Raw genomic sequence first — 67,938 nt, forward strand, 5'->3', positions numbered from 1 at the left:
TAGAATGCTTTGAATGAGTGTTTAAGGGACAGGACAATGGCGTGTGTATGTGTGTGTACAAGTTCTGGCTCTTCCTCTTCCTCCCACAGAGACCTTCTCTGTGTAGAGGAGCCTGGGGCTCTGGCCTCATGCACCAGCAGTTAGAGATAGGAACCATATTCGTTTGATAAACCATATCTAGGTACAGGTGTCCTGGCCTGGTACAGGTAGCTGTTAGAGGCTCAGGGTGACAGGTAGCCCTGGGTTTGAGACTTCGAGAGTTACAAGGGAGGTGACAGTCATGGCTACCTCTCTGGCTTCCCTGAGGCAGTCTGCCTAGGCCAGAAGCACTGCTCGGTGGCCAGCCTTTCATAGTCCACTTGCCAGGAGGGCCCCTGGTCCCCTGCCCTGCAGAAATGCCATTGATACCACCACTCTGTGTTACAGACTGTTCCCGTCTTGCTCCCCAGGTCGGTAGCTCAGCCCCTGTATTGTGAACTAAGAGATAGGGAGGGTCCATCTGGGTGAGGGTAAGCGGGTCCCTGCACTGCCTTGGATGGAGAGGAGGGCCCTAGTTTGGGGCGGGGGTGACCCACCTGGGGCCTAAGAGTATTGTGGAGTGACTGGGGCCTAGGCTGAGATGTTCTCAGGAGCCATTGTCAGGAGTCATGGTGACCTCACCAGCAGGCCAGTGGGGGAGGAGATGGGGGGAGGCCAGGGGTAGGGAGACCCTCAGATTTTTATCTCCGTCCGGAAGGTCTGCTGGACGTGTTCTGTGTGGGGGTGACGCCGCGCCCGGATGGTGAGGCTGCCGTCCTCTCGAAGGGCCGAGGTCACTGATGTAGGGTCCACATCTTCTGGTAGTTGGCACTTGTGGGCAAAGGTGTTCATGACTGTGCCATCAGCTGCCAGCTGGGGGACAGATGACAGGTTAGGAATGGCTGCCCCAGCCTTAGCCCCACCCTGGGTCCTGGTGACACCCAAATAAAGTGTGAGTCTCTTTATTGCTCTGCCCTCAGTCACCCCACTGTGTGATGAGGGGTTCAGCTATCAGGTATGAAAATCTGTCTAGGGGTGTTGGGATGGCCAGGAGCCAAGGGCTATGCAGAGGGGCTCAGGGGCACTCTAGGGGTCCCAAGGGAAGCTGGGTATTGGGTGGGGCTGGTTGGGGCTGACGAAGGGTTGAGTTTCCACAGTAGTGACTGGAAGTCTGGGACTCTTGAGCCATAGTGGGGAGATGACACAGCTGTGCCCTCTGGATCCCCAGGCACCCTGAGTGTCCACCACCAGGGCCACCACCCTCCCCCGCAAGCAGCCCAGCTAGCACATAGCGTTCGATGGAGTCGGCTGGCTGAGTCACTCTTGGGGGGTGGGGCTGGCACGTGCAGCCAGTGGCTCAGTCCTCGAACCCCTGGCACGGGTTTCCCAGTGTTCGGCCTGACTTAGGGGAGCTAGCCAGGCTTGGGGCATTGGTAAATATCCTGTAAGCATCAGCACGGGCTTAACAACTGGAGCAGCCGCCGTCTGTACTGGTCGTGCCTTCTCTGATGATCTGGGTACCCTGAGCCTCTGGGGAGGCTACATGAGGTGTAGGTTGGATGTGCCTCAGCTTCAGGGCTTTCTGCTCAGCCTCGGGCTCAGTATGGAGGTGCTGAGACAGGACCCACAGTTTTGCTCTCGGATGAACGCGAGGGAGAGATGTGGTAGGAATGGACCATGCTGCCCAGGTTGGGTGTGTCACTGCCACCTCCTCTCCCCTGTGTCAGGGAGCTGTCCTTGCTCCACCGTGGTCACTCTCCTCGTCTCCTCAGTCACTCAGGTTCCTCTCTGCCCACATCCCAGGATCCCTTGCTCATCCCTAGAGGGTCCTCGGGTGCCGTGGCATGGTACCCAAAGACAGGTTCTGTGAACCTTAGGTTGGAGAGGGACCTGCAACAATCCCTGGCCCGTGAGCCCACAGGGAAAGGGCTGCAGTTTGCCCTGGGCGAGTACAGACAGGGAAGTTACATAAGTCAGGGAACAAAGTCTAAAAAACAGACAGGTGAAAGGTAGGACCCAGAGAACAGGCTAGACCAGGCAGAGTGCAGGAGCAAAGGTGGGGACCCTGGAGTGGGCCAGAGAACAGACTCACCTTCTCAGCCCGCACCTCGATGTGGTTGTTGGAGGTGGTGACTATGATGTCTTCAGGGGAGAAGTCTCGCATGTCCACTGTAAACTCGTAGGCATCCCCGAGAGTCTTGATGTTTCCTTGTCCCCCGGGACGGGCTGTGGGTAGGGTTGCTATTTGAGCTGGGCACCGAGCAACCCTGACCCTCAGACCCCCAGGGACTCTGCTCTTCTTCTGGGGAAATGAGTGACTCTCCCAGACAACAGCCCTTCTCCTTACTCTTGTAGCCTACCTCGTCCCTGAGGGATGGAGTGAGGTGAGCCTATGTGTGTCTATGCATGCGAGTCCTCCCTTTAGCAATTTGGCCTAGACCTGGAAGCTCTGAGGAGCCAGCCACCCCTCAGTTCCCAGCATCAGCCTCCCAGGGCTCCCTTTATGACACTGGCCACATGGGACTATTTGAGTCACATCTCACCCCTAGGGTCCCAGGTGGCCCACCTGTATCACAGTTACACCTGTCTTGGTGGCCACATGTGGCTGTAACCCGTGCGGCACCTATTCCTGGCAGGTGGGTGGCTGCAGCATGCTCAGCGGTGGCCTGGAGCAGATGTCCCCTACCTGTGCCCCTCCCCTCCCCTTAGAGCCTCAGCACTTGCCTGGGAAGGCCAGGGGCTCCGAGTGGGGCAGCATGAAACTGCCAAAATCGTCTGAAAACATGCCCAAGGCCTTCTCCATGGGTGGGTCCTGGGCTGGAAGGGCACGGGAGGCCGAAGAAGAAGAGGAGGAGGAGGAAGAGGAGGAACGGAAGCTTCTCTCCGCTCTGAAGGCGGAGGAGGTCCGATGGCTCATCCACAGGCAGCAGGGGCCCTGTCCAGGCGGGCAGGGGCTGGGCTGGAGAAATGTGTGGGTGAAGGCCTCCAGGGGAGCGTGCTGGGGCCCCTGACTGCCAGCGCTTTATAAGGCCCAACTGTCCCTGGGCTCGAGGCCAGCCCCTTGTCTGCTGGCTAAATTTAGGCCTCTTCATGGCCCAGAGGGGCCTGGAAATCTTCTTGGGAGAAACTGCTCTGCTGACAGCCCGACACAGGAGGGCAGGGGTGGAGGGCTGAGCTCACCGCCTGGCACTCCAAGCCCAGAGCTCCAGCCCCAAGGGCCTCTGTACCTGCCAGAGCAGGGGGTGGATCCTGCCCTGTGCCTGCCCCCAAGACTTTGTGGTTTGATGATCTTCTCACTAGCCTGGGACCCTATTCTCCTCTCCTAATGCGCCTCTCAGGGCCTGTGCCTCTCCTATTAGACTCCTGAGGAGAGGGTGTATACACGAAGGCTCCCTGAGGGACTCCGTGGAGCTCCAGGTTCAGCTTGCTCTTAGAGAAAGCCGAGAAAGCCCAGGGAGAGGACATAGGACAAGATAGTCCCTTGTCAACTGCCACAGGGACCGGTGATTCTTCATCTCATCCCTACTCTCAGGACCATAAGTGGTAGAATAAAAGAGAGCAGGCAGCTGGAGTTGGGACTGTGGGGGGTGGGGGTGGGCCCAGCTTCAGGGAAAGAGCAGATAATTCTATAACTGTCCTTAAAGGTTTAGGAGGCTCAGTTGTTGGTAACAGTCCGCTCTACCTCAGGTTCAAAGTTGATGTTTGCCCAGGGTCCTAGTCAGAGGATTTTACATCCAGGTAAAGGAGACTGTTGACCGGTGCCTTAGCTCTGGCTTCCAGGGTGTCTCTGACCACTGCTGGCCCTTCCCTGTTTGATCTTCCACAGCTCAAAGAGAGGAGCTTTCAGGCCAGTTTCCAGACCAGGAAATACATCCTCTTAGGGAGGGAAGGGCTGGGTCCAAGTATGTTGGAATGGCTGGGATTCCATCCAGATGTGCCAGACCCTTGTGCCCAAGAATCTCTTTCCTTCCCTTTGACTATGAGTAGAAGCCCAGACTCTGTGATGCCGGGCAGGAGGCAGGAGCCAGGGGAGACTCTTTCAGGAGGGGAACCGGCTCTCAGTTCATGAAGCAATTTTGAAGTGCACTTCTCCAAATCTTAACCTTCCCGTGTGTGTACCACCTCTTCTCTCTCTCCCATGGAAGACTCTGTTTGCCCACACAGGGCTCCCTCTGTCCAGAGTCCCCCAACACCTGGCAGAGTGACAGTCTTTGTGAGTTCTGAGACCTCTCTGTGGTTTCCTCTCATCCCTAACCACGAGGAGGCTCACTTGTCTCTCCCCATTAACCTGCAAGTTCCTCAAGGTGTGAGCACTGTGCTTCTTGTCTCCGGCTCCAGCATCCCTGGTAAGGTTTGTGAGGTGAGAACAGGGCAGGGCACAGTCCGGGGCCAGAGTAACAGCTGGAGCTAGAGGGCTTGGTCCCCCCCAGATTCCTGTTGGTACTTTAGTCTGTGTTGCCTGTCCCAGCTGAAGTGTGGCTGCCAAGGCTTCAGAGACTCACCAGTACTGAGGTGAGACAGAAAGAAGTGAGGGGTCAGGTGGTGGTGGGCCCCCTGGAGAAGCCTGCCAGGGAAACAAGAGCCACCAGCTAAAAGCAGACTCGCTGTCATGGTGCTGAGGGCCTGAGTCACTGCTGCTGGGTGTCAGCTCCCTCTACTCCCCCACACCCGCCCACCATTCCCCCTCCTTTCCCACATCTCTGAGGAGTCATCCACATAAATATTGAATGCTGGCTTCAGTGGCCAGGCAGGACCTCAAAAGGTCATCAAGGTCATTCTCCTGACACCAGGCATGCTTCTCTGTCAGATCACAGAGACGAGACGGGAAGAGTTTCTGAGACAATCTGATCCGGTCCATAGTTGGGTGTGGTGGGACTTGCCTGTCACACTGGGAGGGTCAGGAGTTCAAGGTCAGCTTCGGCTTCCTAGGAAGCTGGAGGTCATTATTCCTGAGACCCTGTTTGAAAAACACAAAACCAATATCCTTAAATGGACTCTCCAAAGCCCAAGGAACACACCATGGGAGAGGGGATGGGAGGATGGGGAGGGAGGTGTGTGTGTGTGGGGTGCTGTCACCTGCGTATGACATGATCTTGCAAGTGTGACCACACAGCAGCTGTGGCTGTCTGCATGGAGCCTGGGGAAAAGAAAGACCTTTGCCTTTACATAGGAGTGTGTGTGTGTGTGTGTGTGTGTGTGTGTGTGTGTGTGTGTGTGTTAGCAGGAAGGAGTGATGGGGGTGGGGCGACAGAGGGTCAAGAGTGGGGTGAAGATGTTCTCAGTGTGTGGTATACAAGTATGAGACTGTCAAAAACAAGAACCCCAGGGGCCAGAGAGACGGCTCAGCAGGTAAGAGCATTGGTGGCTCTTCCAGAGGACCAGGGTTTGATTCCCAGCTACATGGTGGCTCACAATGCTTCAGGTCCAGGGGATACAACGCCCTCTTGGCTTCCACAATGAGCACATGTGGTACACAGACATATAGGCAGGCAAGCATTTTTACACACAAATTAATATATATACATACAAACATACATACATAATACATACATAATACATACATACATACATACATACATACATACATACATACTGCAAGTCAAAATCCAAAAAAAAGATTATGCTTCAGCCTTTTATATTTGGAGCATCTTCCTTTCTGAGCACATTGAACAGGGGTCCTTTGCAGGTGCTCCCCAAGATTCTGATCTGGGGAACTGGAGAGATAGCTCAGCACTCTGATTTTGCAGAGAACCTGACTTTGGTTCCCAGCACCCACAATAGCAGCTCATAATCACCTATAACACCAGCTCCAGGGCATGCACCACCATCTCCTGACTTCTGTGGGCACTACATTCACACACCCACACATAAACACACAATTAAAAATAAAATAAGGGGGCTGGAGAAATGGCTCAGAGGTTAAGAGCACCAACTGCTCTTCCATAGGCCCTGAGTTCAATTCCCAGCAACCACATGGTGGCTCACAACCATCTGTAATAGGATCTGATGCCCTCTTCTGGTGTGTCTAAAGACAGCTAGTGTGTACTCATTAAAATAAATAAAACTTTAAAAAAAATAAAATAAAATAAAATAAGGTGGCTGGAGTGATGGTTCAGTGGTTAAGAACTCTGACTGCTCTTCCAGAGGTCCTGAGTTCAATTCCCAGCAACCATATCTGTACCATCCCAACCATCTGTAATGGCACCTGATGCCCTCTTCTGGTGTGTCTGAAGACAGCGACAGGGTACTTACATACATAAAATAAATAAATAAATAATTTTTAAAAAGAAATTGCATCAGAAATAAAATATAAGTTTAAAAAAATATAAAAATAAAAAATAAAAATAAAATAAATGCTTAAACGTTTTTTATTAGATTTATTCCTTTTTAATTTTTTTTGAGTGAGTGTTCTGTCTGCATGTATATTTGGGTACCACATGCATGCTGTGTGCTCATGGAAGCCAGAAGATGATATTGGATCCCCTGGAACTGGAGTTAATGGATGGTTGTGAATTATCCATGTGGAGACTGGGAATCAAACAGGGGTCTTCTGCAAGAACAAGTGCTCTTAACTGCTGAGCCATCTCTCCAGTTCAAAATAAACTTGGTGACTTACAAATAAATAAATAAATAAATAAATATGCTTCCAATATGGAGTTCTAAGGACCAGGAATTCTTTGCCCAGCCAGCCTGAAGGCCAGAGTCAGGAATCCATTTACAGAACACCTCACAGATGATGTTTAGACCTGGGAGACTTAGGTGAATGAGGGGCAGGCAGGCCAAGACTCACAGGACAGAAGTGGCTGAGGATCCGAGGGAGGAAGGAGTTGGTGGCAGATCCGCTATGGCTTCAGAGCTATTCTAGCCCGATGGCTGCCTCTGTGGCTCCGGGAATTTAGGCATAGGAGAAAGACCTGGGGGATAAAGTAATGGCAGGTAGGGTTAGTGCATTTGAGAGGCTTACCCTGACAACCTTGTCTCAGCTTCCTGGTGCTCAATGGAAGTGGGGTGTGGACATGTGTGGCCAGCTAGTGCCAGCTAGCTGCCCAACACCGGAGACATGTTTGGGCTGTCAACAGAACAGTTAACCATCTGTTGACAGGTGGGTAAGGGGAGGGTGGCCCCGGCTGTGCAGAACAACAGGCTCCCACCCCCTCCTACATCATGGAAAACATGTCCGCTCCTATTTTGAAGTGACTAGGGTTAGAGGCAGTTAAGAGTCTTGAAATTTAACCAGTCACTGGAGGACCATGATGTTCAGAGTGGCAGCTTTGACGGGTGCAGGGGGAGAGGGGAAGTTACCCCTTCCCTAGATTTTTCTCTTCCTCCTTCTCTTCTTCAACTCCTCTTCCTCCTTCTTGACACAGGGTCTCATGTAGCCCAGGTTTCACTCCAGTTTGCTCTGTAATGGAAGGTCAGCATCAACTTCTAATCCTCCTGCCTCTGCCTTCCAAGAACTGGGGCTTCGGGCATGTGCCACCACACTGAGCATATGCAGCGTTAGGAACCACGCTCGGGGCTTCACGCATGCGGGGGAGGCTCTCGGCTCTGTTCGCCGAGCTGCATCACCACCAGCCCCCATATCTTCTAAAAGCGGTACTGGGCACACACTATATATTGTGCACATGGCCATACTAAAGCCTTGGGAGTTTGGAGATGGGACAGAAGACAGACTGGGCCTCAGCTCAGCCTCTGCTGTGTGACCATCAGTACGAGACGACATTTCTCTGAGTTATCAAGCACCTGCAAAGTGGTGTCATTACTCCAACTCACAAGCACGTGGAGGCTATACTGAATGGCAGAACAGGGCTTCCAATGCTCGCACACGTACATCACACACACACACACACACAAATGCACACACACATAAATATATACATGCACATGCACACATAAGCACATGCATATTTACATACACACTCATACACATGCACACACATATTTACGCACACATGCACAAATGCACACATACAAACATACATGCACACACACATAGGCACACACATATTTACACACACACACACTCATATGCACGCACACACATATTTACACTCCCTCCCACACACTTTTCTTTGTCTTCTCCCCATGACATTTCCTCACAGGGTTTAGCCAGAGCCACAGCTCCTAGGAAGCTGGGCTTTGAGGGACAGTTTTCCGAGATTTAAATAGCCTTTAAACAGATGAAAACAGCCCATTTTCTTGCCAGACCCTGGCGGCCTCTAGCCCTTCCAATTCACCACTCTTGTCTCCCTCTCCACCCCTGAACAAGATGAGACTGTCAATGAAAGCTCGAAGAACAGTGTGCACACTCTGATGTCTGGAAAACCAAGGTGGGAGTCCTGGCTCTGGCCCTCAGCATCTGGGGTCTGAGTGGCAGTGGTATTGGGTACGTGTCACCACTCGAGCTGGCCTCTGTGATCTTGGACAAGAAGCCTTCCAGTTCTGAGATTCTGTTCCTTTGAAACAGGGTAATGGGCCATCTCCCTTTGGGGCAGTTCTGAGCACTGTGGGTGAGACAGCCATGGTGACCCCATTATTCCATACCCAGGTGCCTTCTGTTAAACCCTGCCTCTCCTCTCCTACTTTGGAACCCCTTTCCATGTATAGCTGAGAGTCTAGACCCTGAGGCTCAGCCACAGTAGAGGATTGTCACTATCCTGCATGTTCAGCAGCTCCTGTTCCCCAGCTCAGACCCCAGGAGGCCCCAGGGACCTGCGGCATTGGCGCATGCTCAGTAAGTTTGCCTAGCTTTCTAGTGTAGTACAGCCGGCCCCTCCTCACTCCTCAGCTGCTTCCTGGTCAGTCAGTGAGTTCTGGCCAGTTTCTCAAGGACATTCTAAATGGCTTCCTTAACCCCAGAAGGGGAGGGGAGGGGAGGGGAGGGGAGGGGAGGGGGTTGATTGGCGGAGGGCACACCTGTCCAGGTGTACAGGCGTTACAAACAAAGAAACTGTATTGGAGGAGGGCCTGTTGGGGCTGCAGCAGGGCACATTAACAGGTGAGGAACAGGTGGGTGCTGAGGGGGGCACGGATCTCGGATAGCATCTACCAGGGCCAGGGCAGACACCGAGAGGGAGGGTGTGAGACCTTGAGGTATTTGCTCTCAAGGATCTCGCTCAGGACTTGGGGGGGGTCTTCTGGCCCCCCGAGGAACGCAGAGTTCTGAAGGATGGCTACAGGGCGTCACAGCCACCCATGGGGACCCCACAGAGCCAAGGCTGTCCCTGCACTCTGAGCAGGAGAAATGGAGTGTCTCAGGAGCATAATAGTGGGAGTTAAAACAGGGGAACGGTTCTCCTTGGGACTTCTAGACACGGAAGGACACTACAGAAGGAGCACCTTGCATGTAAGACATAGAAGAACCTTCTAGATACCATGCATGTACACAAAGTCCTCATGGATCATATGAGCGAGTGCTCACCCACAGCACATGCACACGTCCACATGTATATACACACACACCACACACATGTGCACACACACACACACACACACACACACCACAGCTTTCCCTTTTACTTAAGAGAGAGCACACTGGAATGTCCTAGAAGTGGGGCACAGGTGCATAGTGGCTCACCAAGCACCTGTCTATTCGTTGTCAGAGAAACCATGGAGGAATTAGTGGGGCTTCGTCAGGGCTCCTCCAGGAAGCCAGTGCCATTGCAAGAACTCTGGGGGCCATGCCCACGCATCCGCAGAAACATCCATGGTAAGAACCACTGCCCACCCTTCCCCTGCAGAGTCCTATGGAAAAACACCCCTCCTACCCCCAGGCCCAAGATCAACCTCCTTTTCTGTTTGCTCTCAGATGATACATTCAGTCTCTTAGGTGACGAGTCTGTGTCCCCATTGCTTTGAATCTATCTTTGTAGCCAGTGAGAGAAAAAAAAAATACAGGGACCCCAGAAAGAGGCAGAGTACAGGCCCAGGCAGTGTGTGTGTTGTGTGTGTGTGGGGGGGTATAGCCAGAGAAAGTGAGCTTCGAGGTGGGGCTGGCAGCTGGTGACCAGGGATGTAGCTGGGTACCACTCCCCACCTGTGCTCTCTAGGATGCAGACCCTCCCCAAATGCAGACTAGCGCTGCAATGACCAGATTTTCCATGAAACCATTCATAAGTTCCCAGTGTGGGAAGAAGCAGAGGGGAAGGTCAAAGGTCTTCTGCAGGGCCACAGGCATGGTGGCCACAGTGCCACCGCATGTACCTTGTGTAAGGCAGAGTCTCTCTTTATTACTTTGATCTTTGGCCTGCGGCCTCTACCCTGTCTGGCCTGGCCTTCCCTGCCCAGAACCTGAGCAGCCCCTAGGGAAGGAGCTGTGACCCCAGTGTCCTGTCCAGGGGGCCTAGAGTGGCTGAAAGAGCGGCTGTTCCGTGTGGGTGAGGACTGGTACTTCCTGGTGGCTCTCGGAGTGCTCATGGCTCTGATCAGCTACGCCATGAACTTCGCTATCGGGCGCGTGGTCAGAGGTAAGGCCTCTCCGGCACGCACGTTGCTCAGGGCGATGGGATTCCTATACACGCTTGGGATTCCAGCCGGATCATTGGGGGCAGTGAGAGAGGGACGCAGCTGTGAGTGGCCAGGCCTGGAGTTGACCCTTACTTAGCTCTGGATGTGCTGTGTGTCTTTAGGCAAGTTCTGTGTCCTTCTGGGCCCCTGTCACACATCTGCACAGACAGGGTGGAGCCTCTCTCTTCTAAGCTTGGCCACCCTGTTCCATCTCTTCCACCTTGCTCTCAGCTCAGTCCCAGGCATAGTTTGTCCTCCACTATTCCCTGGGTGGCCTTGGGCCCTTTCCTAGTATATAAATGGGCACTGTAGTGTCTGCTCCCAGGGCTGAGGCTCTGGGTGACTCCCTGACTGCTGGTCATCCTCCAGCACACAAATGGCTGTATAGGGAGGTTGGGGACGGCCACCTGCTCCGGTACCTCTCCTGGACCGTGTACCCCGTGGCTCTTCTGTCCTTCTCCTCCGGCTTCTCACAGAGCATCACGTCATCCTCTGGAGGTGAGTCATAGTCACCTGGTCTCTGGCCAACCTGCCTTGTCCTGCGGTCCCCATGGGTCTAAATCTTTTCACATCCTGTGGGGCTTGAGGAGAGAGGCGGAGAACAGTAACCCCATGTTAGTGTTAGGGAAGCAGGCTTGGAAGAGCCAAGCCATTTACCCAAAGTCACACAGGAAGATGGGGAGAAAGGGACGGGGTCATCACCAGCATTGTACCACTTCTCTGGGCTCCTCTGGGCCAGGAAGGATTGGTTCCCATTCAGGATTGTAGCCAATGGCCAAATCTTCCTGGTCTCTAGAGCTGCCTCCAGTTACAGTAGTCAGGGAATCTTGGTGGTGCATCTGACCCCCAGTTTCTTCCTCTGGTGGCTTCCATACTTCCATATGGAGTACAGGGCTGCTTTGTGACTTTTCCTGGGGAGACACAAACATGTGCTTATCCCACATAAAGCGCCAACATCAGACCAAAACATTGACTCCACCAAAGTCCAGATTAATGAAGCCATGAGTTTATTGGGGTCACAGAGCACAGGGGAGGGGTGAGTTACAGGAGGGTGTGCATCACCAGAAGCCCACCCCAGCATGGGTGGCAACTGATGAAAGGCAGGCCTCTGCTGACTGTGGGAAAGTTGTCTCTCCCTTGCTATTGTTGTTGCTGATACAACCTTGGGGGAAGAATCTTTTAAAGTTTCAGGAGTTTCCTGTGCCTTGTGAGTTTACTTCTTGAAAGAAAAAAAATTGGAGAGGTAGGGGATTAGTGTTTTGAGACAGAGTGTTTTTGTGTAGCCCTGACTGTCCTGGAACTTGTTCTATAGACCAGGCTGGTCTTAAACTCAAAGATCTGCCTGCCTCTGCCTCCCAAGTGCTAGGAATGAAGACGTGCCATCACTGTCTGGACGCGAAAAAGCCTTTTTTTTTTTTTTTTTTTTTTTTTTTTTAAGTCAGAGTCTTATTATATAGCTCTGTATGGCTTGCAACTTGCTCCATACAGCAGGCTGGACTAAAACTTATGGAGATCTGTCTGTCTCTGCTTGCTGACTGCTAGGATTTAAGGCATGTACCACCATAGCTAACTTATTTCTATCTATCTATCTATCTATCTATCTATCTATCTATCTATCTATCTATCTCAGAGGTTAAGAGCACTGACTGTCCTTCCAGAGGTCCTGAGTTCAATTCCCAGAAACCACATGGTGGCTCACAACCATCTTTTATGGGATACAATGCCCTCTTCTGGTGTGTCTGAACACAGCGACTGTGTACTCACATACATAAAATAAATAAATCAATCTTTTAAACAAACAAACAAACAAACAAACAAACAAACAAACAGTATTTCCTTGTAGCTTGGCTGTCCTGGAACTCTGTAGACCAGTCTGGCCTCAAAACTGACAGAGATCCACCTGCCTCTGCCTCCTGAGCCCTGGGATTAAAGGGGTACGCCACCACCACCCAGCTTATTTCTTGAATCTTTTTTCCCCCTAAAGATTTGTTTATTTATTTTACAAGTATACTGTCAGAGGGCATCAGATCCCATTACAGATGGTCATGAGCCACCATGTGGTTGCTGGGAATTGAACTCAGGACCTCTGGAAGAGCAGTCAGTGCTCTTAACTACTGAGCCCTCTCTCCAGCCCTTATTTCTTGAATCTTAAGCAGCCTATCTCCCTGGACTAGGAGGGGCTCCATAGGAAAGTGCCCTGAGAGTGTTGTTACGCAGGCGCTAAAATAATTAATGCAGAATTAATCTATCTCCCTCCATCCTCTGCCCACCTGGACCAGGGTCTGGGATCCCTGAAGTGAAGACCATCTTGACCGGTGTGGTCCTGGAGGACTACCTAGACATCAAGAACTTTGGGGCCAAGGTGGTGGGCCTCTCCTGCACCCTGGCAACAGGCAGTACCATCTTCCTGGGAAAACTGGTACGGGCATGGAGGGCCCACCTGCCATCCCTCCCTGCCTTCTGTATGCTATACCATGCCACAGCCAGCCTAGCCTTGGGAGCCCAGTCTTAGGGGAACACATCCAAGTCCCCGAATGTGACAAAAAATATCTCAGGATAGTGGAGGGCTAGGGTCAGGATTTGATGCTGGGCCACTCCTTGGCGCGGCTTGTACCGTTCTTTCCTAAGGTCCTAAGAAGAAAGAAGAAAGAAGAGGAGGAGGTGGTGGAGGAAGAGAAGGAGGGGGGTGGGAGGAAGAAGAGGAGATGAGAAAGAGAGAAGGGTAGGGAGGTAGGGTCCAGTTTCCCCAGCAACACCTCACTGTCGCCCCCTGCAGGGCCCCTTCGTGCACCTGAGCGTGATGATCGCTGCTTACCTTGGCCGCGTGCGCACCAAGACCGTCGGGGAACTTGAGGTGAGGGGCGCGGGCTTGGGTATCCTAGGGGAACAAGTGTAAAGATCAAAGCCCAGGATGCTGTTTCTCCCAGAACAAGACCAAAGAAATGGAAATGTTGGCCGCAGGAGCAGCGGTGGGCGTGGCCACGGTCTTCGCAGCCCCCATTAGCGGTGAGAGCTCCGTCGCCCTCCTGTTCTCTCGGTGTCCTACAGCCAGGGGGAGAGAGGCCCTTCTGAGCCGCGTGTTCCCTAGGTGTCCTGTTCAGCATCGAAGTCATGTCTTCTCATTTCTCCGTCTGGGATTACTGGAGGGGCTTCTTCGCTGCCACCTGTGGGGCCTTCATGTTCCACCTCCTGGCGGTCTTCAACAGTGAACAGGGTGGGCACCAGTTGGTACCTAGTCTCTACCCTCTGGCGTCTGTGACTCCTCCTGTTTCTACTTCCTTCTTCCCCACAATCCTCCGCTCCTCTCTCCTCTGTCCTTCTACACTGGTCCCCAACCTTCCCACTGCTGCGACCCTTTAATACAGTTCCTCCTGGTGTGGTGACCCTCAGTGATAACTGTAATTTGGTTACGGTTTCGAATCGAAATGTAAATATCTGATATGCAGGATATCTGATAGGTGACCCTGAAAGAGGTCGAAATCTTCCGGTCGAGAGCCACTTTGGTGCCTAGAATTCCAGGGAAATTTGGGAGTTAGGTTGGAAACCTTGCCGGAGTTATTCTGAGACTGGGTTATGGGAGGGAAGACTGGCACAGGACCCCACTTTCTTCCTTCCCCAGAGACCATCACCTCTATCTACAAGACAAGTTTTCCAGTGGACATACCCTTTGACTTACCAGAGATCTTCTTTTTTGTGGCCCTGGGGTGAGTGGGGTGTCAAGCCCAGAAAGCAACGTTCAAGCTGAGGTTGTATCGGCCTCACCGCCACCTCCACTTCCAGGGCCATCTGTGGCATCCTGAGCTGCGGGTACAACTACTGCCAGCGGACTTTCTTATTTTTCCTCAAGGCCAATGTGTTTACCTCCAAACTGCTGGCTACCAGGTGGGCTGGGGCCCCCTCAGGGAGCACCCCACTTTCGACCTCCCGTAAAGTCCCACCCCTTTTCACAGAACCCCTCTCTCCACAACCCTCCAAAGCGCTACCTATCTAATCTCACAGGAAGTCCCCTGTCAGGTCCAGCAGCCACTGCCCCACTTCTGTGAAAATTAACCGCCTGCCAGTTTCCCTCCGATCCATGTCCCCTCCCTGAGCCCTGTCTCCTCTTCTCTCCATCTCCTGCATACTTGCTTCATGGCCTAGGCCAGCCATCTGGGCTTGGCTAGTCCCTCTAGTCCCTTTCTGTCCCCATCTCGCCTCTAGTCCCATCAGGTTTCCTGGTTTCACTGGGGCCGGGAGTACCTGGTAGTTTCCTTGCTGTTGTCTCTTCCTTCTCCGTACCCCTTTCTTCAGTGTGAACCCCAAGGCTGTGGGGAAGGAGAGGAGGCAAACTACAACTTCCCTTCCCCCACAGCAAGCCCTTGTACTCAGCTCTGGCCGCTGTGGTCCTGGCTTCCATCACCTATCCCCCTGGTTTGGGCCGCTTCATGGCTTCCCGGGTAAGGGGCACGGAGCTGGGTGGTCGCAGTGGAGAACCCCCATTTGTAGTCCCTGTTGTGTGTATTTTTTCCCAGCCCCCTCGAAACCCACTAAGGAAAATGCCCGTGGGTCATTTTTCAGGACACAGGTTGTAGCTGTGCCATGGCAGAGCCATCCTTAGGGTCCCTAGCCAGAAAGGGGTAAGGTAGCCGGAGCTCAGATGGGCCATGGGACACAGGTGGGCATGCTGACCTATCTACCACTGCCTCGGCCCAGCTGTCCATGTCGGAGCATCTGGAGACACTGTTTGATAACAACTCCTGGGCCCTGCTGACCAAGAACTCGTCTCCACCCTGGGCAGTGGAACCTGATCCCCAGAACCTGTGGTTGGAGTGGTGCCATCCACAGTTGACTGTCTTTGGGACACTAGTCTTCTTCCTGGTCATGAAGGTGGGTCCCTTGTACTGTCAGAGCCATTGCAAGCCCTGGGTGAGGTGGGGCTGCTTCCTGAATTAAAGCTTGAAGCACCGCCTCCTACGTCCACGCCCACAGTGTACCTCAGAAAGAAACCCTCCCAGCCTCAACTTCATCGGAGAGGTTCAGTCTCACTGTGTAGCCCAGGCTCTCCAGGGACTTGTACTCCTCCTGCCTGCCCCAGCCTCCCAATTCCTAGGTGACAGTCACCACCCATGGCACCTGGTTCCCTTATTCTTTACAAAAATTGGTGTGTGTGTGTGTGTTGCACACACACATGCGTGCATGCACGTGAGTGTGTCCCCAGTATGCCACAGTGCAATGTGGAGCTCAGAGGCAGTTATCCTGCGCCTCCCTGCTATTCTTTGAGATGGAATAGTTCTTCTTAAAGGGCAGGCTGAGAGAGAAGAGAGGAACAAACCTGGCACGTGCATGGGCACAGTGAGTGCTTTATCAAGGCTTGGTTTCTTCATCTCCAGAGTCAAATGCTGCCACGGGCTCCAACCTGGGCATCCTTTCCTCTAGTAACTCCCATCCCTGCTTGTCCATGGCCCTCTGTGTTGCTTCTAACTTTTGCCATGTGGGTACCACCTCCCTACAGTTCTGGATGCTGATTTTGGCCACCACCATCCCCATTCCCGCTGGATACTTCTTGCCCATCTTTGTCTACGGTAGGACTGGAGTTCTGAATGTCTGAGAGGGCTTAGGGGGCATAGGGCATGACTGCCCTGGACCGTCTCCCTCCCAGTGTGGTACTAGGGATGGGGCGGGGCTTGAGGGCCTGAGGGGTCAGGTCAGCATGGTTGATTCCTTCACCCTGAATCTGTGGCAGGAGCTGCCATTGGGCGCCTCTTTGGGGAGGTTCTATCTGTTGCCTTTCCAGAAGGCATTGTGGCTGGAGGAAAGGTCAATCCCATCATGCCTGGGGCCTATGCTCTGGTGGGTGAGTAGATCTGGGACCAGCAGGTGGGTCCTCTCCTCAGTAGGCCTGTCCACTCTCTGAGCTCTACCATTCCGAAGTGTTTTTTCCCCATCCCCCACCCGCTCTGCATCCCTTTCCCCGGGGCGTGACTAGGTACTTCCAACAGTTGCAGCGTGTGTTCTCTGTGCATTGCTGAACCTAACCATGGTCACGCTGTGCCCACCTTGCCCCCCTGGGTGAGCCTAGCTTCTGTCCTGGGTCCCCCACCTTAGCTGTGTCCCTGCAGGTGCTGCTGCCTTCTCAGGGGCGGTGACCCACACCCTCTCCACTGCCCTGCTGGCCTTTGAGGTAACAGGCCAGATCGTTCATGCACTGCCAGTGCTGATGGCCGTGCTGGCAGCCAATGCCATCTCACAGAGCTTCCAGCCCTCTTTCTACGATGGCACCATCATTGTCAAGAAACTGCCGTATCTGCCATGGATTCGTGGCCGTAAGATTGGGTGAGCCTCAGGCTGGCTGATGGTGCGATGATGCTCAGGGTGGTTGGGGTGGAGGGACTCCTGGAAAACCCCAGCGCAGCTGACCTTGAACTGTAAGGTTGTAGGGGCTGATACACACCTGCCCTCTGGTCCCCAACACCCCCACAGCCCCATGTACTAGATGAAGAAGCTGAGTCTCTGTCAGGCAAGACTGATAAAGAATTGAGCACCAGACAGGAGAGGCCCCTCTCTTCCCCTCCCCTGCTCTGATGGCCTTTCTGGTGGTGGGCGTATGAATGGACTCTGCGATCCCACCTCAATCTGATTGTATCCTAGCATCTCAAAGGCTCCACGTGTCACTGAATCCAAGGTCCAGCTCCAGATAAGCTTCAGTTTCCCAGTCTTTAAGATAGGTGTGGTTCTCATAGCTTCTCATTCTAAAACCTATAGGCTCCTCCAAACCCATCCTTGGGAATCAGGACTTCTCCCAGCAAGGCTCCTTGGGATGACCCTACCTTGTCCCAGGGGCTAGTATCTTCCCATTCCCACGCCTGACCGATGCCTCCCTCCGCCCACAGTTCCCAGGCTGTGACTGTGGGTCACTTCATGAACTGTGCCCTCATCACGCTGGCCAAGGACATGCCCCTGGAGGAAGTAATCAAAGTCGTGATCTCCACCGATGTGACCCAGTACCCCCTGGTGGAGACTACAGGTATTCAGCAGTCATCGAGGAGAAGATGGCTGCCTGGGAAGAAGGTTTGGGCTCCATCTTGCTTCCCTCTAAGGCCCTGAGTGTCAGGGCAGCAAGAGCAAGCATGATGTTAGATCTGTCCCTTAATCTAGACTCTGCAATTGGGTATCTAGCTGTGTGACCAAGGGCAAGTCCCCTAATTTCTCTAAGCTCCAGTTTCTTCATGGAGAAAATGGGCCCGATAACCACTTCTCCTGGAGAAAGTAGGAATGATGTGTTTAGTGGAAAAAATTAGAGGTGCTTGTAAGACAGCCTGGGACTGGCTCTTTGGATTCCGGGACCCAAGCTTCAAGGGTTGACACCGATAACAGGGTTACTGCTAGGACCCTCCAGAAGCTTCCTCTCCACATCCCTGAGTGCTCCTCTCCCTCCTCCCCAGTTCCTGCTGCCAGGATGAGCTCATCCTTTTAAAGGCAGATGGATGGTGTTTAAGTCTTAGGGAGGGCCTAACCGGAGTGCCTTTCTCCAGTTCATAGAGCGTAGAACTTAAGGGAGGAAGATATCCCAGGTAAGGGAGGAGCACCCTGAACCTCCCTGGGGCATCAGGGTGCAAACTCGGCCAGTGTGATACTGTTGGGGTCTGCTGCCCATTTGCTCTCGGGCCACTTGAGCCATGAGCTACATGCACGACCAAGGTCACCTCTATGCCCCACATCAAGCAGAATAAAGTCTCCAACACGGGAAAGAACCTTGTAGAGATACTGCTCAGGCTCCATGACCGGCAGTGAGTGTCCTTGTGTGGAAAACGGGAAGGGTCACCATAGGCTCCCACCCAAATGTCAGGGGCTTTGCTCTCCCCAACGGGAGAGATTGCAGCAAACACACTTTCTATCTATTTTACATAGGAATGGTAATTCTGAGTAGCTTCCCCTCCTAGAACCAAGAACGGCTTTGGGCTCCCCCAGAACTCCCAAAGAGAGGCCCTGGCTAGATCCCACTGCCCACCCTAGAAATCACTGGTTTATTAAAGTGGGGGGGGGGCATGTCTATTGTATTATCTGGTTACCAAGTGTGTTTGTGGTGGTAAGGACTGAATTCAGGGCCAGAGCTAATCAAACCCTCCGCCACTGAGTTACAGCCATGCCTAACTAAGCCCAGGGTTTTTATTTACTGGAGAAAGAGTATCAAGGTGGGTTCTCAGTGGAGAATACCCACTGACTGTCAAGATGCCTGTAAATGCCCTCCTGTGTCAAGGCTAGTCCGGCTGGCTTAGCCCCGGCCCTCAGTAGGATCTCAGATTGGAGTGTACCTCAGGGGTCACTGTTCCATTGACCTGACTCAGATTTTAAACAGCTGGAGGGAAAACAGAGAAGAAAGCCCAGCTGTGACATCCAGATGCCAAGAGGCTCATGTCCACAGCCCCCCACCTCCTAAAATGTGGTGGAGTTGGGGATCGGGTATCTCAGAATTTCTGCTCGCCCACTGGCAGCCTTACTGAGCTACACTCAACTGCCATGTCATTTTGGAAACTGAATGGTTTAGAGTAACAATTAACCCACCAGACCCTCAGTTTTCTCTTCTGTAAACTGGGTGATAAGAACTCTAACAGGTCACACACAAACTTTCCTCAGATATGAGAGCGCCTAGCATGTTCTTGGTCCATAGTAGGTGCTCAGTGAATATGACTTCCATATATAATGTTCTATGTTCCTGACGTGTTCCTCCCTCTGCACTTGTTAGAGTCTCAGACCCTGGTGGGCGTTGTAAAAAGGACCCACTTGGTGCAAGCCCTCCAGACTGAGCCAGCTTCCTGGGCTTCAGGCCAGCAGGTGGGTCCTCCTGCCAGATGAGGGGACAGGATGGAGTTGGTGAGCTGGGCTGTGAAGGGAAGGGACAGTTAACCTAGAGGAGTTCAGAGATCAAGGTCTAGACACTGGTGGCTTACCCAGGTCCCCATCATTCTTAGCCCTGTCTCCAGGATATCTTGGCTAATGGCTGCCCCACCCAGCCAGTGACACTGCAGCTGTCCCCGGAGACCTCCCTGCATGAGGTAAAGAGAGAATTAGAGCGTGGGGATGGAGGTGGAGGTCTGATGAGGGGGAGCTGGATAAAGGTGACCAGGACCCTTGTTCCTTCTAGCAGAGGCCCCCATCCAGCTCCTCACGTGGACTCTGGCTCCCCCTAGTGGTCAGATTTCACATCTCAATCTGTTCACCAGGCAAGGAGGCGGGGTTTTAGCATTTCCTCTCCACCCCACTGCAGACACACAACCTCTTTGAGCTCCTGAACCTTCAGTTGCTGTTAGTGACGTCACGAGGCAGAGTTGTGGGCTCTGTGTCCTGGCTGGAGGTACTGGGGTCTTGAGGTCTGGGCAAAGCTGAGGAGTTGGGGCCGCCAAATTCCTTCCAGCCTCACCTCTTCAAATATTCTTCCTCTCTCTCCTCTGTGTCTCTGTCATAGCTGAAGAAAGCAATTTCAACCCTGACCAATCTGCTCGCCCCCAAGTGAATCAGCCTGGGGGTGCGGCAGCCTGGCGCCCAGCCGCTCAGCTGCTGCAGGGCATCTCCATTCAGTCAAGAAGAGAACTCCACGTTCACCTCTCACCACCCTGAAGGAGCTGAGAGTAAATGAAGACATCCATGTGTTCTGTCACACTGTGACCTTTGTGCCTTCTGGGGTTGTCTGCTGCCAATTGGGAGCTTCTGAGAAAAATAAAGCTGATGTCTGGAGCCACTGGTGTCCCCTCTTCTCTCTTAAGGGTGTGCAGAGTGACGGGGGAGGGGGGAGCTTCCTCTCTGACTGGCCTTCTACACCACGGGTCATCAAGGAACCCCCTTTTTCCTATCGCTGCCGGTCCATACTATGTACACAGGGTGACCCGTGTCCCCGAAAGACCAAGCTTCATGCCTGCAGTTTTGATCCGTGCTCTCTCTCCCTCCCCACCCTCAACTCAGGTACAGCAGAGCCAGCCTCACACCGTTCATTCTGTTCCACAGCTCCAACCTGACCACTGGGCCCTCCAGCCCTCCCACTCAATGTGATGGCCCACTCAGCCACAGGTTTTGAATTTGAGCATGGACAGCTATCAGGTGACTGTCTAAACGTAAGTCCAGGACATCCCAATACCTCAAACCATTTCATGGTCCGTACCCCAACCCAGATATCTATTCAAAACCTCCGAGTATTGTGTGCCCTGGATCCCAAATGCCACACATAATTCATAGACCTGCACCTGCCCATGCCTGCCATCATGACCAATGGATACCTTGCCTTGCTGTACCCACACCCTGTCTTTTGCCCTCCCCAAGTTTTGTGGCATCACTTCACTTAGACTCCATACCTACTTTCGTGCCTCCGATCGGATCAGAGTCCTTTTCCCAGAGGACATTCCTGTCCATGAGGATCTTGTCCTCAGAGAGGCCATAACCTTCATTTCCTTTCTGACCTGGTCCCCACTCCTACCCCCAGTCAGTTCTGGAAGGGGGTGAAAGAAGAGGAAAGGAAGGAAGGAAGGAAGGAAGGAAGGAAGGAAGGAAGGAAGGAAGGAAGGTTGGCTGAGCGGTGATGGCTCACACATTTAACCCCAGCACTTAGGAAACAGAGTCTGGTCTGGGCTCCATAGCAAGTTCTCAGTCAGCCAGGGCAACATAGTGAGTCCTCGTCTCAAAAAACAAACAAAACGCCGGGCTTTCGAGACCGGGCTTCTCTGTGTAGCCCTGGCTGTCCTGGAACTCACTTTGTAGACCAGGCTGGCCTCGAACTCAGAAATCCGCCTGCCTCTGCCTCCCAAGTACTGGGATTAAACGCGTGTGCCACCACTGCCCGGCTGTTTTGTGTTTTTTTATGTGTGTTTTGTTTTGTTTTAAAGAAAGGAACAGAGGAAACACTCTAAAAGTTTAATGGACTGCCAAAGCCAAAGGAATCCTGGGCAGGAAATAAAAAGATGGAGGAATTAAACACATGATCTCAAAACTACTGAAGCTGCTTGATTCTAGAATAAAAATAACTGTGTGGACCAGTGGGCCAAATAGAGAACCCGGAAGCGAATGCATCCATGCATCCACAGTCAGTGGATCTCTGACAAGGCCCTGAGAATACACACTGAAGAAGACCCTTGCCAATAAATGGTGTCTTCAGTTGCAATTGAGACCCCAGGATTGAAGAGGTTGTGGAGAGAAGTGGAGGCTTGGCACCATGTGGCACGGTCAGAAACCCTGAAGAGAGGCTAGGTGAAGCCTCCTGTGGAGACACCTTCTTTCTATTGAGGCTTTAGGAAATGGGAAGTTAACCAAGGACAGTGGCTTTAGTCTCTAAGACAAGCAGAAGAGCTGAAGAAGAGGGGCGCTGCCCACAGCCCTGCCAGTCTAGAAGATCACGGGTCTGAGACCTCAGATACAGAGGTACTTGCGCCTCTTTGATTGACAGTGTTCTGGTCCGTCCCGCATGTAATAAGAAGTATGTAGCTTATTCATGGTTTTACAGGAGTCGTGGTTATTTTATAGAGACCAAACTTTAAAGCATTTAAAAAAAAGTAAAAAGATTATGGAATTTTTAAAGTTATACTATTCTTTGTATTGGGATATCATCAGCATGAGACCCTGGGGATAAACAGGAAAGGAAAGTTTACCGTTTAATAGCGATGTATCATGTGCTCCGTTGACAAAGGGTCAATTGCAGTGGTTAGATTTGTTTGTATTTGGTTTTCCAAGACAGGGTTTCTCTGTGCAACAGCCCTGGCTGTCCTGGAACTCACTTTGTAGACTAGGCTGGCCTTGAACTCACAGAGACCCAGCACCATACCCTACTACAATGGTTAGTTAGTTTTGTTTTGTTTTGTTTTTTATCAAGTTGATACATACTAGGGTTATCTGGAAAGAGGGAAGTTCAATTGAAAAAAAAATTCCTAATCTGGTAGGCCGGTAGTTAAGTCTGTTCGTCCTTTTCTTGATTAACAATTGACATGCATGCCCAGGCCATTATAGGCAGTGTCACCCAAGGGCAGGTGGTTCTGAGTTTTTTTTTTTTTTAATTTTTTAACATTTATTTATTTATTTTTTAAGTGATCTGAGCAAGCAGGGAAGAGCAAGCCTGTAAGCAGCATCTCTCCAGGGCTTCTTCATCAGCTCCAGCCTCCAGGGTCCTGCCCTGACTTCCATTCACAACTGGACTGAGATTGGGAGGTACAAGCTAAGTTAACCCTTTCTTCCCCATATTGCTTTTGAGTGGTGTTTCATAGAAATATATATATATATATATATATATATATATATATATATATATATATATATATATATATATTGCAATAGAAAATATCTTAGCATGTTTACATGCACCTGCACTCCCTGCTACGAAGGAGGCTGAGACAGAGAACTACTTTAACCCAGGAGTTTGAGTCCAGCCAGGTCTGCACCTGCCCAGGCTTCCTCCGTGCCAGGTGTCTGTCCTTCCCCCGCAGTGTTTGGTCACTGGTTCCAGAAGCTGCTCCTGTGCCTTTGAGACCCCGTCGAACTTCCCTTTTACGACACCACTTTCCACAGGTTCCTCCCATCCTTCCATGATGCTCAGCAAAGCTTCTGTCCTGTCCTGAGGGCGCCCCTGCATGGACATGGACGTCCATCCTTTTTCCCTTTGATGTTGGTGTGACCTAGGGGACGTGACAGCACAGTGCTGTAGGCTTCAGATACACTGTGCACCAAGACTCCCAGCAGTTGTTCTGCTTTTACATGATAAAAGCTTGTGTGTGTGCATGTGTGTGTGTGTGTGTGTGTGTGTGTGCACCTGGGCATACATCTTAGAGGAACCCGCAAGAGTCAGGTCTTTCCTCACCTGTTGAGTCACCTTGCTGGCCCAAGCAATTAACTTTATTAATTTTTAAAAAGTTTATATTTTATGTGTGTGTATGCGTGTGACTAGGATCTCTTGAACCTGGACAACCTGACAGGGGTGTGTGTGTGTGTGTGTGTGTGTGGCGGGGTAGAGGGTGCTGAGAGCAGGAAAGGGGTCAGACCTGAAGCTGGGGTTACAGGCAGCTGTAGAAACTGAATTTGGGTCCTCTGCAAGTGCCACAAAGACTCCTAGCCACTGAGCCACTTCCCCAAATCCCCCTGATCCCACAATTTATTTTAAAAAAAATCCTTCTATTGGTGGGTACAGTGCCCACGCCTGTAATCGCAGTGTTTAGGAAGCAAGGCAGGAGGATTTGGAGTTTGAGGCCAGACTTGGTTACATAGTAAGACCCTGTCTCAAAAGCTAAAGGTTGGCAATGGAGCTAAACCAGAGAGTCTTTACCTAGCTGCATAAGGCCTCACTTTCTCTGGTCATCTCCCATGGCCTCTCACTAACACCTTAATAAAGTCATAACAACAACAATAAACAACTTCTTAGCATACTCTAATTTTTTTCTTGAGATAGCCTCTTTCTGTATTGCTCAAATTGATCTGCAGCTCTGGGCTTCACGAAATGCTCCTACCTCAGCCTCCAGAGTAGGAGACATCACAGGTGCGTGTCAGTGTGCCAGGTGGCGTCTGTGACCTTGGACAGGAAGCCCCACAGTTCTACAGTGTCATTTCTTTCCGGCAGGGCAACTGGTTATCTTTCTGGGTTTTGGAAGCTCTGAGCTGTTTTGGGAAATGCCTAGCTCCCAGGGATGGGCCTCCATGGACCCCCCCTCCTGTGCCCCCACACCTTCGCGAGCAGTCTCTTCTGCACTCTGCATCTCTTTTCAATTGCCCAGCTAAGAGACCTGAGGCTCAGGTACAGCAGAGGAGACTGCCCCCCTTACGGTCCTTCATGTTCATCAGCTCCTGCTCCCAGACCTGGACCTCAGGGATCCCCAGAGTCCTGTGACACAGATGGGTGCCCCTCTGCCCAGGTGTCACATGCAAGATACCCCGGTACCCCTTCCTCACCTCTCAGCTGCTGAGTCCTTCGTGCTCTGTTGGCTGGGGTAGTTCTGGTTGGTTTGTCTGGAACATTCTTAGTGGTCACGGTAAACTCAAGCCTGGGAGGGGGGAAGGGAGGGCGTTGATTGGTGGAATGCGCACCTGTCCGGGTGCACAGGAGCTGCTGCTGCTGCAAACAAAGAGTCTGTGTTAGAGGAACCGCCAGGCAGGCAGGACCTCTGCAGGGCGGACTGAGAGGTAAGGCGCTGACTGGGTCAGGCCGGGCAGGGAGGATGCAGATAGCAGTCACAGAAGCTCACCACCCCTCAAGGACCTCTTTCTGGGTCTGGAGGCTTCCTGCTCTCTGTGGAACTGAGCTGAGGAACACGGGGTACTGAGGGATGGGTATGGGACATTAGAACTATCCATGGGGACGGAGTGAAAGGTCCATCCCTGAGCAAAATGAATGCTCCGAGCAGCCTGGAGTCCCAGGAGAGCAGCAGCGGGGGAGCCCCAGCACAAAAGAGCTTCTGAAAGGGATTAGGTCCCACCTGCTTCCGGACATGGATCAGATCTAGAAGCTCTGCTCCAGGCATGCAGTGCAACACTGCACCTCCTGGGTGTCAGAGCCTTTGTAGAGTGAGCACACAGAGATGGGTGAACCCTCCAGATAACACCCCCCACACCAGCAATCCACAAACCCACCCAACAGCATAAGGCTCTACCTTCAGTTCGGAAGGTGGAGTATTGGAAGAACCCAGAAGCACAGAGCGGCTGTCACCAAGCAAGTGGTTGTTGATCTGTTATCCCAGGACGGATGGAAGAGCTGGTGGGGCTACGTGAGGGCTCACCAGGGAAGCCGGTGACTCTGCAAGAGTTATGGGGTCCGTGTCCCCGCATCCGCCGAGGCATCAGAGGTGAGAGCTGGTCCCACTTCACCTCCCCCTCCTCCATGAAGTCCCCTTAGGATATCAGTGACCCTAGACCCAAGACCACTCTGTTCACTTCTGTCTGCCTACTTAGAACCTGACCACCCTTATTGTTGGCAGAGAACAGGCCCAAGTGCTGATGCCTACAACCAGAGAGGGCCAGCTTCCTAGGCTGGGTTGGCAGCCAGTGGCCAAGGGGATGGCGGGGGCCTGAAGTGCAGATGGTCCATAGGCCCTGGGGGTGACAGGGTCCTATGCTTCCCTTCATGGTTGCTAAGCCTCAGAGTCTAATGAGATATCAGTAAGAGGTATAGTACCAGCCCCTCGTCCTCCTCTGCCACCTTGACCAATCTTTTATGAGGCTCCAGTGTGACCTGAGGTGGAGGGACACCTACCTGGAACCCACTTCACTCTCTACGTATCCCACTCAGCCCCTTCCATGACCCAGAACCCTGCCTCATCACCTCAGACTCCAACTCTGGGCCCCTAGCTTGCTGTGGCTACCCAGAGCAGGAGCAGCCCCCCAGAGAAGGAGCTGTGACCCCAGTGTCCTGTCCAGGGGGCCTAGAGTGGCTGAAAGAGCGGCTGTTCCGTGTGGGTGAGGACTGGTACTTCCTGGTGGCTCTCGGAGTGCTCATGGCTCTGATCAGCTATGCCATGAACTTCGCTATCGGGCGCGTGGTCAGAGGTAAGGCCTCTCTGGCACGCATGTTGCTCGGGGCGATGGGATTCCTATACATGCTTGGGATACCAGCCAGACAGCCATGGGCAGTGGGGTGGGCAAAGCTGTGGGGAACCAGGCCTGGAGTTGGTGCTGGCTTCATATCTCAGCAGCTGTGTGACCCTGGCAAGGCTCCTTCCACTCTCTGGGCCTCAGTCATCCCATCTGCATAATGGGAGATATCCCAAATGCCTTGCTTTACTTATGGCTACTGTCCCATCTCCATCTTTTTTCTCTCCCTCCATGCTGCCGGCTCAGTGGGCGCCCACTTCCTCTGGACACTCGGCTGCCTCACTATGTCCTTCTTTTGGTCTTTCAGGGACTCTGGGTTGGGGGTTTGGGTAGGTGCCATCACTGGTTACTGGACAGATGGGAAACTGAGGCTCAGTCAAGTCACTGAGCTGAAGTCTCACAAGCAGGAAGATATGAACCTAGGAACCTGGTCACCCTCCTCTCAGTGTGTGGCCTTGGGCCCTTTCCTGGTTTATAAGTGGGTGTTGTAGTGTCTGCCTCCAGGGCTGAGGCTCTGGGTGGCCCCCTGACTGCTGGTCATCCTCCAGCACACAAGTGGCTGTACAGGGAGGTTGGGGACGGCCACCTGCTCCGGTACCTCTCCTGGACCGTGTACCCCGTGGCTCTTCTGTCCTTCTCCTCCGGCTTCTCACAGAGCATCACGCCCTTCTCTGGAGGTGAGTCATAGTCACCTGGTCTCTGGCCAACCTGCCTTGTCCTGCGGTCCCCATGAATCCAAATCTTTGCACATCCGAAGGGGCTTCTCAGGAGGGAGGCAGGGAAGAGTGACCTGGTTAGGGAAGCGGGCTTGGAAGAGACATGCCATCTGCCCAAAGTCACACAGGGAGAGGGACAGCAGGTGACTTCACCTGCAGGAACACAGCTCAGAATGTCAGGGCTGGCTGGGCTTAGGGAAGCAGCCGGCTCCGGGGCCCAAGAGCAGCCTTTAGCCTCAGCTCAGGAACATCTCCCAGGTGTCTCTGGTGGCAGCCTGATAATCCCCAGGTCCCCACCCTGCTGCCGACTTCAAGGTCCCCTCAGAAGACCCTCAGCTCTCTCTCCTGACAGCTGAAGTTATGAAATCTTCCTCTCAGGGTGTGTGAGGTCCAGGGGGCTGGTGTCAGAGAGCGCTATGTGTTTAGTCTGTGGCAGGCACAGAGATACTCGCTTGGAATAGCAGTATTTAGGAAGCAGAAGCAGGAGACTGGCTGCCATTTTCAGGCTAGTCTGGGCCCACACAGTGAGACCTTCTTGAGAGAGAGGCAGCTATTCCTCTGGAGATGTGTCTGACTTCCTCTGATCTTGTTAAGCAGGGTTGGGATTGGGATTGGAGGAGAAGGAAGGGAGAGAGGGAGAGAGGGAGAGAGGGAGAGAGGGAGAGAGGGAGAGAGAGAGAAAAGAAGAAGAAGAAGAAGAAGAAGAAGAAGAAGAAGAAGAAGAAGAGGAGGAGGAGGAGGAGGAGGAGGAGGAGGAGGAGGAGGAGGAGGAGGAGGAGGAGGAGGAGGAGGATATAAAAATAATGTATACATTGTCTTTCCCTTGCCCCAGGGTCTGGACTCCCAGAGCTGAAGACCATGCTGTCCGGTGTGGTCCTGGAGGATTACCTAGACATCAAGAACTTTGGGGCCAAGGTGGTGGGCCTCTCCTGCACCCTGGCAACAGGCAGTACCATCTTCCTAGGCAAAGTGGTATGAACAAGGCAGGCCCACCGACCTTCCTCCCTGTGTCTCCATGCCTCTGGAAGCACAACTAAGTCTCCATGTGTGAAAAGAGCATCTGAGGATAGCCCTGGGGTTTGGGGTTGGCCTAAGACAAGGCTGTAAATGAGGAGGGTGTTGTGTCTGGGCCAGGCTTGTGGCTCTTCTTACCCTGGGCCTTAAAGAGGAAGAGGAGGAGGGAGAGGAGGAAAAGGAGGAGAAGGAAGCGGAGGGAGGGGGGAAAGACTCATGTTCCCCAGCCCATGGACCCTGGGCCTGCATCATGCCGCCCCCTGCAGGGCCCCTTCGTGCACCTGAGCGTGATGATCGCTGCTTATCTGGGCCGCGTGCGCACCAAGACCATCGGGGAAACTGAGGTGAGGGGAATAAGAGAGAGCCCCTTTGAGACTAGAAGGGGAAGCGCGCTAGTTCTGATCCCAGGGTTCTGCTTTCCCCAGAACAAGGCCAAGGAAATTGAAATGCTCTCGGCGGCAGCGGCAGTAGGCGTGGCCACAGTCTTCGCCGCCCCCTTCAGCGGTGAGAGCTCTGTCTTGTCGGGTCCGTGGTCCTGTCCTCCCCAGCTTCCTCATCCTCCGGCCCCCAGCTGGCTCCTGATCCCGGCAGGAGAACCTTCAATCCTTTCATCCCAGGGTGGTTGGGATAGGCTGTCCTATTGCTGTAGGCTTCCTTTGAACTCACCGTGGGCCTGAGCCTGGTTTCCCCAGGCTGGAAAAATGGAAATCCTCACGGTCCTACCCTGTGGGTGGGGATGGGGACATGCTGACCTTCTTGGTTTGAGTCAAGCACAAAGGCAATAGGGGTCTCCAGCTGTCCAGGCGGCAAGCAGCAGGTGAAGGAGAATGACCCCCACATCCTACAGCTAAGGAAAAGGGGTCCTCTTGAGCCGCGTGTCCCCTAGGTGTCCTGTTCAGCATCGAGGTCATGTCTTCTCACTTCTCCGTCTGGAATTACTGGAGGGGCTTCTTCGCTGCCACCTGCGGGGCCTTCATGTTCCGTCTCCTGGCGGTCTTCAACAGTGAACAGGGTGGGCACCATATTGGGACCTAGTCTCCACCCTCTCTCTTCTGTGATTCCTCCCCCATTGTCTCCGCCTTCCGTCCCCTCTCCATTCACCTCTTCTTTCCCTTCCTTCCTTTCCTCCTTTCCTCCTTTACCCCCACCTTGGTTTCTGGAGCATCTAGACATTAGGTCTAGTCTGGGTCTGAATCCTTACCTATACTAAACTAAAAGAAAAATCAGGTGTGTGTATGTGAGTGTATGTATGTGCACACCCATATGTGTGTGACTCAGTTGGTCTATGGCTTTGGGCGACACTGGAGGGACGTTCTCAGTCTGTCTGCACCTTGGTCACCACAGTGTCATGGAGAAGGTTAAACAAAATCCAGAGAACACGTGCATGGGGACAGTCCAGTTTCTGGGGTCAGGACTTCCAAGGGAGCACAGCTTTAAGCCCAGCATGGAATTTTCCTATAAGAATCTTCATGGCTATGACTCTCACTACAATCCCTCATTCCTCAATCATGAGGGCCTGGGGGTGCTGTACTATCTCTGAACTAGTGTGTAGATTCCACCAAGATCAGCTAAAGCATGCAGGCTGGGCGGGCCCTGTGCCCGTGAACAGAATACACACGCGGTCAAGGCTGGAAGACACTGAAGTTTTCCTCTGGGTAGAAGGCTGTGTGACAGGATCGGAGACCTCAAGGATCTCCACGTGTTCTTCGGGAGGGACACTACAAATGACTCCTTTGACCTCGACATGTCTCCTCTCCCGTCCCCAAACAAGCACAGCGGATAAATCATGCTCGACCCTGATTGGTTCTCAATCGCCACATTGTTGCCAGAGCGGCACCCAGTCATAGCTTGTGCTCTGTGCTCAAACACTCACCCTCCTCAAGAGGAAATGCCATGACAGACACGGAGATGGAATAACAAATTTACTTATATTTTGGTCAAAACTGGAAGGGAACCACAACTTGAGGAGAAGCTGAGAGAAGAGAACACATGCAGGCGTAGAAAATCTTCTGATATGTCAGAGCGCCTGTGGCACCGAATCTTCCGGTCTGACGTGGAGGAGTTTTCTTGGGGTAGTCTCAGTTGCTAGCACCTAAGCGGCTAGTTGCTCTCTCCCTAAGCCTCTAGGCAGACAGATGGGACCTACCAGTGCTGGGCTGAGAGGGAGGCTCTAGGGGTGAAATCGCTATGGCCGGCTGGACGGCAGGCCCAGGTTCAGAGCCAGAGTCGTTTGATCTCAGGGTATGGTGCTCCCTCCCTGGTATGGGCTATTCTGGGAGATGCTTTGGGTGGGGATAAGTGTGACCTCAGGCCCTCCCCTCCCCTCCCCCTCCCCCAGAGACAATCACCTCCATCTACAAGACCAGATTCCGAGTGGACGTGCCCTTTGACCTACCTGAAATCTTCTTCTTCGTGGCTCTGGGGTAAGTGGGGTCTCAGGCCCCGACAGCCTAACTGGGCTCCTCCAGATGTGAACTGGGGGCCGCTCGGGCTTCACCCTCACCGCCCCCTCAGGTTCATCTGTGGGATCCTGAGCTGCGCTTACCTATTCTGTCAGCGAACTTTTCTCCGTTTCATCAAGACCAACCGGTACACTTCCAAACTGCTGGCTACAAGGTAGGTGAAGGCTGGCAGGGAGCCCCCACTCCCGACCTTTTGTAGCAAGCCCGAACCCTGAGTTAGAATCTTACCCACAAGTCCCTTGGTACCTTCCATGGAACACCTCACGGCGTACACTTCCTCACTAATCCACCCCACAAGACATCTCATGACCCACTTACTGGAAACCAAGCGAGTCATGGAACCCTTCCCAGCATGCATTGTCTCCTCTCTCTGAGCCCCCTCTCCTCTTGATCTCAGAGTTCCTCTTCCTCCCTCCCAGCCTAGCAAGACCAATTCCCGCCCTGGCCTGGCTGGTCTGTCCTCTCTGTCCCCTCTGTGTCCCAAACCTTTGCCCAGCCCTCCCTTTGCCGATCCCCTCCTCCTGGGCTCCCCCACCTTCCTCTCTGGAGGGGGGTTTGTCAGTTTTTCTGCCCTTGCTCGTCATATCTCTTTCCTCATTGTGATTCCGGAGGTTGTGGGCTTGCCTTTGCTAGGGAGTTGTCATGTCTCCCTACATGGTGGGGGAGGAAGATGGCACAAACGAGAGAGGTCTCCCTTTCTCTCCCAGCAAGCCGTCCTACGCAGCTCTGGTCGCTCTGGTCCTGGCCTCTGTCACCTATCCACCTGGTGTGGGCCGCTTCATGGCTTCCCGGGTAAGGGGCTCTGAGCTACTGGGATGGGTGGTGAGCCCCATTTACTGTCTCCTCTGTGCAGGTCTCATTCATCCCCCCCAAAACTCTCCAGGGGTAGCGGCAGGGCCATCCTCGGGGGTTCTCATCTGGGAAGAGATAGAGTCGTCGAGGCTCAGGTAGGCGAGGGGCAGTTGGGGACCCGCTGACCTACTGCTGCCTCTGCCACAGCTGTCCATGGCGGAACACTTACATTCTCTGTTTGACAACAACTCGTGGGCGTTGATGACCCGGAACTCGTCCCCACCCTGGCCTGCTGAACCTGACCCCCAGAACCTGTGGTTTGAATGGTATCACCCACAGTTCACCATCTTTGGGACTCTGGCCTTCTTTCTGGTCATGAAGGTGAGTCCCTTCTGTGGATCTGGGTAGGACAGGGCTGCCTTCACGAACAGACACTGGAACACCGTCCACTTCCAACCTGAACCTGGCCCACTGTGCTCCCAGAGACGTCACATTTGCATCTCTGGCCTCGGATTCCCTTTTTTACTTTTAACTCAGTTTCTTCATCTTTACGATGAAGTAGCTCGGCATCCTTAAAGAGGAGGGCTTGTAGCATGCCTCAAAAAAATGACCACAGCACTAGAGGGGTGGGATCAGGAGGTTCCCTTAGGGCTCACTGTTCTGTCTGTCTAACCTAATCAATAAACTCCAGGTCCGTAAGGGTCTGTCTCAAAGGAGGTGGGCAGTAGTTGTAAGCATAACACCCGAGCTTGTCCTCTGACACACACACACACACACACACACACAAATTTTCACATGCACTTTTAAAAAATGAAGCCATGGGCTAGTTTCTCTTTCTACCCAAAGAGCCGGCCAAAGGCAAGAAAATGAGTGACCTAACATGTGCCCAGCACACAGTGGGCACTTTAATAGGGTTGGGTTACTTCCCCCGTTGGATGTCTTCCATAATTTCAGTCAGTACTGCAAGCCCAACACGGGCATCCCTTTCTCTGGGAAACCCCCACTTCTGCCTCTGTTGTCCCATCCCCCCACTGCCCACTTCTGCCTCTGTTGTCTGTAACCTCTGTCCTCTGGTCCCCTCTCCCACCTCCGGCAAAGTTCTGGATGCTGATTCTGGCCACCACGATCCCCATGCCTGCCGGGTACTTCATGCCTATATTCATCATTGGTGAGTCTGGATCCCAGGAGGTTCCGGGAGCACAGGTCATAACCCTGACCCCCACACACCGCCTGTCTCCCAGTGGGTACTGAGAATGAGGCAGGGTTCCAGGGTCTTGGGGGTCAGATCGGCCTGACCGCTCCTTCACTCTGAGTCTATGGCAGGAGCTGCCATCGGGCGCCTCTTGGGAGAGGCCCTGTCTGTCGCTTTCCCAGAGGGCATTGTGGCTGGCGGAGAGGTCAATCCCATCATGCCTGGGGGCTATGCTCTGGCCGGTGAGTGAACCTGGGCCCTTCAAGTGACAATACCCCATGGGCTAGAATATAATTGAAGGAGTGGATGCTTGTGTATGGCCTGGAGTGGATTGCACAGTGTGTGCCTCTCAACTTCCAAAGCCCCGGCATCCTCTGAACCTTCCCCCCTCCCTCTCCCCACCCCTCTCTCTCTCCTTTCTCTGTGTAGCCCTAGCTGTCCTGGAATCCATTCGGTAAACCAGCCTCATTGAACTCAGAGATCTGCCTGCCTCTGTCTCCTGAGAGCTGAGATTAAAGGCGTGCGCCACCACCCAGCTCCCAGCTCTTTCTTAGCTCCACTCCTTTCCCATCCCCCCACCCCCTCTGTATCCCTTTTCTCTTGCCATGTCTGGGCACCTTTAGCAGTTTTGAGTATATGCGCTCCGGACAGTCCTGCCCCTAGCTACAGTCATGCTAAATTCACCTTGCCTTCTGTGTGAGCCTGGTCCCTGGCTAGAGTCACTCAATACGGTTCTGTCCCTGCAGGTGCTGCTGCCTTCTCGGGGGCGGTGACCCACACCATCTCCACAGCGCTGCTGGCCTTTGAGCTGACTGGTCAGATCATTCATGCGCTGCCAGTGCTGATGGCCGTGCTGGCGGCCAATGTCATCTCTCAAAACTGTCAGCCCTCTTTCTACGATGGCACCATCATGGCCAAGAAACTGCCATACCTGCCGTGGATCCGTGGCCGACAGATTGGGTGAGCCTGGGATGTCCAGGTTGATGTGGAAGTTAAAGGACACATTCCCACCCCTGACACCACTACAATCTCCCTCAGCCCATTATTTGGTCCCCAGAGCCTCATGGGCTGGGAGAGAAAACCAGAGCTTGGACAAGTCTTCCTTCAGGTCACAAGGAGGTTGAACATCAGCTAGGAGAGGCCTCTCTCCTCCCTCTCTTGCTCTGCTTGCCCAGCTAAGTGGTCAGGAGCTGGGATGCAGACGGGGTCAGAGGTTCTTCCTCAACCAGAACATACTCAGCAGTTTCTGTTCCCAAAGCAGCCATGATTGAGGCCCAGGATCCTCTGTGGCCCTGTCCAGCTTCAAACGCACACAAGCTGCTGTCCTCCAAACCTGTTACCTTGCTGTCATACGGGAGTGACTTTTCTCATGCTCTCAAACCTTCTGTAAAATTCTCTCGGGCGTGAGGAAAAAAAAAAAAAAAAACTAAAAGAAATTCTTGTAGGGCAGAATTGTGTGAGGTGATCCAGCCCCCACTGAAGCTGGTGTTGGAGAGCTGGGGACACAGATTGTGCCCTTTCGTGAACCGTCTCTGTGTTCCTTCCCATCGCAGGGTCCTAAGTGCTACTCATTCCTTCAGTCCCCCTGGTCTTGCACCCAGAAACCAAAAATATGTGTTACTTTTCTCCTTGGTACAAAAAAACACCCAACAAAAGCAACGTGAGGAAGGTTGGGAAGCTCATTCTGGCTCATTCTGGCTCACAGTCTGAGGGTGCACCGTCCATCATGATGGGGGAAGGCATGGTGACAGGAATGTGGGGCAGCCGGTCACGTTGCATGCACCATGCTGAGAGATATAAATGCTGGTGCCCACTTCTCTCTCTCTTTCTTTTCTTTTTTTTTTTTAAAAGATTTATTTATTTTATTTATATAAGTACCTTGTAGCTATCTTTGGACACACCAGAAGAGGGCATCAGATACCATACAGATGGTTGTGAGCCACCATGTGGTTGCTGGGAATTGAACTCAGGACCTCTGGAAGAACTGTTAGTGCTCTTAACACCTGAGCCATCTCTTCAATCCCACTTCTCTCTCCTTCTCTTTCTTTTTTCTTCCTTCCTTCCTTCCTTCCTCCTCCTCCTCCTCTTCCTCCTCCTCCTCCTCCTCCTCCTCCTCCTCCTCCTCCTCCTCCTCCTCCTCCTCTTCTTCTTCTTCTTCTTCTTCTTCTTCTTCTTCTTCTTCTTCTTCTTCTTTCTTGAGACAGGGTTTCTCTGTGTAGTCCTGGCTGTCCTGGAATTTACTCTGTAGACCAGGCTGGCCTCAAACTCAGAAATCCACCTGCCTCTGCCTCCCAAGTGCTGGGATTAAAGGCGTGCACCACCACTGCCCAGCTCTTTCTTTTTTTAAAAAAAGATTTATTTTATGTAGGTGAGCACACTGTAGCTGTCTTCAGACACACCAGAAGAGGGCATCAGATCCCATTACAGATGGTTGTGAGCCACCATGTGGGTTCTGGGAATTGAACTCAGGACCTCCAGAAGAGCAGTCAGTGCTCTTAACTGCTGAGCCATCTCTCCAGCCCTAGCTCTTTCTTTAGTATTAAGTTCAGGACAAAGCTCACAGGATGGCACTGCCCACACTTAGAGACAAGTGACACAGCCTAGAAACTATTTTGCTGAGGTCTCATTCTATATCTTGTTAAGTTGAAGGTAAATATTAAAGTACCAACTGTCACACCTGGGTGCTCTCCCAGCCTGGTTCCCTGTCTTGTCCTGGGGGCTAGTGCCCCCACTGCAGGGCTGCTACATGCCTTACTCTGCCCACAGCTCCCACCCTGTGACTGTGGGTCACTTCATGAACTGTAACCTTACCACACTGGCCAAGGACATGCCCCTGGAGGAGGTGGTCAACGTGGTGACCTCCACAGATGTGTCTCAGTATCCCTTGGTGGAGACCAGAGGTACTCAGCGGGGGTGGGAATGGGGGGCGCTGCGTGGGAGGCTGGGTGGGGGTTCCCTCTAAGTGTATTGCAAAGCAGCCTGGGAATGGTTGTTGGGATTCTAGTCAAGGATGACACAGCCATCCGCAGCTGCTGAATATCCACGTCTAAAACTGAGCAGGCAGGACAGTTAGCCGCTGTGCCTCTCAGCCTGTGTTTCCTCATCTGTAAGCTGGGTGAAAGGTCCCAGGAGACTGAAAATTCTCTAAATGTCCTAAATGAGACACAAGAACTCCCAGCACAAGGCTGGAGAGAGAGCCTATTGGTTAAGACCACCGCTGTTCTAACAAGACCTGGCCTTAGTTCCTAGCACTCCCAAGGCAGCTTACAACCGTCCTTTACTCTAGTTGGGGTGGGGGACTCCGGCGCCCTCTTCTGGACTCTTTGGGCACTGCACATAACATGTGTAGTCCACATATTCAGGCAAAACATTCACACACATAAAATTGAGAAAATAATCAAATCTTTAAAAAAAAAAAAAAGTACCCAGCATGTTCTTGGCACATAGTAGCTGCTCAGATAATGTGACTTCCATTTTTATAACAAGTCCCTTCCTCTGTGCTTCCTAGAGTCTCAGACCCTGGTGGGCACTGTGGAAAGGACTCACCTGGTGCAAGCCCTCCAGACCCAGCCAGCTTCCTGGGCTCCAGGCCAAGAGGTGGGCACCCGTGCCAGGTGTGGGGACAGAGTGGGGGTGTGGGCAGGGCTATGAAGCGAGGGAGGAGTTCAGGGGTCAAGAGCCTTGGAACTGCTGGCTGGCTCAGGCCACATTGTCTTTCTCCAATTCCCAGCGATTTCTCCAGGACATCTTGGCTGGTGGCTGCCCCACACAGCCAGTGACCCTGCAGCTGACCCCAGAGACCTCCCTGTATCAGGTAAGGGAGAAAAAGGGTGGAGAGGGGGGACCTGGTAGGGGACTCAGGCTCCACATCCTCTCTCTGTGAAGTGTTGTATACACACACACAATATACACACACACATACACACACAACACTTATAGACACATACATACACACAATACATATACACATACATACAGACACAATATACACACATACAGATACAACGCATACACACAATATATACACATAGACACACAACACATATATACACATACATACACACAATACACACACAGACACACAACACATACACACAATACACACACAGACACACAACACATACACAATACATATACACACATACATACACACAATATACACACACATACATACATATACACACACAACACACACATACAACACATACATACACACATAACATACATACATAATACAACACACACACACACACACATTCATCTGCAGATGCGCCCAGCAGCCCCAGCCTGGGTCATCGCCAGGATTCCTGAGGTGATACAGAGATAGGGACCTGAGGGACCTTGGGGAACGAGTGCTTTGGGTAGAACACGTGTTGTTAGTTAGAAGTGTCCCATGGAGCTGAAGAGAAGGCCCAGCTTTAGAACTACTGGCTGTTCTTCCAGAGGGTCAGGGTTCAATTCTCAACAAGCACACGGCAGCCCCAGTCCTAGAGGACTCAGCACCCTCTCTGGCCCCTAGTGGAATGTCATACATGTGGTACACAATCATGCATGCAGGCAAAACACCCATGCACATAAAAAAACAAAACTAAACAAATTCTGGGCATGGTGGCACACACCTTTAATCTCAACACTTGGGAGGCAGAGGCAGAAGCAGAAGCAGAGGCAGAAAAATCTGTGAGTTTGAGGCCAACCTGATCTACATAGTGAGTCCCAGGACAGCCAAGGCTACATAGAGAGACCCTGTCTAAAAAACTAAACAAACAAAAACTTTTAAAGAAGGTTTTGAGCATCACACAGGGACCCCAATTGAGGCCCTTCCCCCCATCCTCCCGTGTGAAAGCTGCTAGATTACCTAGCCTCTCAGAGCAGGCACTTGGAGTGGGGTGGGAGTGATGGACACAGCCTAGGAACCTGGCTATGGCCCCAAGCTTTCTGCCAGGGCCTGATGTCCTTGAAGCCAGGTAACCTGGACCAAAGATTCCTTCTGCCTGAGACCTTGCTTCTTATGTGGAGTCTGGCTCCCCCTAGTGGTCAGACTAGACACTGATGTCTGGACTCTGCTCTTCCATTCACCTGGCAAGAGAAGTGTGTGTGTGTGTGTGTGTGTGTGTGTGTGTGTGTGTGTGTGTGTGTGCAGAGGGGTGGTGTTCCCTGACTCCGTCATTGCCTGTCAATCCCCCTTGCAGGCACACAGCCTCTTTGAGCTGCTGACCCTTCAGGCGCTGTTCGTGACGTCACGGGGCAGAGCTGTGGGCTCTGTATCCTGGGTGGAGGTAATGGGGTCTTGAGGGTGGACAAAGTGTGTGTGTGTGATGGGGGGGCACCAACGGTCCTCTTTCAAAGCTACACGGAACTCTGAGGTACCCCGTTCTTTGGATTAAAGTGGCCACTAAGCCTGGAACATCAGTTACCAGCCTGACACCTTCTAGGTTAGGCGCCAGCAGTAAATCTACAGACTCAATGATTATGGGGGTGCTCTCGATAGAGGCCAGAGGTGTCTCCATCCCCCCAACCTGCCCTTCCTCGGTCCTTTTTTCTCTATTGTAGCTGAAGAAAGCCATCTCCACCTTGATCAACCCACCAGCCCCCAAGTGAGCCAGTGTGGGGGTCGGAACAGGAACCCAGCTGAGGGCTCCAGAGGCTGCACAGAGCCCCACCCCTCTTCCCTCCCTGCCCCCACCCCTCCAGACCAGCTCAGCTCCTCAGAGCATCAGGGTTAGCTGTACCCAGCTGAACAGGGTTCCATATTTATCATGGTCCACCCTGAGAGGACAAGACAAATCTCACCCTGGTGGATGTGCCTTCAGAGATTATCTGCTCACAACCAGTAACTCCCGAGAAAATAAAAGTTAAGCTGACTTCCAGAGCCACTGTTCAGCCATTTTCTCCCGCAAGAGTTTGCATTTGGTTCCTTGGGTTCTGGTGTTGGCCTAGGTTAAGCTCGTGGGGCACCTGGTGTTCACAGAGCATCACAGGCTGGGCCTGGGATCCCTCAGCCTCCACACCTTATAATGGGGAGATGGAAGGGAGAGAGAGTCTTTACCAGGTCTTCTGACGCTTGGCCTCACGTATCAAAGGACCTTGTATGTGTGTGGTTCTGCCCTCCAGACTCAGTCTCCCTGACTGTGGTGGTACAGCTGGGTAAAGCAGGGTCCCTGGGGTGTGTCTCTTTGCAACATCAAGACACACCGGGCATCCTCCACTGAGGCCTCTCTGGTGTTTGTGTGTTGGAAGTAGAAGCCTTCACTAATCCCTCAGACCCTCATCCAGGCCACAGGAGCATGCCTTCCCCAGAAGAACCATGTGGAATTCATCCAGGGTGAACACACTACTTTAATGTTACCAGAGAACCCTGTGGGAGGGGGGGCGGGGGGGCGAGGGAGGAGACGTAGGTCCTCTTGTCTGGGGAGCATGGAGGGTGGTCACAGAGGAACCAGGTAAGAGGAAGGACAGACAGACAGTCCAGAGACTGAAGAGAGTCCAGGAGAAACGGTCCCACCTTCCATGAGGCAGGTACCCAGTCTGAATGGGGAGGGCTGAGCCCAGGTCGAGGTTGTCTCCCCAGACCCCCTCCAAACAATCCTCTTAATCTTTCCGTGGTATCCTCCTGGGGGCCTGACTGTCATCTCTCCTGGGGCTGGTTGCCCTGGTGTCTGCTTAGAGTCTTGGAGCAGGCTGTTGGCAGGTCCATGGAGGCACTGGCAGTCCACAGGAGTAACGGCCACCATCCCTGCCACGCTCCACCCTGTGTTTGTACTGAGGAGTCCAGAGATGCCCCGTGGTACACTGGTACAGCTGGGATCCCAGCAGGGTGTGCAGACAATGGACTGACCAGCTTTGCCTCAGTTATAAAACACTTCATCTTCCTCTTCTGAAAGAGAGCCACTGTCCACTGACGGCAGCGAGCCATGCAGGTGGGCCCCGCCATCGGGCCCCTGGGCCCCTGGCAGCCGCTGCCGGTGCTGCTGGGTGGGACTTGGGGGCTCCTCTGGTGAGGGCCAGCCATCGTCCAGGGTGAGGCCAGGGGAGCAGGCTAGGAGGCTGTCGTCCTGTGAAGGGCCGCTCAGGAGGCTGTCCTGAAGGTAGATGTTCTCGAGGTCTAAAATACAGGGGAAGAGATGGGATTCTGCATCTCGTGTCCTACCTCCCTGGGTATGGGAGGCCGGGCCAGGGTGAGGAGGCCTGTTATGTCACTGTTAAGCTATACGACCTCAGGCAGGTCTCCAAGTCTCTCTGAGCTCAGTTTTCTCCCCATGACAGGGAGCAGAGAAGGTCAGAGCAGGCAGTGGGTATTGCGACAAGGGGTTCTCCTTCTGGTCCTCTGTCCCTTACCCTCCCAGTCATAGGGAGAATCATGTGAGATGAATCAAAGGAAGGTTCATCGGGACCCAGGTTTGGGAAAGCAACACCTACAATCCAGCTAGTGCCAGCTCAAGTTGCACCCCACCCAGTCTCTCCTTTTTGATCAGGACAGTCCCTGGGAGTGTGCGAGCCAGAACTACCAGCCCCAGGTTACTGGGGAGGAATGCAAGCCACCTGGGAGAAGGGGGAAGAGGGAAGGAAGGAACCCTGTCTTGGGTGTCGCCCTAAGGGTTGCTTCACCCACCCTGACTTGATGTCCCTGCTGTACCTTGGAGTTGGAAGGCACCCTGGGTACTGGCCTCGGGCTGCAGTTCTTCGTCATCCAGAGAGGACCAGGCACTCAGAGTAGCCTCTGTGATGGCAAACTGCTCAGCAACCCCTGAGGTGGGGGGCAGCAGGATTAGTCTCAGTGAGCACACAGGTGGGAAGGGGCACTCTATGTCTACGTGGGCCTCTCTGAGCCATCCTTCTGTGCCCAGGAAGCCATGCAGTGCCCCACCCGCCACCCTGTGCGTTTACTGCATGTTCACTCAGACCCACCTTCAGGCTGTAGACCCAGCTTGTGGCCTCCCTCTCCCTGTGCCCCCCACTCACCTGCAGCAAAGCGTGCTTCACGCAGCTCGTCCGGGAGGCAGCAGTAATGTTCGTCCTCTGCTGGGGACAGCTCCCAGCCTGACTGCTGGGCGCTCCAGCCTTTCCACTCGATGAGGTGGGCCACTCGGCCACGGGCCATGGCCGTGGGCTTTGTGATGTGGTCCTTGACGCTCTGCACCACCCCTGTGAAGCCATGGATAGCTACTGGGTGACTGTCCCATTGTAAGCCCCAGCTTATGACACCCAGGTACCTCAGAGCATCCTATAACCGCCGCCAGTTCCTCTCAGAACCCACACCCTGCCCTGTGCCTACCGCAGCCTGATGCCCCTTCCTTCAGTACATGTCCTGCCCGTTTGTTTGCCCCCTCATCCCCGATGTCTTATTGGATCTGAGTCTTATTCCCAAACTACTCCTTTCTCCGGCCGGCCATGTGACCCAGCATCTTCCACTCATGATTAACAGTCAGGGAGTGGCCCTGAGCTCCCAGCTCTGTGGACTTAAGAGTCTGGTGAGTGGAGGCGCATCAGGGAGTGCTACCTGGAGGAGACGGCCTGGAATTGGGCTCTCTGAAGGTCTATTGGGGTGGGACGGATGGTGGCCAGGTTGACCGGATTTCACAGATGAAACAGGATAAAAGCTACAGAAGAGTTGGCTCAACACCATACAACCAAGGCTGCGATACAGGGCCAACAAGAGGCCGGGAGCCTCCCAGCAGCCAGGCAGGGACTAGCGAGCCAAGGTGAAGACTTGGAATTGTCTATACGGCAATGGAGAGCCATGGCCATGGCACAGCCAGACAGGAACCAGGGAAGATATAGATTAAATCTGTTACTTGGGATATGAGTTGTATCCCAACGGAAAGACCGAAGTTCAAGGGTGGAGATGGGAGATGGGGCAATTGGAGGACATCTTAGGGACCCAGCAAGAGGCAGCGTCAGGGCTAGACAGGAGAAAGGCTGGAGGAGCTGACAAGCTGACAGGCAGGTGTGGAAGGTGATGGGGACAAGGAAGACGGCAGCAGCAGCTGAACATCTCCACTGACCGAGCTGGAGAACGATCTGGGCATTCCCAGATCCCCTAAAGCCAGGCAGGCAAAAGGCCTAGGGGAACCCGAGTTCCAAGGTCAGGTGAGACTGCCACAGGAATGAGGGACCAGGAACGTGGCAATAATGGAGATGAGGAAGGAGGGGAGACCTGCTCCCCCTCCCCCCGTGGGGTGCTGGCTGCAGAGCGTTTGGGGAAGGGTGGTGTTTCTCGGGGCAGGAGAGGTGGATGGCAGGAGTTTTGGGATGAGGAAGCTGCAGAGACAGAGATGGAGGGAAGCAGCCAGGCCCTCTGGGAACATGGAAAAATCTGGTGTGGTGGAAGTCTACAGCGTGGGGCCGAGCTCTGTGGAGAGGCTGATGGGCCAAGCAGCCTGGTAGGCGGCATGGAGGGCTGCCTGGAGCCAGAGAATTACCATAGCTTTGGGGGTGGCCTCGCGCCCTCAAGATGGCCTCATGGGCAACTGGGGACTGAATGGGGACTGGACAGGAAGCAAAATCAAGCCCAGACACTTGATCTTCAAGTGCCATTGAGCCTAAAGACTACCATGCTGCAGTGGGCTGAGGCAGAGAGAGTCCCACAGCTGTAACCAAGTCTCCACAGAGCAAAATCCTCAGCTTCCTTCACTCCCCAGGGATCTGCCTAAGAGCAATCCCCCAGGGGGACACAGTCCCCACCTCAGGTTCTGCTTCTAGGGAACGAGACCCAGGGTGACGTGGGAGACCATGAAGTTAGATACCCACAGCCTGCACCCTCCCCTCTGAGCCATCTCTGGGGCCTGAAAACGCAGCAATTCAACTCCCGAGAGAGGAACCCAGCTTAAAGTCTGGCAACTTAGAAAACGTTAAACCCAGCATGCCTGTGTCCCTTTGTCGTCTGTGGCACATGTCCGTGGAAGAGCATACAATCTCTAAGGGCTGGAGATGGGCTATCCTGACCTACCCACAAGGGATGAAGTGGCCAGGGCAGCCACGCTGTAGTTGCTGGGGCAGGCTCTAGAATCAGATATGTAGCCATTGGTGGTCTGGAAGCACCTCTGTAGAAAAAGGAAAAGGGGGTAGGTAGGAAGGCAGAACAGACAGGCAGAAGACACCCCTCACCCCATCCCCATCCCACCCCTGCAGACCATTATTATAACCCGCTCATCAGAAGATGGCCAGGGATCAGCCACAGAAAGTTAGGGAGGTCCTATCCATTCCCTCAAGATTTCCTTCTGGGCTGGCAGGACTGTGGCCTGGGCTGGGCACAGCAGAGGAAGGAAGGGAAGGTGATGTCAGTTGGGCTGGCTGGACTTGGGGCAAGCAAGCACACTGACCTGCCAAGGATCCCAACAGAAATCCATCTGCTTGTCCTGAAACAAGAGGAGAAAGGGGATTAGTCAGAGCTGGGGCACTCGGGGTGGGGGTGGGGCGGTGCGCACATGGCTATGTCCTGAAGTCCTTCAGGGCAAGTGGATCCACCTTGTGGTGTTCTGAGAGGTCAAGATGTAGCCACCTTACAGGGCCCCTTGCTATACCCAGACCCCTCTCTACACCTTCCTGATCTACACGGAGGATCTTCGCTTGCACTCTTGAGAAGTTCTTGACAGATGCTAAATTCTTCTAGGCTGGCAGCAGAACCTACCGGCGAGGTTGAGTTACTTTGGATGGAAGACCCCTGGGGCGGGGCTGTGTTTTCTAAATAAATCTGGCCCAGTCCCTGATGCCCAGCCCAATGCAGAGCCTCGTCCAGCTGAGTACCAAGCCCTTGGTGCCCCTACTGCCCAGGGAGAAGCTGGGATTGGCAAGAAAGAAAGGAATTGAGAATGGTTTCTGCTTGCTTCAGAGAAATAAGAGAGCAGCCGGAGTCAGGGCAGGCGGGAGGAGAGTGATGGATGGCCAGTTACCTTGCCAGCAACATGGTCCGGAACAATGGCGGGTGGGCGGCTGGAGGGCAGGTCCTGGTTCAGGATGTCTGTGCCCTGGGGTCTGGGGCAGTTTTTGTGGGCACTTGTGAACAGATCTGGAAACAGTAATGACAAGAGAAATTAGAAAAACCCCGATTAGTGACACGGACGGCAAAGAAATAGAAGCTTTTGAGCAGGGGGGACCTCAAACCATCTCTGCTTTATGTCTGAAACAGACTTGGCCAAAAGATGGCTGAATGGATAAGATAATCAGTCATGAAAGGATACAAAATGAATACAGGAAGACCAGTAGTATTAGAAACAAGCGTGGGTTATAATGCACACCCATTGTCCCAGCTCTGACTGTGAGGCAGGAGAAACATTGAATCCCAGGAGCTGGACCAGCCTCAGATACAAAGAATCATATTAATTGCATACTTGGTTCTCTCTCTCTCTCTCTCTCTCCCTCTCCCTCTCCCTCTCCCTCTCCCTCTCCCTCTCCCTCTCCCTCTCCCTCTCCCTCTCCCTCTCCCTCTCCCTCTCCCTCTCCCTCTCCCTCTCCCTCTCCCTCTCCCTCTCCCTCTCCCTCTCCCTCTCCCTCTCCCTCTCCCTCTCCCTCTCCCTCTCCCTCTCCCTCTCTTTCTCTTTCTGAGACAGGCTTTCTCTGTGTAGTCCTGGCTGTCCTGGAACTCACTCTGTAGACCAGGCTGGCCTCAAACTCAGAAATCCACCTGCCTCTGCCTCTGCCTCCCTAGTGCTGGGATTAGAGGTATCTGCTGCTACCACCTGGTTGACATTGTATACTTTGTAAAAAAAAAAAAAAAGAAAGAAAAGGCTGGGGTTGGAGATGTAGCTCAGCGGGTAGCGTATTTGCCTAACTTGTATAACATCCTGTATGCATCTGTAATTCCCCGCACTCCAAGGTAAAGTCAGGCAGACCAGAAGTTCGAGGTCATCTCTGGGTATGTGGCAAGTTTGAGGCTAGCCTGAGCTACATGCAACTTCATCTCTGAACTAATAAATAAATGTCTGGCTCCTTCTCTTCTGCCTCCGTCTGGAGACAGAGACTTTCTATGTAGCCCAGGCTATCTTAGAGCTTCCTGCCTCAGCTTGCTAGGCAGCTGGAACTACAGGTCTGGGTCAATGGACCCCCACCATTGTAATTTTTTTTTTTTTAACTTTACATTTTTGAGACAGGATCTCATCGTGTAGCTCTAACCAGCCCTGACTGGCCTAGAACATTCTATGTAGACCAGCTGGCCTTGAACTCGCAGAGACCCACCTGCCTCTGTCTCTTAAGAGCTAGGATGAAAGGGGTGTGGCACCACACTGGCATAGATTGTTTAATTTAAAAATGTTGCCAAGCAACAGTGGCACACACCTTTGATCCCAGCATGAAGAAGACAGAGGCAGGAGGATCTCTGTGAGTTTGAGGCCAGCCTGGTCTACAGAGTGAGTCTGAGGATCTGGAGAGATGGCTCAGCAGTTAAGAGCACTTCCCGAGGACCTGGGTTCAGTTCCCTGAACCCACAGTGCAGTTCACAGCCGTCTGTAACTCCATTTCTTCTTGAGGATCCGATGCCCTTCTCTGGTCTCTGGGTATCCATGCCTAGTGTGCAGACATTCATGCAGGAAAACACCATACACAGAAAATAAGACTTTTTGTTTTTTAAGGCCGAGTTTCCCTGTGTGGCCCTGGCTGTCTTGAAACTCACTCTGTAGACCAAGTTGGCCTTGAGCTCAGAAATCCACGTGCCTCTGCCTCTGCCTCTGCCTCTGCCTCTGCCTCTGCCTCTGCCTCTGCCTCTGCCTCTGCCTCTGCCTCTGCCTCTGCCTCTGCCTCTGCCTCTGCCTCTGCCTCTGCCTCTGCCTCTGCCTCTGCCTCTGCCTCTGCCTCTGCCTCTGCCTCTGCCTCTGCCTCTGCCTCTGCCTCTGCCTCTGCCTCTGCCTCCTGGCTGCTGGGATGAAAGGCGTGCATACTGGCTCAGCTATATTTTTTTTAATGTTCTTTACTCTTTTTAAATAACTTAGATTAATATACAGACACATTCTATATTTTCTTTTTACTTTGAGACAGAATTTCCATGTTTGTGTGTGTGTGTGAGTCTGTGTGTGTGTGTGTGTGTGTGTGTGTGTGTGTGTGTGAGAGAGAGAGAGAGAGAGAGAGAGAGAGAGAGAGAGAGAGAGAAAGGGAGAGAAAGGGAGAGAAAGGGAGAGAAAGAGAGAGAGAATATGTGTACTAGACTGGAGGACACTTGGGTGTTCTTCAGGTGCTGTCTAGTATGTACATATGTATGTATGTATGTATGTATGTATGCATACATGCTTGCATGAATGTATTTATTCATTTATTTTTGAGACAGGGTTTCTCGCTGGACCAGAACTTGCCATGTAGGCTAGACCAACTAGCCAGTGACCCTCTATCTGCCTCTGGGCCCCAGCGCCGGGACCGCAAGTGCAGGCTACCACGCCTGGCCTCCTAACAAGGGTTCAGGGGATAGAATGCAGGAAGGTTGCCAACTGAATGATCTCCCCAGCCCCCACTTGGTCTATTTTATTGGTCACAGCATCCTCAGCACCTGCCACAGGGCCCAGCACACAGCAGGCTCTCATTAGAGACTTCTCAAAGGAAGGAAGCAGGGGTTTCAGACATCAGTGCAGCAAGCCAGTGTTAGTTAAACTGCAGATGGATCAAAACAGCTGGGCCAGCCACAGACAGGTCAGGGAAGAAAGGGATCCTAACAGAGGAAAGGCCCTAGAGCCAACACCTCAGGAGCATCCAGCCAGGCTGCAGGGAGGGAAGTGAATGTGGGCCTGCGGTCAAGGTGAGAGTTCTCAGCCAAATTACATTCTGAAGGAACCCAGAGGATCTGGGACCTACCCAAGGCCAGGATGCACAGCCAAGGGAGGGAGTCTGGAGCCAGGCTGTCTGGACACTATAGGAGAAGACAAGGTGATGGCTAATGTCCTCTCCTGACCCAAAGTGACCCAGACATAAGAAAGGCAGGGCACAGAGGACCACATGGGTCCTGAGAGTGAGGGCGGAACCATGTGCTCACACTCTGCCTGCCCAGCACTGCCTGCTGTGTGCCAGTCCTGGCCCTGTGACCCTGAGTTATCTTTGCTCTTCTCTGGGCTCCATCACCCCCCCCCCAAGTCTACAGAGGAAGGACTCCATGGTGCGGCGGGGGGCCCGTCCTTCAGTAGTCACGCAAAGCAATTCATTAGGTTGATTTCTCATTTATTTGTGGCTATTTATTTGTTTGAATAATCTCTAGCTGGAAATCATAACTGGGGCCTTATACATGGTGGGCAAGCAGTCTATCTCTGAACGACATCCTCGGCCTGTTAGTCACCAGGTCTAGTTAAACAATAAAATAAGAATGGAAGAAAATGGAAATTATCAGTGCCTGAAGCAGGCATGTGCTCGTGTGTGTGTGTGTGTGTGTGTGTGTGTGTGTGTGTGTGTGTGATTCCCACAAGTGAGAATTTTCTAGTTGGGCACACTGGGTCAAGATTAAAAAATATACTTGTTCACACAACTCTCTTAATTACTTTTCTACTGTGCTAAAAGACACCATGACTAAGGCAACTTATAGAAGAAACAGTTAATTTGGGGGTTACAGTTTCAGAGGGGAAGTCCACAACCATCATGGAGAGGAACAGGGCAGCAGGCAGGCATGTATGGTACACGTCCAGACGCACAAGCAGAAAGCAGAAGGAGAGAGAGCTACCCGGAAATGACATGGGCTTGTGAAAATGCAAACCCCATCTCCAGTGAAACACTTCCTCCAGCAAAGCCACACCTCCCAGTCCTTCCCAAACAGTTCCACTTGAGACCAAACATTCAAATATATGCACCTATAGGGGCCATATCTTATACCTTTAGGTATAAAAATAATAGCATGACCAAAAAAAAATAATAATAACAGCATGAATGTTGCTGGACCAGGGAGACATCTCAGTAGGGTAAATGTGTCTGCTGCTCATTTGGGTTCCATCCCTGGGAGCCACAAGGTGACTGGAGAGACCTGACTCCCAAAAGTTAGTCTATGACCATCACACATATAATGTCATATGGACCCCCCCCACGCACACATAATATAAGTGTAAAAAAGGAAACAAAAATCAGGGGCTGGAGAGACAGCTAAGTGGTTAGAGTACTGGCTACTCTCCCAGAAGACCTGGGTTCAATTTCCAGCACCCAATGGCAGCTCACAACCATCTGTAACTCCATTTCCAGGGGATCTAATGCCCTTTTCTGGCTTCTCTGGGCACTAGAGACACACATGGTGCAGACAGACATGCAGGCAAAACACATATCAAATAATTTCTTTCAAATCACAGATATAGACACACCATATACTACAAAGATAAAGACACAGACACACCACACACACACACACACACACACACACACACACACACACACACACCACACCAAACAAAAAGTTCTGCATGTTGTGCAAAACCTGAGTCTGTCTAGCTTTAGGGTGGTGCTGGGTACCTGGTGCTGGGTACCTGGATGGGTGTTGGGGTGCTTCTACACTCCCTGGGCACCCCTGAAGCAGTGCACTTCAGCTACAGAGCAAGGGGTGACAGGGACGATGAGGAGCCAGCACAGCATGTGACATCAGAGGTTGGCTGAGGTGCTGGTGGCCTCCTGGCTTCAGCCTCCCCTGCCTGCCTGACCTCCATCCCATCTGGGCTCCAGGCTCTCTACCAAAGTCTTCCTCTGCCCCTGAAGACTTTAGCCCCATGATGTCATGGGCTGGTTGCCATGGAGACGTCAGGTAATGAAGCAGCCCAGGGTGAAATCACAAGCTGCTCTTAGCCCAGCTGGGACCTGGCCGCATCACGGCCTTGGTGACTGGAAAAACACATTGTCACGTAGGGTGGGGCTGGGGGACAGCCCAGGGGACCTCTAATGCCTGCTATTTTGGAAACTTTCCCCAAGGGAGTTGTGTGGTGACTCTTCCTTTACTGCTCCTTCGACCTCAATGTCTGAGTCCCCTTCTTGAACCTGCTCCCTACCCCTCCTCAGGCTACAGGAGTGACCACCCTCCGGTTGCCATGACAACCTGAAGACCATTTTGATCCTTCCACGAAAGGGGGTGTCATCCAGAGGTCCCCTCCGTCCTTCTGCTTATCAAGACTGCTTCCCAATCAGACAGTCAGCCTAACCACCCAGACAGTTCTCCATAACATCTAACCTGAGTGCTTCACCCTGTGGTGTTTCCCTACCAGCTTTATTTTTTTTTTCTCTGCTTGGTTCCGGGCAGACTCTGAGGCATAGCCCCTCAGTTTCCTCACACTTGCTTCAGAGCTGTTCAGAGCTTGTATAGCTACCCACCAAGGCTCTGTGTCCCAGCCTCTTAGTCACTGCAGTTGCCACCTGCACCCAGAGTGTTTCTCGGGTGGGGGGGGGGCGGGACAAGAGAATTAGCCTGCGGCCACTTGGGAGAAAGCGGTGTAGACGGAGTGAAGATGATTCTTTGCCAGTAACACACAGGAGTTGAAAAACAGGTAAGCATCGATCTGGGCCCTAAGCCCCTGGTACTGCCTCCCTGGAAGCCAGTCTCCCCAAAGCAGCTCTGCCACCTATGACAAACGGATGCACCAGGTGGTCCCTCCAGCCGTGACATGTCAGCCGCGCTAGGCTCTGGAGAGAAGCAGCCTTATGTGTGCCTTGCTTCCCACCCATGTGTGCTGAGGGCTAAAGCGACCAATGCTGCCGGTGGCCCGGGCTCCCTCAGAGGAACAACCCTGTCTCTGTCCCTCAGTTTGTCTTTCTGGACAGTGGGATTCCTGAGTCCTGTTTTTGGACTGGAGTTTGCCTTGGGAACCCTCTGGTCCCTACAGACATAGACCAGGAGTGTGAGTCACTGGCCTCTCTGCCTGCTGAGTCCCAGCCAGGAGAGCAGGCCCCAGAAGTTAGCAGAGAACCATTCTCCAATGTCCTCTCAAACTACCTTGGGCCATGATGGTCATGTAATGGTCTGGTTGGCTGAGCTCAGAGGTGCCCCAGGAGTCCCTTTCTATCCCCAGCCAAGGGCTTCCACTCACCCCCGCTCCTTCCCCATCCATCTCCCCTCCTGAGGCCCAGCCTACTCCAGTTGTGTGCCATTTCTAGGCAGCCTGCCAGGTTGGCCTAAGCCAACGAGGTGACTCCCTTGAGGGAGAAGCCTCGCCTGAGAGGACACACTGCCTGTTTATTTAAAGCATTTGCTCTGGGTTAGGCACCAAGATGATTCCTCACCTATGATTTCACTTTGAATCCTGCAAAGTAGGTAGCAGCGTGCCCACTTGACAGATGGGAAAATAAAGTCTAGGGGACTTATCCAAGGCACTGGGTAGTAGCTGATATGGTTAGAGCTCAAATCCTGGGGACAGTATGAAAGTCCAACCATCAAATAGTGCCCATCTCTAGAAAGGGACCTCTAGTCATCTTTTCTGTGGTACGTGCATGTGTGCGTGTGTATGAGTCCACACCTGCCACACTAGACTTCTTTAAACGTAAAACTGTTCCTGCCCTCAGACTGAACTCTTAGAAGGCAGGCCCCCTCAGGACCCATCCTTCAGGACATATCAGATGTTTGACTCTTCAGAAGAAAGTCTTCGGTGGCCAGTGTCTGCTCTCCTACCAGTGCACTGGACCCTAGAGGCCCCCTCAGGATAGGCCTGGATGCTGACGGGTCAGCTGGCAGAAAGGGCTGTGATGGGAGGAGTCTGTAGAGAAGCGCTACACCCAGGGGCAGAGGTGGGCACAGAGGGACCCAAGGACGGAGAGGGGTGGATACCGGCTTCCTATCTGTTCCGCTCTGCTAGATGCTACCAGTGCCAGCAAAACCTAACCAGACTGGAGGCCTTTGAGTGATCCCAGAAATCTGTTCAGGACTGTTGGCCATGCACCAAGTGCTTTGGGGGAGATCATGGAACCTCTGAGAACCCAGAGTGTGGAGTGTGGTGGGGGCTCGGTTCTGAGGCCTCCAGGACCTGGATTTGCATCTGGGCAACCTGGGGGGGGGGAGGTTCTGCTGCTCTGTGACCCCCACTTCTCTTCCAGGTTCAAGGAGAGAACTAACTGGGTCAGGAGAGCAAAGGCTAGCTCAGCCTGGCTCAGGATAAGCATACAATGAATGGTAGCTTTAAAAGGTGAGCCAGAGGCCCTGGGTGTGCCTCAGTTGACAGGGTGCTTGCCTGGAAGGTGCGAAGCCCTGGGTTCAGTCTCTTAGCACCACATACACAAGGCATGGTGGTACACGCCTGTAATCCTAGCACCTGGGCAGCTAGGATTACAGCTGCCTGGATCAGAAAAAGGATCAGAAGTTCAAGGTCATCTTCAGTTACATAGCAAGTTCAAGGTTAGCCTGGGCTACTGGAGACCCTATTTAAACAAGGAAAAAAAATAGGGCAGACAGGGTTGCCCAAACATGAAATTCTAGCACTTTTGAGACAGAAGCAGGAGGATGACCTTGAGTTCAGTGCCAGCCAGGCACTACAGAATAAGACCCTGACTCAAAAATAATAAATACAAAGTTAAAGGTTAAAAAAAAATAGAAATAGATAAGGAATACAAGCTAGTTCTTAGATGCGGTGTGTGAGGTCAGTATCCCACTGTCCTTAACACAAATGCCTGGTACTCACTGCCTCCTCGGAGGCAGGAGGGGTCCCATTTCCCACCAAAAAGCCGGGAGTAATCGTCTGCGGGAAGGCGGATACACTAGCCCCACGAGAGAGGCAGCTATTGAGTATTGATGTTGTCAGTATTGGGGATAAGGGTGTCTTCACATTGCGACCCTCCCCTACCCGATGCTAACACTCCACCATTCTCACCCCCACTCAACTTGCTAAGGTTACATACTGGGGAACACTGACAGGGACTGGGGACTCTAGATCCCCTAGCCCAGCAGCAGAGGCTAACAGCTGGGTAGGGTGGATCTCTCAGGGAAGGCCTGGACTGGACCTGGAGTAGGGGGACTGGCTAGACAGAGTTGGCTGTAGGCTCTAGGCTCCCGTGGGATGAGAGTGCAAAGTTCATGACCCCTGGCCTCCACTTCAGGCTCTGACCGTGGCCCACAGAAACCCTTGGCGGGTGGGAACTGTGGTCAACAACTGGCACAGGTGTCAGAGCTGAGGACGGAGGGCCCCAGGGACACCTGACCTCCACAAGGCTGGCTGTGTGGTGCTGAGGCTGAGGGCCCAGCTGTGGAGAACCCAGACCCAGGTCTTTACTGTTTCCCAGTTTATGGCCCTAGGCAAGGTCACGCTGTCATTTGTAAAGCGGGGACTAAGAAAGTGCTTGGCCCCATTAGTTCTTGTGCCTGCGGGGTTTGGAGTAGAACCCAGTGAGTCACAAAACTGCCCAATGACAGAAAATCAGGTGACCTCAGTCATCAGCTGGGCCTCCAGAAGAAGGGTTGTCCTCTGTCCATGAATCCCCAGATCTCTCCCTTCTAAGTTGCCGGGGTGCACGTTGAGACCAGCAGGCGCTGTCCTCTCAGGACAGAAAAAAGTTATGACAATACAGCCTGACCTGGGGGTGTCACTCAGGAAGCCCAAGGTGCGCGATAAAGAATGGAGACTGTCTCAGCCAGTGAGACCACAAACTGCCCTGGCAGAGGGGAGTACGGGAAGAGCATGGGCGTTGGAGGCCCCAAGTCACAGACTCACAGTGTGACCTTGGCAGGCATCCCTGCTGTCTGGCCTCCATCCTGTACTCGGTGGCTCTTGTGTTCATGGGCCAGTGCATGTGGGATGGAGAAGGGACCTGGCCACTAAGGAAACATCCAGATACCTCACACCCACAACTGCCTCCATGGGAGACTACCCATGAGTCTTTGGGGTTTATGAGAACAGCTCAGACTCAGAGAGTGGAGCTAAAAGACACTTCATGGCTTTCTACTCTGAGAACTGCTTCCCTGGCCAGGTGCTATGCTGGGTTCCTCAGGTCTCACCAGACCAGGCGCTGTCCCGGAATGTCCCAGCTGCTTCTTTAACGTGGTGCCTGACACCCAGGAGGTACCATATCACCACTAACCAGCTTGAACCAACTTCATACAGCCTGACTCTGTTCCTCCTCTCCCCTCCCCATGACCCCCTGCTGACACCTTCCAGGGACCCCCTGAGTTACTTCCCTGAACACTCCCCCAGGAACTTGAGAGAAGAACCCCCTCAGAGAACCGGAGAGGACTGATGTTCAAGATACCCCAGACCACGGTCCCCACGGGGCCTGCCCAGCCCACTCAAAGGCTACTTAACCTTTCTCTGCCTGGGTAAATTACTGGAGTGACAAGTGCAATGGCTGTCTTCAAAGACCTTGGGGCTGGGGTAAGAAGACTTGACCTCTGTACACGCCCACTCCCAGCCCCGCCCCCTGCTCACTCCCACAGCGAGTAAGAATCCCAAGTGGGACAATGGCCCAACCTCTTTTGGGGGGGGGGGTTGCTTTGTTTTCATACATGCTCTCATGTAGCCCAGGTTGGCCTCGAATTCTCTATGCTGTGGATGCTGGCCTTGAACTCTTGATTTTCTGAGTGCTGGGATAACAGGCATGTTCCCACACCTCCCAACCTTTCTTCTAAAATATTACTCCAAAGACAAATATGCCCTCCCCCCCAGCACCTATGAAAGATCCTATGCCACCCCCCATTTACAGACAGTGCTCCCCCCCCCCAAGCCCCACAGATGAGGGATGGTCACTCCAGTTCCCTGGAATCACCTTGGAATAACCAAGGTGCCAGGTGAGAGACAAAGGCCCAAGGGTTACTGGAAACGTCAGCTGTCCTCTGTCCTCTCCTGTCCCCTGAGCAGGGGTGGGGGGTGGGGATGGAGTTAGGGCTGCGGGTGGAGAAGAGCGAGCCTTGATAACCTGTTCATTCCTACTGAACCCTTCCTGCCAGGAGGGTTCTGGGGCTAAAGACACAGGCACCCCGGGAGGGAAAGGGATCCTGAGCTAGGAAGGCTTCGTTAGGAGCGGAGCAAGGTCTGTCTGTCTTCCCGGAGCTCAGTGGCCCATAAGAGGACCAGAAAGAACCGGAAACCTCCCTCCTCTCGCAGGCACACTGCAGGAGGCGTGTAGCTGCGGGGAAGAAAGCATGGCACCGAGACCTTGCTTCATGCCACCTGCCGGGTGCCGAGTGGGGCGTGGGGTGTGGAGCCCTCCTCCCGAGCTCTGTCCCCCGCGGGGCATCGTGTCCTCTGGGGCGCGGCTGGTCCATGAAGGGCGGACACCCACCCTGGCTTCCCCTAGCGGAGCACTGGTGCCCCCGCCCCTTGCCGCGTCCCGTGCCGCCCTGTCCTCACCTCGCGACACGCAGGATCCCATCACTGGGCGGCGTGGCCCGGCCACTGCGCCTGGGGTGCGGTGGGCGGCCGCGCGCTCATGTCTCCGCGGACTGGGGCTGCGCGGCTCGGCCTCCGCTCGCTCCTGGGTCGTCGTCCCCGCCGCCGCCGCCGCGTCCCGATTGCCTCGCGCCGCGCCCGCAGCTGCCAAGGCCGGGCGACACCGCGGCGGGCGGGGACCCGGGGAGCGCGGAGGGGGCGGGGCTGGAGTGCGCCCCGCCCCCTCCGTGCCAGTGCACCTGTTGTCGCCAACCAAAGTACCGCAAACCAAAGTAACGGAGACTGTAAAGAGGACTTCTAGCTTCAGACCTGAGTAGCGCCTGCTTTCTGGAGCTCAAGGTCAGGGGAGAGGGCTGGGAAAGGGGAATTCTGCAAGGATGAGCCTCATCCCACTGTGCGCAATGAGGAAGACCGAGTTTTATTTTAGTGCGTGTGTGTGCCCGTGTGTGTGTGTGTGTGTGTGTGTGTGTGCGCGCGCGCGCGAGCGCGTGCGTGCGCGTGTTTGTGTTCCTCTTCTCACACATATGCACTGTGTGCATTCACATGCATTTATTCAGTATCCCAGAGAGACTGACCAGATGCTCTGTGACAAACCTTGCCAGGCCTGAAGCACCCTGTGTCTGAGGTAAATGTCACCTCCCTCCACCCTTGGACATTCCTGTTCCCAGACAGAGGAGTCACTGGGGTCTGTTTACCAGACATGTGTCACTAGAGACAGCCCTGAGGGATGAGGACAGCTTAGAGCAAAGGTCTGAAGACCCGGTGCAGAGCAGAAGCCAAGCCTGGTGGGGCTGCCCAGGGCTGGGAAGCTGAGCTATTGAGTAAAGTCAGAGTGGAGATGGCCCCATGGTGTCCCTGGTGTTGTCAGACCTAGGTGTGAGTGGAGACTCATACAGGCTCATATAGACAGTGTTACTTAAACACGCAATTGAACCTGAAAGGATCACACGTGGACACCACCCAGGTGGCTTACTTGATGTCAGGGGTGCTCCTGCCTCTGTGTGGAGAAGGAAAGGCAGATCTGCCTATGGTCAAGCTCTGGTCCTGTCCAGGGCATGCGACCTGGTACTGAGCAGGCAGATGTGTCTGCCCTTCTGACTTGATGCGACTTGGAGGCAGGGCTCTGACTCACCATGATGTAAGGGCAGGGACTGGTCAGGGCTGCTGATGTACCTGCTGGCAGCAGAACAGCCTAGGGACTGGGGGTGGTGTTGATGGGAGAAGACCCATGAGGAGAGGAGAGGAGAGGAGAGGAGAGGAGAGGAGAGGAGAGGAGAGGAGAGGAGAGGAGAGGAGAGGAGAGGAGAGACAGGGCAGTTTCCAGGATAGGGGGGTGCCTGGGATAGGGAGCGGTGGACAGGATGAGCAGAAGCATCATCTGGGCTGCCTGTGTGGCCAGCTCAGGGACACAGGTGTAGGGGGCAGATGCTTCTGTCTCTCCCATGTATGTTATACTGCTTAGCTTCCTGCTGATTCAATCTTGTCACTGCACAGCACTGGGACCATCCTGAGACCGGGCCATACTGGGGGAAGGCATGTTGGGGCTCTTTGCATGGCCACATTCACCTTCCCAGTCCTTGGAATTCTGCTGAAGCAGACGATGTCCAGACAGATCCAAGATGTGTGGCTTCCCTCCCCAGGATGGTCTGTCCTTTCCCAGTTCACCCCACAGCCCATCTGCCCTGTGACCTTTCCCTGACCGCCTCGGGTGCCCTCCTGACACACCCACTCATGGGAGAAGAGGAGAAGAAACCTGGGAGGACCATGCCAGGCGGCGTTCGTCGGCCCGCGTGTTCTGTTCTCCTGGCACGAGCTTGAGGACCCAGAGCCCCGTCCCATGGCTGTTCATCAATGGACAGACATCTGCATCTCTGAGAGCCTGCCCTGCTGTGGGCATTGAAGCATGGAGAGGAGACATTGCAGGGCTGAATGGGAGGAAGGTTATTCAGCAGGAGTCACTCCAGTGGTGAATCAGACCAGTGCCTGCCTGGTTGTCGCAGGGTCAGTGGGGACACGGTGGAGAGAGCCATGCGTAAGCTGAGCTCAGGGTCGGATGGAGAGTACTGCCTCCATAGCCAATAAACCCCATGAGGTGACATCTCCTGTCAAGGGCCAAGGGGACATGGGGACAGCTTCAAGTCTTCGGTGACCCTGAAGCCAGACATTGAAGGTTGGGTAGAGTGCGGGCAGCTAGAACTGGTGGGTGGCTCTCTGTACACAGAGGTTTGAAAACAGAGATGTACTTGGGGGCACTCTGGGCACATGTGACCCCTAGAGAGCAGTGGGAGAGGGCAGGCTGTACCCCCCCCCGACATTCTAGAGGAATCTCTGTCAAACACAACAGCAGCCATCTTCATCAGCTCGTATGTGTCTGCTTACAAGAGGCTGTAGGCTTGCTGACCACAGATACTCTTTCAGAGGAGAGGATGGATCATGGCTGTGACACCATCAGCCTGCCCTCACCAGCAGGTACTTGCTGAGCCCTGATGTGTCAGGCAAAGCTGTATGGTGTGGATGCTCCTGCACACTGGGGCCTGCAGTGTCTGTGGAGGAATTCAATGTTGGGGTTTCTCCTGCTGTGACCAGGGTCTACTTGGAACCACAGTCCTGGCAGCATAAGGCAGGTAGTGCCCTTGAAATGGAGAAAGGACTTGGCCTAGTCTGAGGCTTGGGAGACATATCCCAGTGAGGATGGAGCCAGGTGCCCAAGAGTATATGAGACTGAGGAGGAAGAGGAGGAGGAGGGGAAGAAGGAGAAGGAGAAGGAGAAGGAGAAGGAGAAGGAGAAGGAGAAGGAGAAGGAGAAGGAGAAGGAGAAGGAGAAGGAGAAGGAGAAGGGGAAGGGGAAAGAAAGAGAGAGGAGGAGTCTGTGGTCTGGGTGTGGGAGAAGGGACACAAGAGACTGAAGAGAAGGCAAAAATCTTGGGTGGGTTCCAGCAATCAGAACTTGAAGCCTTTTCCAGAAAGATCTAGAGCCGGGCGGTGGTGGTGCACACCTTTAATCCCAGCACTTGGGAGGCAGAGGCAGGCGGATTTCTGAGTTCGAGGCCAGCCTGGTCTACACAGTGAGTTCCAGGACAGCCAGGACTACACAGAGAAACCCTGTCTTGAAAAACAAAAAACAAAAAACAAAAAACAAAAAACAAACAAACAAAAAAACCAGAAAGATCTAGAAATAAGGCTAAGGGCTGACCTGGAAATGTGTCCATTCTCACCTGGACTAGGGCTTCCAACTGGACTCGTAGATCACAGGTCTCCCTGACCCCACAAACAAGAGGTGAACTAAGGTGGGGGGCATGCACACCCTCAGTCTGATGGGGGAGACAGAGTCCCGAGGGAACTCAGTTTGATCAAGGCAGTGACAGCCACTGTCCGTGCCAGGGAGAGACAGAGAAGCCTTGGAGTAAAGCGTACTGTGGAGTAAAGAGCGGTATTAAGGTATTAAGTTCATTTCTCAGATACCTAGTGTAGTCTTGGACAATGGTGGCTTCTTCACAGCAGGGTCCCTTTCTCAGAATTCAGGATTGGTGCTGTAACTCTGATTCTGAAGATCTCTGCAGACAGGAGCCCCTGCTACAACCAAGGACTAAGTTGTCTTGAGTTGTACGTGTCATGCAGCGAGTGACCACCAGGGGGCAGCCTGAGACAGCATCATTCTAATTAGTTTTCATGTTCCTTTTTTGCCCTTGGCCAATTGACACAGAAAGTACCACGCTGGCAACACTGACCCAGCCAGGGTTCAAGGTTGTGCACGCTGTGATCTGAACTTGGTACCCGGTGAGTGGGAGGGACTGTAACACTGTAATCTCTGGTCACTGGACCCTGAGATTTACTATGGATGTCCGCATGTGTCACCTCTCCTGAGCCAAGACTAGAAGGCTGCATCCCTCTACCCAGAAGGGGGCCCTTGTTCTAATAGAACATCCCTATTTAGGATACATCCCCTTGGTCTGAGATCTGCATAGTACTGAGCCCACTGTGCAGATGTGGAGACTGAGCGCCAAGAGACCAGTGCATGCACAGGGTGGGATGGGGGTGGAGGTGGGGCTGTTGCACGTGGCTCTGTGCTACTTTTAGAGATCTACCTGGCTGGAAGTCCCAGGGGCCAGAGGAGGAGCTCTAGGAGCCTGGAAAAATCATGACCTAAGAAAGTCACACTCAGCTGCTCAGGGGCAGGGGACTTCCAGAGAGAGTCGGATGTCAGAATCCTCACACATCCAGCTGGGTTAAGCAGAACAAGAGGTTCCCAATATGGCAGGGGGCTGATAGAACTCTCAGGGAGTCCCAAGTCTGACAGGAGAGACACAGATAACAGCTGTACCCTGTCCTGAGCACTGGGGACATTGATATGAGGCTAGCCAACCTAGAAGCTCACAAGTGCCATGACACCTGGTCATGAAGACGGCCCTTAACCATTAAGGAGCCCTGGTGAACCAGATGGGACCTTGGTGGGACTTAGTGGGGAGGGGAAGGCAATTCAGGTGTTCTGGTTAATAACAGCATGGCGCACTGGATGGCATGAGCCCCTTTAACCCTCCAGTAGCCCAGGTTGGTGAGTCACATGTGGCAGCACTTAGAAACACCACATCAGGGGTTGGGGATTTAGCTCAGTGGTAGAGCACTTGCCTAGTAAGTGCAAGGCTCTGGGTTCGGTCCTCAGCTCTGAAAAAAAAAAAAAAAAGAAAAGAAAAGAAAAGAAAAAAGAAACACCACACCTCAGCCCAGTTCCCTTTTGTCATAATCTGTGAGATGATTCCAAACCCAGACACTCCTGGAACCTCTGGGACCAACAGTGCCCTCTCCGTTCCTATCTCTGAATATTGTATAAGCGGTACATCCCCTCCCCCCCCCCCAGTCAGGCCACACCATGCATGTCTGTGCTTTGAATCCTGCCCCTCCACCTTCATCTTCATTCTCTAAACTTCCTGCAAGATGCTCACCACCCACACAGTGGGATGCGGAGGAGAGGGTACAGGCGGGAAGAGAGCCCTCAGTCTGGGAGATAGAAAGCTGGTGTTAGCAAACTCCGGCCCACAGACTGTTTCTATAAATGACGTTTTATTTAAACATATTCACGACTATTCAGTCACCTGTTTTCAATAGATGTTGCACTTTTTAATAATGGAAGTGTGGCGAACACTGCCTGGCCTCCAAAGCTCAGAATGGAAATGTTTGCCAGTGTCTGGCTAAGGGGATACCAGGCTCAGAAGCACCAGGAGAAGCAGAACAGAGGGCTGGGCGTTGAGACTGTGGTTATACAGGCTGACTTTTCTTTCTCACCCCCGCCCTCAGGTGCCTGAGCAGGTTGGCCTGAGCAGATGGTGGTCCAAACCCAAGGCTTGGCCTCTCTGGAAGTCAGGCTGGCTGCGTCTGGATTCTCTTCCCCAGCTGCTGTTCCTACCAGGCTAGTGGAGAGTCCTGCTGGCATCTGCCTTTTGGGAGCTGAATGGGAACTAGATGGATAGATGGTGACTCTCTTTTCTGGGAGCTCACAGGAAATTGTGGGGAGAGGTCCAAGCTGAAGCCCAGAGCAGAAGTCAGAGCCAATGGGATTTGTTCTTCCTCTCACCCCCATGTGCCTTCCAGCCACTCATGAAACACCCCCCAGTTGTCCGGGAGCAGGGTATACACCTTGTCTACACAGGTTAACAGAGACCTATGATGTTTGATGAACTAGCCAAGTCCTTGGTCCGTGTCTGCAGGCAAAGCTCCAATTATCGTGGGAAAGCCCCCGATGGTATTAGGACAACGGGTTCTAGCCCGAGACTTATTCGGGCAAGTCCGTCCCTGCTTGGCCTCAGTGTGGTCGTCAGGAACCCGGAGGGCTGGGTAAGTGCACCTGGAAGATCCTCCAGCTGCACACGCTATGGCTCGCCTTTTCTCCTTTCAGGCCTCAGTTTGTCTCTGTAAAATGGGGACATGAATGATGGCCCTCCCACACTCTTGCAGCTGGTCCCAGTCCAGGGAGATCACAGATGGGAAAGCGCTTTGAGCTCCGTGGAAGAAAGGAATTCTATAAACCTAGGGGGTTATTATGCCGCGGATCTGGGAGCAAGCATGGGCTCGTACCCAGAGGCTTACAGGAAGTTTAGTCTGGCCAGTAGAGGGCACTATGGAGAAGCTGGGTGGGCCTTGAACTGGAATCCATTTGATCCATGAGAGATCGGCCTAGACATCAAGCCTGCCGTAGGGGATTTGGGGACACGGCTATGAACATAGGAGACCCACGATCCTTCTGTATAGTGGTGGGTTCTGGGCAGGGGAAGACCATGAAGCAAACTCACCTTAACCCAGTGAGTTGGGGGCTAGGACAGGCACTAAACAGGCATAAAGACTCTCTTGCCTGGGAGCCTACAGAAAGTTGAGGAGTGATGTCAAGGCTGAAGCCTCGGTCAGAGCTTCAGGCTCCAGACTGTCCATCCAAGAGCATGGAGAAATGACACCGTCAAGTCCAGGATCAGACTGTGTCAGCTGGGGGTGGGGGGGAAACAAGTTCCTTGTTTTTCAAGGTATCTAGTCTTCCCCATAAAAGGAGAGGCGTCCTTGTCTCTGCTTCCAGAGCTGCTATAGATTCACTGACCAATCCCTGAGTGACAGCTCTTAAAACAGCTGGACTGTGCACCCCCCCCCCGTCATCATGGGTTATTTAACGGTCTAAATGCTGGCAGGAGGCCCTGCCCATTCTGCTTTCCAGCCCTGGAGAGAGCCAGAGCCCCTGGGAAATGGGCAGCACGGGTGTGGGAGGGGCGGCAAAGGGATCCAGGTGGGCTTTGTCGGACCTGGGTAAGAGCTGCCGGCTGTTCCCAGGGGTGGAGACAGTGGTTATCAGGATTTTGTAGTAGGAAGGTCTTTCCTACTGGTCTCATTTCCTACCCGGGGTTGGTCTGGAGTGGCAGGGACCATGTCAGAGACAGACTAGAGAGAGGCGGGGACTGAGGTTCAGAGAGGAGGGTGCACAAGATGGTAGGGAATGGGGAAGAAAGGGATTTGAAGGAAGAGAGGTAGCAGCCCGTCCTACCCAGCCCACCCTCCAGCATTCTCCTATCTGAGACCCTCCCTGAGCCGCAGTCTGCTTCTCTGAAATGAAGAAGTAGCCCTTTAGGTTACAGGGCTTCCAAGACCCCATAAGATGGCCTGGGTCTCCAAAGAGTTCAGGGTGAGACCCCTCAGCTCACAAAGGCCTGGAGCTGGCTCTGTGCCTACAGCCACCAGATCTTTCGTATAGAAGACCAGTTATGAAGAAAACTCCCAAAACAAACAGAGCCCAGCTGGCTGCCCCTGCCTAGCCTTGCCTTGCCCAGCCCTGCCCACTCTTGTCTTTCCAGCCCTGGATAGAGAGGGTAGGGAGAAGATCCAGAACCCTGGGAACCTGTTTTCCCAGCACAGGTGTGTGTGTGTGGGGGGGTAGTAAGAGGTCAGGGTAAGCCTTGTTGGGGGCCCCAACATGGAAGAGAATGATAATTTGTCCAAGAAGCTGAGACAGTGGGCACTGGGTATCTTTTACTGGGAGACAGGTTAAATAAGCCAATTCCAGAAATTTCCCTATGTCTAAAGAAAGGCATGAGTCCCTCTGGGAGAATGACCTGGGAGGTGACTCACCGGGTCCCCCTGGGAAAGTCAGTCTGGGGAGGGGCCGATCACTCTGTCTGAGGTTGGAGATACTTACAGGGTCTAACAGTGGAGTTAAGGAAGCCAGAAGTGCAGGAGAGTGGGGCACATGGAGAGCTGGTAAGAGAAAATCCTGGGCTGGGGAGATGGCTCAGCGGTTAAGAGCACTGGCTTCTCTTCCAGGACCTGAGTTCAATTCCCAGCAACCACATAGCAGCTCACAACCATCTGTAATGGGATCTGATGGTCTCTTCTGTCATGATGCATACATGCAAATACAGCACTCATACACATAAATAAATAATTTTCTTCTTTTTAAATCGGTATCCTGGGGCTCAGAGAGACTGCTCTGTAGTTCGGAGCGGCGGCTTGCTCCAGCAGAGGACCCGAGTTCGGTTCCTAGCACTCACTTGCCAGCTCCCAACCATCTGTAACTACAGGTTCAGAGGACCTGCCACCCTCTTCTGGCCTCCTTGGAGGCACACGTGGTGCACATGCAAGTAAAATGCTCGTGCACGTAAAATAAATTAATAAAAAAAAAATTTTAGTTACAATTCTTGCAGGGTGTGGTGGCATATATCAACAATCCCAAGGCTTCCGAGGAAGGATTACTGCAAAGGCAAGGCCAGTCCTGCTGCACACAGAACATTCTAGGTCAGTCAGGGCTTCATAGTGAGACCCTGTCTCTATAAATAAATAAGTAAGCAAGTAGACAAATGCTCTGATGACAGTCGGGGTGTGGCTAGGAGCCCACGTGCTACCAAGTGTTTGCCAGGATCTGGTTTTCATCTTCATTCTTAAAGGAAAAACCACAGGATTCTGTACACACAGCGTGACAGCAACCCGAGAGCTCAGACTCAGGCTGGGAGGGACGGTTCTCCTGAGGAGGGGACCTGTGCAGATGGGTAAACTGAGACTCAGACGGCCGGGCTTGAATTCTAAGTGGAGTTCTATGTCAGGAGATGTATAGGGAGAGGAAGAGAGGGTCTGCTGGGACCCCTGCCTGGGTCGGGTTCCTCTTGGGACCTAGAGTTTCACAGACATTGCAGGGCCTTGCTGGGTCAGGGCAGGTCAGGAGCTGAGCTGGGGTAAGGGAGGGTCCTGGAAGGCTTGGGTAACAGGTCAGACTCATAACAACATGGCTGAAGAGGAGGGAGCTGCATCTCTGAGGATAGTCATGCTCTCTTTCTCTACCCTGGGGAGCCTCAGGAAGGCAGCCTCTCAGCATCTCCCGAGCTGTGGCTGGAAGACCCATAGGGTTCAGAGAAAGCCCTGTTTTGGAGTCCCTGCTCTGGTGTTGTGTGTCCCAACTTTCTGCATATCTGCTCACCCCAGATAGGGAACCCATGACAGAGAAAAGTACAGATACCACCAAAGGCCAGCTTGGTGAAACGGTGAGTTTTATTGGGATTTCCTACAGGGATATAGGTGAGGGGTTACATAGAGGAGCAGAAATGACTCAAAGACAGCTCAGTCACCAAAGCCCACCCCAGAATGAGTGACAGCTCACAAACTAGGAACCTGGAACACTCTGCACAATCTGCAGGCAGCTCAACAGGTTGTGGAGAGGTGAGCTCAGGAACTTTGGAAAATTCCACCAGACCCCTCCCCTCCTGGAAGAGAAAGGTCATAGAACACCTAGGCACCCCTCCCCCCCCAGAAGGGAAAGGCTAATTAACATTCATCAGACCACCGGGGATGGGGACTGACCTGTGGGTGGGAGACATGTGGACACATTCCTCAGGATATACCTTTGGCCACCCACAGACAAGGAAATCTTAAAAAAAAAAAAAAAAAAAAAAAGATTAGAAGTTTAAGGTTATCCTTGACAATATAGCCAGTTTGGGTTTTGCCTGGAGTACTTGAGACCTTATCTCAAAAACAGATAGCTAGGCAGTGGGGGTGCATCCTTTTCCGCTCAGGGTGATGTGGCTGGACCAGCACAGGCCTCACTATGTCTGCCATTTCCAGTTTCCAGAGTCTGTTGACTTAAATCTTGCTGCTTATATCCTAACCCTGGAACCCAGCATCCTGGACAGAAGTAAAACTGGACTATTGGGAATATTTTGGAAGTGTGCCCAAATTGGTGAACACAAGAGTCCTTGTGTCGCCATACACTGTACAGTGATGGCCTCAGCCTCTTCCACATACTGTACAGTGATGCCACAGCATCCTCTCCCATATGCTGTACAGTGATGCCTCAGCATCCTCTTCCATACGCTGTACAGTGATGCCTCAGCATCCTCTTCCATACGCTGTACAGTGATGCCTCAGTATCCTCTTCCATATGCTGTACAGTGATGGCCTCAGCCTCTTCCGCACGCTGTACAGTGATGCCTCAGTATCCTCTTCCATACACTGTACAGTGATGCCTTAGCATCCTCTTCCATATGCTGTACAGGGATGGCCTCAGTATCCTCTTCCATACACTGTACAGTGATGGCCTCAGCATCCTCTTCCATACACTGTACAGTGATGGCCTCAGCATCCTCTTCCATACACTGTACAGTGATGGCCTCAGCATCCTCTTCCATACACTGTACAGTGATGCCACAGCATCCTCTTCCACACGCTGTACAGTGATGCCTCAGCATCCTCTTCCATACACTGTACAGTGATGCCTCAGCATCCTCTTCCACACGCTATACAGTGATGCCTCAGTATCCTCTTCCATACACTGTACAGTGATGCCTCAGCATCCTCTTCCATACACTGTACAGTGATGGCCTCAGCATCCTCTTCCATACACTGTACAGTGATGCCTTAGCATCCTCTTCCATACACTGTACAGTGATGGCCTCAGCATCGTCTTCCACACGCTGTACAGTGATGGTCTCAGCATCCTCTTCCATACACTGTACAGTGATGCCTCAGCATCCTCTTCCATACGCTGTACAGTGATGGCCTCAGTATCCTCTTCCATACGCTGTACAGTGATGGCCTCAGCATCCTCTTCCATACACTGTACAGTGATGGCCTCAGCATCCTCTTCCATACACTGTACAGTGATGCCTCAGCATCCTCTTCCATACACTGTACAGTGATGGCCTCAGCATCCTCTTCCATACACTGTACAGTGATGGCCTCAGCATCCTCTTCCATACACTGTACAGTGATGGCCTCAGCATCGTCTTCCACACGCTGTACAGTGATGGCCTCAGCATCGTCTTCCACACGCTGTACAGTGATGCCTCAGCATCCTCTTCCACACGCTGTACAGTGATGCCTTAGCATCCTCTTCCACACGCTGTACAGTGATGGCCTCAGCATCCTCTTCCATATGCTGTACAGTGATGGCCTCAGTATCCTCTTCCATACGCTGTACAGTGCTGGCCTCAGCATCCTCTTCCATACGCTGTACAGTGATGGCCTCAGCATCCTCTTCCATACGCTGTACAGTGATGGCCTCAGTATCCTCTTCCATACGCTGTACAGTGATGCCTCAGCATCCTCTTCCATACACTGTACAGTGATGGCCTCAGCATCCTCTTCCATACACTGTACAGTGATGCCTTAGCATCCTCTTCCATACACTGTACAGTGATGGCCTCAGCATCGTCTTCCACACGCTGTACAGTGATGGCCTCAGCATCCTCTTCCATACACTGTACAGTGATGCCTCAGCATCCTCTTCCATACGCTGTACAGTGATGCCTTAGCATCCTCTTCCATACGCTGTACAGTGATGGCCTCAGTATCCTCTTCCATACGCTGTACAGTGATGGCCTCAGCATCCTCTTCCATACACTGTACAGTGATGGCCTCAGCATCCTCTTCCATACACTGTACAGTGATGCCTCAGCATCCTCTTCCATACACTGTACAGTGATGGCCTCAGCATCGTCTTCCACACGCTGTACAGTGATGGCCTCAGCATCGTCTTCCACACGCTGTACAGTGATGCCTCAGCATCCTCTTCCACACGCTGTACAGTGATGGCCTCAGCATCCTCTTCCATACACTGTACAGTGATGCCTCAGCATCCTCTTCCACACGCTGTACAGTGATGGCCTCAGTATCCTCTTCCATACGCTGTACAGTGCTGGCCTCAGCATCCTCTTCCATACGCTGTACAGTGATGGCCTCAGCATCCTCTTCCATACGCTGTACAGTGATGGCCTCAGTATCCTCTTCCATACGCTGTACAGCAATGGCCTCAGTATCCCCTTCCATACGCTGTACAGTGATGGCCTCAGCATCCTCTTCCATACACTGTACAGTGATGGCCTCAGCATCCTCTTCCATACACTGTACAGTGATGCCTCAGCATCCTCTTCCATACACTGTACAGTGATGCCTCAGCATCCTCTTCCATATACTGTACTGTGATGCCTTAGCATCCTCTTCCATACACTGTACAGTGATGCCTCAGCATCCTCTTCCATACACTGTACAGTGATTCCTCAGAATCCTCTTCCATACACTGTACAGTGATGCCTCAGAATCCTCTTCCATACACTGTACAGTGATGGCCTCAGCATCCTCTTCCATACACTGTACAGTGATGCCTCAGCATCCTCTTCCACACACTGTACAGTGATGGCCTCAGCATCCTCTTCCATACACTGTACAGTGATGCCTCAGCATCCTCTTCCATACACTGTACAGTGATGCCTCAGCATCCTCTTCCACACGCTGTACAGTGATGGCCTCAGCATCCTCTTCCATACACTGTACAGTGATGCCTCAGCATCCTCTTCCACACACTGTACAGTGATGGCCTCAGCATCCTCTTCCATACACTGTACAGTGATGCCTCAGCATCCTCTTCCACACGCTGTACAGTGATGGCCTCAGCATCCTCTTCCATACACTGTACAGTGATGGCCTCAGTATCCTCTTCCATACACTGTACAGTGATGCCTCAGCATCCTCTTCCATACACTGTACAGTGATGCCTCAGCATCCTCTTCCACACGCTGTACAGTGATGGCCTCAGCATCCTCTTCCATACACTGTACAGTGATGCCTCAGCATCCTCTTCCATACACTGTACAGTGATGCCTCAGCATCCTCTTCCACACGCTGTACAGTGATGGCCTCAGCATCCTCTTCCATACACTGTACAGTGATGCCTCAGCATCCTCTTCCACACACTGTACAGTGATGGCCTCAGCATCCTCTTCCATACACTGTACAGTGATGCCTCAGCATCCTCTTCCACACGCTGTACAGTGATGGCCTCAGCATCCTCTTCCATACACTGTACAGTGATGGCCTCAGCATCGTCTTCCACACACTGTACAGTGATGGCCTCAGCATCCTCTTCCATACACTGTACAGTGATGGCCTCAGCATCGTCTTCCACACGCTGTACAGTGATGGCCTCAGTATCCTCTTCCACACGCTGTACAGTGATGGCCTCAGCATCCTCTTCCATACACTGTACAGTGATGGCCTCAGCATCGTCTTCCACACACTGTACAGTGATGCCTTAGCATCCTCTTCCACACGCTGTACAGTGATGGCCTCAGCATCCTCTTCCATACACTGTACAGTGATGGCCTCAGCATCGTCTTCCACACACTGTACAGTGATGCCTCAGCATCGTCTTCCATACACTGTACAGTGATGGCCTCAGCATCGTCTTCCACACACTGTACAGTGATGGCCTCAGCATCCTCTTCCATACACTGTACAGTGATGCCTTAGCATCCTCTTCCATACGCTGTACAGTGATGGCCTCAGTATCCTCTTCCATACCCTGTACAGTGATGGCCTCAGCATCCTCTTCCACACGCTGTACAGTGATGGCCTCAGCATCGTCTTCCACACGCTGTACAGTGATGGCCTCAGCATCCTCTTCCACACGCTGTACAGTGATGGCCTCAGCATCCTCTTGATACAGCAGCTTTGGGATCTACCAGCGTGTGATCACCATCACACTGTAAACAAGGACTTGCCTCCAGAAAATAGTGGGAAGAACGGTTAAGCTGTTTGTCTCTGAACATGGAATGAGAAATTTCGAGATGCTGTTTTCTATCTTTATGTTAACGGACCGATGAGCCGTATGAATAATTGAGATGTAACAGTTTATTAATCATTAAGATGTAACACAGGAATGTGACTGTGGCCATCAACCTCAGTTCTCTCACTCCAGTATTACACTCTGCAAATGTCATTCTGTTCTGTCAGGACTGCTTTTCCTAAGGTTCTCCAGGCAAAATAGAAACCTAGTGGCAAATTCCACAGGCGTCTTTGACTAGGGCTTTAAAATAATGTCTTCACAGAATGATATCTTCTAGCAACTGGCCTATTCTTATTGAGAAAAAAAATGTTCTATTTTTGTTGTTGTTGCTGTTCTTATGGATCGCATTCATATTTAAACCCTCTGGGTTGCTAACCAGAGTACGTCTATCCTTGGCAAATTCTGTAGTTTATTACAGGTGTTTAAAATATTTTAAACAAAACTCTGTATTTCTTTAATTAGCCTAAGAGTTGGGCTTTTAGTCACAAAGATACGGCTGCCGCCCTATGAAGAAGAGTATCTCAGAGTGAAAGCAGCAGCAGAACGATGACCGAGTAAGCATCAAGCATTTTCCATTCTCTGTAGCGTTAAGTCTTCCAAATAGAACGTCTATTGTAGTTACCCAGATATGTTATTTGTGGTATTTTTAATGCAGTGCTTTAAATCTAGTTTATGTTCTGTCCGCTTGAACTGGAGTCTCTCTCTCTCTCTCTCTCTCTTTTTTTTTTTGTAAAGATTTATTTATTTATTTATTTATTTATTTATTTATTTTAGGTTTATGAGTACTCTGCAGCTGTCTTCAGACACACTAGAAGAGGGCATCGGATCCCATTACAGATGGTTGTGAGCCACCATGTGGTTGCTGGGAATTGAACTCAGGACCTCTGGAAGAGCAGTCAGTGCT

General features: G+C 52.7%; 4 protein-coding genes and 1 long non-coding RNA gene across 17 annotated transcripts in view; 3 read left to right on the forward strand and 2 right to left on the reverse strand.

The window, feature by feature from the left end:
- Nucleotides 1–3,503, reverse strand: part of Hspb7 (heat shock protein family B (small) member 7) — a 3,950-nt gene extending 447 nt beyond the window's left edge. Inside the window, exons 1-3 of the mRNA XM_034501548.2 lie at nt 2,743–3,503; nt 2,111–2,244; nt 1–891 (exon numbers count right to left, since the gene is read on the reverse strand). The exon at nt 1–891 is cut by the window's left edge and continues 447 nt beyond it. Coding sequence (XP_034357439.1) covers nt 712–891; nt 2,111–2,244; nt 2,743–2,935 — 507 coding nt within the window. The 5' untranslated portion in view covers nt 2,936–3,503 and the 3' untranslated portion in view covers nt 1–711. The remainder of the gene's footprint in view (nt 892–2,110; nt 2,245–2,742) is intronic.
- A 4,848-nt stretch (nt 3,504–8,351) lies between these two features.
- LOC117709020 (chloride channel protein ClC-Kb) lies at nt 8,352–21,699 on the forward strand. 5 transcript variants are annotated; one of them, XM_076933833.1, is made up of 22 exons: nt 8,352–8,752; nt 9,621–9,727; nt 10,356–10,484; nt 10,894–11,022; nt 12,804–12,943; nt 13,301–13,378; nt 13,452–13,530; nt 13,613–13,738; nt 14,144–14,228; nt 14,305–14,406; nt 14,876–14,960; nt 15,217–15,390; nt 16,016–16,085; nt 16,247–16,357; nt 16,623–16,836; nt 17,394–17,527; nt 19,247–19,335; nt 19,473–19,556; nt 19,769–19,855; nt 19,967–20,265; nt 20,503–20,609; nt 21,375–21,698. In XM_076933833.1, the coding sequence occupies exons 2-20, from the start codon at nt 9,628–9,630 to the stop codon at nt 20,012–20,014; spliced, it is 2,064 nt and encodes a 687-aa protein (XP_076789948.1). In that variant the 5' UTR covers nt 8,352–8,752; nt 9,621–9,627; the 3' UTR covers nt 20,015–20,265; nt 20,503–20,609; nt 21,375–21,698. The 5 variants fall into 5 exon arrangements, with proteins under 5 accessions (XP_076789948.1, XP_076789947.1, XP_076789946.1 ...); XM_076933832.1 differs by lacking the exon at nt 8,352–8,752 and adding an exon at nt 8,934–9,016 and having other exon boundaries at nt 20,461–20,609; XM_076933831.1 differs by lacking the exon at nt 8,352–8,752 and adding an exon at nt 8,934–9,016.
- Nucleotides 21,700–24,503: 2,804 nt separating this feature from the next.
- On the forward strand, nt 24,504–38,094 carry LOC117708921 (chloride channel protein ClC-Ka). 6 transcript variants are annotated; one of them, XM_076933838.1, is made up of 20 exons: nt 24,504–24,645; nt 25,200–25,304; nt 25,807–26,004; nt 26,598–26,726; nt 27,598–27,737; nt 28,046–28,123; nt 28,205–28,283; nt 28,666–28,791; nt 30,118–30,202; nt 30,294–30,395; nt 30,949–31,033; nt 31,241–31,414; nt 32,132–32,201; nt 32,357–32,467; nt 32,972–33,185; nt 34,992–35,125; nt 35,734–35,822; nt 35,956–36,039; nt 37,415–37,501; nt 37,776–38,094. In XM_076933838.1, exons 2-20 carry the CDS (start codon nt 25,205–25,207, stop codon nt 37,821–37,823), a joined length of 2,133 nt encoding a protein of 710 aa, XP_076789953.1. In that variant the 5' UTR covers nt 24,504–24,645; nt 25,200–25,204; the 3' UTR covers nt 37,824–38,094. The 6 variants fall into 6 exon arrangements, with proteins under 6 accessions (XP_076789953.1, XP_034358808.1, XP_076789950.1 ...); XM_034502917.2 differs by having other exon boundaries at nt 25,876–26,004; XM_076933835.1 differs by having other exon boundaries at nt 24,537–24,645; nt 25,100–25,304.
- On the reverse strand, nt 36,823–53,615 carry Fam131c (family with sequence similarity 131 member C). Of its 2 annotated transcripts, none has more exons than XM_034503611.2 (7): nt 53,420–53,615; nt 43,115–43,230; nt 42,545–42,580; nt 42,172–42,265; nt 40,185–40,367; nt 39,859–39,969; nt 36,823–39,327 (listed from the first exon to the last, which is right to left on the reverse strand). In XM_034503611.2, the coding sequence occupies exons 1-7, from the start codon at nt 53,439–53,441 to the stop codon at nt 39,071–39,073; spliced, it is 819 nt and encodes a 272-aa protein (XP_034359502.1). In that variant the 5' UTR covers nt 53,442–53,615; the 3' UTR covers nt 36,823–39,070. The 2 variants fall into 2 exon arrangements, with proteins under 2 accessions (XP_034359502.1, XP_076789956.1); XM_076933841.1 differs by lacking the exon at nt 53,420–53,615 and adding an exon at nt 44,496–44,713.
- Nucleotides 53,616–53,618: 3 nt separating this feature from the next.
- LOC143442303 (uncharacterized) lies at nt 53,619–55,554 on the forward strand. Of its 3 annotated transcripts, XR_013110349.1 has the most exons (3): nt 53,619–53,797; nt 54,016–54,083; nt 54,953–55,554. It is a non-coding gene; the product is annotated as an uncharacterized LOC143442303 (long non-coding RNA). The 3 variants fall into 3 exon arrangements; XR_013110347.1 differs by having other exon boundaries at nt 53,619–54,083; XR_013110348.1 differs by lacking the exon at nt 54,016–54,083.
- The last annotated feature ends 12,384 nt before the right edge of the window (nt 55,555–67,938 follow it).

Source organism: Arvicanthis niloticus, chromosome 5, assembly GCF_011762505.2.
Source record: "Arvicanthis niloticus isolate mArvNil1 chromosome 5, mArvNil1.pat.X, whole genome shotgun sequence".
Classification (NCBI taxonomy): Eukaryota; Metazoa; Chordata; class Mammalia; order Rodentia; family Muridae; genus Arvicanthis; species Arvicanthis niloticus.

Bases quoted from the DNA above. Each gene is read 5' to 3' on its own strand.
- LOC117709020 (XM_076933833.1), top strand. From the start codon at position 9,628: ATGGAGGAATTAGTGGGGCTTCGTCAGGGCTCCTCCAGGAAGCCAGTG. The intron at 14,407-14,875 runs GTGGGCTGGGGC...CTTCCCCCACAG, and splicing joins TCCAAACTGCTGGCTACCAG to CAAGCCCTTGTACTCAGCTC. The intron at 19,336-19,472 runs GTGGGTCCTCCT...CATCATTCTTAG, and splicing joins CCTGGGCTTCAGGCCAGCAG to CCCTGTCTCCAGGATATCTT.
- LOC117708921 (XM_076933838.1), top strand. From the start codon at position 25,205: ATGGAAGAGCTGGTGGGGCTACGTGAGGGCTCACCAGGGAAGCCGGTG. The intron at 28,284-28,665 runs GTGAGAGCTCTG...CGTGTCCCCTAG, and splicing joins CTTCGCCGCCCCCTTCAGCG to GTGTCCTGTTCAGCATCGAG. The intron at 30,396-30,948 runs GTAGGTGAAGGC...TTTCTCTCCCAG, and splicing joins TCCAAACTGCTGGCTACAAG to CAAGCCGTCCTACGCAGCTC.
- Fam131c (XM_034503611.2), bottom strand. From the start codon at position 53,441: ATGGGATCCTGCGTGTCGCGAG. The intron at 43,231-53,419 runs GTGAGGACAGGG...TACTGTTTCCAG, and splicing joins GGGATCCTGCGTGTCGCGAG to ATCTGTTCACAAGTGCCCAC. The intron at 42,266-42,544 runs GTCAGTGTGCTT...CTTTTTCTACAG, and splicing joins TCTGTTGGGATCCTTGGCAG to AGGTGCTTCCAGACCACCAA.